The following is a 72,089-nucleotide window of genomic DNA, read 5'->3' as shown; positions in this document are numbered from 1 at the left end:
GGATATTTGTGTGTTGTGATTGAATCATGGGATCTCATCTTACCTTCTGATGAGAAAGCTTTGACTCTGCTGCAGTTGGAGTGGAGTGGAGATTTATAACAGGGCTCAGCTGTGTATCTGTGTCCAACTACTGCCCCCTGCAGCGTGTAAGGAGAATGTCTTGCACTGTGATTGCATGTTTCTTTTCATTTGTTTTGGACTTTAAAACCATGTGAATACGTGGGCAAGGTGCAGAGAGAGGAAGTGTCTTGCAGGATCCCACAGGGCTGCCACTGTGTTTGCCCTGCAGTTTAATCAAAGGCAGTCATTTTACAAGGATGTGAGAGCTAGAGATTCTCATATTTTAAAATCTGGAACCAATGAATTTTTACCATTTATCTTTGTCAAATAAATGTTTTGCCCTTCGTTTCTTTAGCTAGTGGCATTTTTTCCTCCATTCAGTTTCTGTTGATGGACTAATTCAGTGCATCTACACCCTCTTTGGCTGGTGGCCCTTTAAAATGCTTCACTGTGCTGTTGTTGTGGCCTCTGTATTGTGCACACAGGAGACGAGGTTGCCATGAGCTGTGAGCACTTTCAAAAGTCTGTCTTTGGAATAATTTTGTGAGCCCTGAAGAGGTAAAATGACAGAATTTCAAAACATCAAACAACTTGGTCGGTGTTAGAGTGAAAGGGTTTGGGTTGAAATAACTGCATGGTTATGGTCAGGGAACGACTGTGGTCATGGTTAAATGAGATCAGTGTTAGAGGTTGGAAGGAACCAGGTAATCAACAGTCATCTTACCTCTTATTTCGATGAGTCTGATAGTGATAATGCTGATAATCAGTGGAGCAGGCTACTCTTATAAGACTACATCAACAAAAAGCCATTTAAATGTCAAAACACTGTTTATGTCTATGTTACCGTTTCCAAGTCATTTTTTGGAGACACCACTGTACACAGACATCTGACCAACATAAAAACAGCTAAACCTTTTCATTTGGCACATAATAAAACTGCATGACAGCCAACAGCTCTGGTGTGTACCTGGGTATGCTGTCTTTTAAAATGAGGGATCACAGTGAAAGTTAAATCATCTAAACTCTACTGCCACACAGGCCCAGACCCTCACTGGACTGTACACTGAGAAACACTACAGTAAGCCAGTGTTTTTAGATTTACACACTGTGGAGGCTGTTTTGGGAAAAAAAAGAAAAAAAAGTTTTTTGGGGGTAGAAAAGCATCTGGACCGAAGGCTGAAATGAAGAAAAGACAAAGATGCGTTCACAAATGTAACTGACTTAATGTGAACGTACTCTCAGGCTGCTGGCGTTCTTCCAACCCACTAACACATTGGTGTTAATTGATTCCCTCGGTAGAGGGAGTCTAATGGTGCTTTGCCACAGACCTTTCTACAGCTTCGTAGATGTTTCACACCTTGTTACGTGTATTTGAACAGATAATTTCTGCTTGAAATGGCAGACCTTTCATGGCCTGTGAATCTGGAGATTCACAGTTAATGCATTTCACAAATACACGAGTGAAATATCCCTGCTGAGAACGTCACGCTAAAATACTATAGAATACCTGAGGGAGTATTTCTTTAACACCTTGAATTTTAATCTTACACCATTGCATCAGGAATATTTTCCATTACAGTACACTATGCTGAATTTCAATATATTCTAACCATGAAAGGCTTCCCCTGAGGTATTCCTCCCTCTGGGGAGGCAGAAGTTGGTATTGTGAGAAAAACTTTTAGGTAAAGAATATAAAATGACCGGTGCAGAGTCACCTCAATCCAATCAAAATGCTGCATTTTTCTTCCCATAAGAAGCCAGCTTCAGAGTATGCTGGCAGGGAAAGGAAAATGAAATAAAAAGGGAGCATTGGGTTTCAACTGCAATGGTGATTTTTGTCTTGATTTGCTTGTGGCCACCTGAGTCAGCATTTGTCACAGTGCATTTCGTTACGGACTTAGTCGAATTTATCTTGCCTCTAATCTAATTTAAATGCCGTGGGAGGAGAGAGTGGGCCCTGTGGCGCATACTATCATGGCCCGAGTGCCAAAAAGTTGATATTCAGACCCAGCTAAAGGGACAAAGATAGAACACCAGCATTAATATTTCATGAGGGAATGCCATTTTCTTTGTATAATCAAAAGTGTTCTTATTTTGCAGTGGCATTTGATAAAGCATTATCAAAACTGTAGCTGCCATGCATAAAAAGATATGTCTCTGGTGTGCATCTTAATTAGTGTGTGAATATATTACACTGCTGCTGTTAGAAATATTCAGGGGATAGATTATGATCCTTTGCTCAAAAAGAATGTCCTTGCATGGTCAGAGGCTTCGCTGCTCCTCTGAGAGACAGACTGAACACTCGGATTATTCATTCACATGATAAATTCATCTATTGATTTAACCATGAAAGGCTTCCATAGATGCAGGATGGCAGGGTTTTTATCCCCAAAGCAAGTCAGCCTCAACTTCAGGTCACATCAGCAGCTCAGCTGCAATGTCAAAATACACTTTAACTCGCTGATAGCAACATTTTTAATGTCGCACTGTTTACAGCTGCTCTTCTGAAAACTTAATTCCAGAAGTTTGATTGATGACACCTCTGTTGTTTAAAATGTTGCGTAGGTGTGCGACTGTAGTGCATATTGCTTCTAGGTGCTGAGCAAGGGGGGGGGTCAGATAGTTTATTGGCCCATCACTAGTAGTGCAACAGTATTACATTCCATTTGCATTCTAATTTTGTACAAATCCACTGCTTGTTCAATGGGCCCTAGTGAGATGGATGCACAGGTTTATAATAAACAGGGGACATCATTATGCAAATGAAGGAAATATTACACCCAGGAGTCATAAAAGCGTCTGTGATGTGTGTGGTAGGTGGCGGAGTCTTGAAAAAGTGTGGCATAACACTGTTCATTGCCTTACACAAATGTCATTATAGTCAGATTAGAAGGCGAGGGGGACCGAGGGTAGCGAAGCAGTCACTGGCTTGGATGGCAGACTGATAGGTTTGGCATGGGAGCCCGTCTGTAGTACAGCATTGGGCGCTGATTGCATGGAAGATGTACATGGCTTTTAATAATCAGATTTACTGAGCACAAAGCAGCTCTAATTGGTTTTAAATTTTTGCTAATTGGCATTTATGGAGAGCTGCTCAGCAGGAAAGAGGGATGGCGAGGAGAAGGAGGGGTTGTGAACGAGCGGCCTAGTTGGAGTCGCTACTCTTGTAGAGGCTGTCAACTCAGTGACTCTCACACATTAAATCCTCAGTGGCGAAATAAATAAATAAGAACAGTCAAACACACAGTGGGGGAGACACGGCGGTGCTTAGTAAAGAGCCTCTAGTTAGTATTCAAAGAGAAAAGTGTCCATTAAGGTTAATTTTCAGTCTCTCCCCAGAGCTAGCTTAATGGACAGGAGCTCTAGCAGCCGCTGGCTCAGAGTGCCAAACTGAACTGAGCCCTGACACAAACATACGGTTGTGTAGGAAACTTAATCTGCATCAAACAGTGTGTATTAAAGCAGCTTGAAAGTGCCTCCCAAGACTTTATACCCTGGGGAAAGGCATGGCGCTGTTTCTAGTGACTTTACAGTAGCTCATATCATAGTCACAGTTCATGAAAATAAACACGCTAAGCTAACCTCGACACAGACTGCTTATTCACTGCTCGTATTAAAACTATCAGTCATGTTGTCACTCTTTTCTTTTAACACATTCATCTTCATGGTCACAGTTGAATTGGGCTATATTAGTCTTTATCTTAGCCCCCCTCCATGTTCATGTTGTATTCATACATCTCTTTATAAACAGTGCAGCGGGGGCCTGAGGCCTGCTTGCTCGGTGGCACGGATGTGATGAATGGCTGCCAGCGGCTCGCACCGCCTGCTGATGGATGGCGGGGGAAAGTATGCTAATGGCCTATTGTTTTAAGGCCTTCGCCCACCGTAACTTATAGCATTCTGAAAGCCTTTTGCCGCAACCCCATCAATTTGTCACAACCCAAAACTTCAGAGTCAGAAAATAAAACGGAAATAGGGAGAAGGGCTGCTGGGTGATTTAAAGTCAAATGTGCAGCAAGGGAGCTCAAAGAGTGAAGCAGAAGGTGCCGGAGTGCCTGGTGCACCATATGTTTTGCGGCATGTTTTAGCGCAACATACAGCTTGCTCGTGTAAAATGGATATTTTGTTTATGGTGCGCAGAGCGCCTAGCTGATAAAACATCTGTGCTGATGGCTATGAGTGATAACTCAGTAGCATTTGAAACACTCAGAAACAAACCAAAACAGATTCTGTTCTCTCAAGTGGAAAAAAATAGTTTTTCTGTCATTACAGTTTGTCACACAGAAGTGTGTAAGTAGCAGCTTGTGCATTAGCCTCAGAGAATGAGGGGTAGACTGTGTAGGAAGTGGATCTGAACCTGTCGAGTTGACACCTCTTCATTTCCTGTGTCAGTGTTGTACCTGCAAGGAAGCAGGAACATTCCCATGAGATCAGGTCCCTCTGTCCCTGCCAAGTTTCCCTGCAATGTTCATGAGCGATGGTGCATCCATCTCACCTGTTCTGTGGCTCTCATTATCACACATATTTAGCAGCTTTGCAAACAGACTGTGAAAACCACAGACAAAGGTTTGTGGGGGGTTGTTTGAAACATTGATTTGCCTGAGCTCAGATGCTGAAGTCAGAAGACTCTGATTTGAACGAAATGGTGGAGAGCTACAGTGGGACAAGCACAAACCATCACAATTGATTGGCTGATAGGAAGAGACACCTGTCAGCCAAACAATCATGCCTGCAAACAGTCTTCTCTTAAAGGTATAAAAAAAAAAAAGTTCCATGGTTTGGTCTTGGAAAATAACTAGTTCTTACCTGCTTCAGTTTCTTTAGTGCAACTTTTTCTGTCCGATGATTGGTGCTGGGCAAGTGCTGTACAGAGGGTTTATAGGCTTTTTTAATAGAAACACCTGCCAGCTAAGACTGGAAATAAGGCTGATGAGAGCAGTGAGACTGAAAGAATCAGAGTTTCAGGCCGCAACATCAAAACAATGAGCTGAAAGATGTTAAAAAAGCTTCATAGATCTAAGGAGAACTGCACAGTGTGGTGATTATTATTTGTGGGTTTGTGACTGTGGGCAAACCCTTTCACATTACATGTGGTATTTGATCCATTGTTTATATAGAAAAATTGATTAGTTCAGCTTAAAATTTGCAAGCAGCAACTTGTAGAAAAATGTTCATTGACTATGTACTTTAGCCTTTTTCAGCCTTTTGTTTGCTGGTAATTTTGCCATCTACATTGTAGAGCCCAGACTGTTTCTCAGGTGCTTCAGAGTGGTGATTATCTGATTAGCACGGCTGTGCTCTCTAGTGTTCTAGCTCTGTTTACAATAGGTCAAGCTGATAGCGATAAGAATGCCCTCTGCAGAACCACAAGGCAAACTTCAACTCCAAACAGTCCGATGGGCTTATGGACTGTAAATTTTGAATTCAGACAGGTCATCCCAGTTCAAATTGTTTTTTTATTTCCCCACAGTCAAACTGATGTTTGAATTTCAAATAAAAAGTGACAGCCCTACACTTTAGCTAGATTATCTAAACCACTTTATTTGGAATTAAATCTGAAAGTTGGCATAACTTTAATGTTTCACAGGAAAACTGAGGCAGGTCAACACTGAACACAGACATAACTTTGTAAGCTGTGACTACAGTGGACAGCTTGTCTATAAATTGTACCTTTAGCCTTTGTTTTCTCCTCCATGTAATTCTGGCTAACCTGGGGTTTAATGTAAGGCCTGTCTGACTGTTTGCATTCCTCATTAACTTCAAGAATATTAGCTAAAACCATACAAACAAGGCTAAAATTGTAATTAACCAGAATTATTATTTTATTAGTCTCACTCAGCTGCTCTCATTGCCAGTTGGTGTTGCATTAGCCGACTCTCTCAAGGCTGATCTAAAACTATCTTCTGTCCTCCAAAAAGACCACGTAACTGTTCCTCATCACCATGAGGAAAAGATGTGTGTCTGGGAGATTTGTCTCCATACTACATGTCTTCAGTTGCTATCAAAAGATTTGAATGGCTGAACTGTCAGACTTGTTGTACAAGGCACAGCATGTGCCAGCCCATTCACCTGATAATGCCGTACTTGGTGATCTGTGACATCTTGGCTTCATTCTCACTTTCCAAAACTTTCTAAAGAGACTGATAATACATAAAATGTATATATGTATATATATATATATATATATATATAAATCTGCTTCTGCCAATTTATTGGAGCTGCAGTGTACAAGGTATCAGTGATGAACAGGGACCGTATCCAGGAGAAGTGGAAATCATTCAGCAGTAAATTGGGGAGCATTTCATAGCTTTCCATTTTGCCAGAGAATATGCTGCCTTATTTCTCCTAAATTTATCCCTTCCTCAATCTTCCACTTTCACACCTCCTTCCCTTTATATTTTTCTATTTCCTTCTTAATCCGTCTCATTTCACATTTTCACTGCAGACATTCAGATCCGGGCAGATAAATACTCCTCGTTGTGTTTCTAAGAGGGAACAATTTGCATAACAAGGAACATGATATGTGACATCAAAGACATTAATTGACTGAAGTGCTTCCTGATGAAAAAACACATTCTCTCCTGGTACTGATTCTGCATCTGTTATGGGATTTAAGACCTTGGATCTCTACAAGAATGACTGTAAACACAGATAACAACCAGGAAAATCCATTCTATGGAGCCGTGAACCTTGATTTGTCCTTGAGGACAGACTGACAAAATATGATGTGCATACACTTCCCTGCAAGCAATTTATTCAAAATAACTGGTGATGTAATTTGGTAATGTAGGCATAAGTCTGTATATCATTCTCTGTGTTTTTTGGACAGCAACACAGATAAGCATTTCAAATCTGTTGGTCACATAACCTTGAAAATATAGTGTGTATTATCTCAGAAGACAAAGTCACATGAGAGACTTTGGGGTTCTTTAGCTTTTTTTCTCCCTGTTAGCAACAGGACCCGAGGCTTGTGATGCTGGCTGTTTGGTTGATGTTGGTTGGGTTCAGACTGGGTATTAATCTGCGTCTCTCTTTCATCCATCATTCACTCCTCTGACAGTTTCTTTCATTAGATGAGCTTGACCTCTGAAAGCACTAAAACCATTCCTCAGAATGGATGTTTCCAATGTGGCTTAATCTGCTTGTAAATGTAAATGAAATAATTCAAAACACAAACTACACAGCTTGTTAATGCCAGGTCTGAACAGGGCCTTTGTCTAATACGTGGAACTGGAAGCTTGGTAATGTAGTGATTATTTATACCTGCAGAACTAAACTATAAGACTAGATAACTGAGAACATGCTTGTGTTAGGCTAGCTCACAATAGATCTGTGAGCTAGCTAGTGTAATAACTGACGGATAGTAAGCTAGTTTGCATAGTCAGTCCCTCACAGGACAGTATGTTCACACAGTGAATTGAGACTTAAAACGTTTGATTTCTCTGTGAAATGTTGCCAGGATAATTCATCTTTAGTGTCTCTGACCTCCTTCACTTTTGTACACAAGAGCCATCAAAATCTAAAAGTGATCTCAAAATGATCAAAACCTTGACTGAGTATATTTATTCTTCCCAGATGAGATACCCTTTTAATTTATTGACCCTGTGGCCTTTTCCTGAGCACCACCCCAAACAGACCTGATCAGGCTCTAAGAATACCAAAAGTCAGTGTGTTGCTTATTCTGTCTAGGTTTGCTCAGGCTGATAATAAATCAAATTGCAGAGGCAGGACATCAGCATACTAAGTAGAACAGATGCAAATTTGAATCTGAGTGGAAAAACTTTTCCAGAGGCTTTATGACTCCATTTCCTAAACCTAAAGAGATAAGAGGTAAAATGAGAGAAGCTACACATATGGTGCAAAGACACCAAAGCCAGAATTTGCTTTGTGTTCACCCTTTTGGAGTATGTATTAGGAGTATTAGGTGATTCCAAACCTGGAGATTAGGTTGTAAGATAAATCGGAGGAGTCAAGAGATATTTAACAATGAAAAAAAGCAGAAAAAATATATATCTGCTACACAAAGTTATGTTTATTTATCAGACAAACTTTTTGTCAATTATTTGCATTTTTCTTGTGAAGTACTGCTACTTTAGTTTAGAATTGGACATGTGACCAGCAACAAAGGGTTGCAAGTAGATCTTGCTTTGTTTTAAGGGGTCATAAGCCAAAATGGTTGTGAAAAAGCTTTATGATGAAGACCCACTGAGTATGATGGATTGTAATGCAAGTGGGATGTGAGCAAATGGCCTCTCAGAGTGTTGTGGGATAGTGGGCGTTGTGGGATTGACCAGTGATGCAAAGTGACGGAGGGGTCAAAAGCAAAACATTTTCATGCAAATTAAGTAAAATTTCCAACAAAACCAAACAAAGTGCTGCTTGGTGGAAGTGCATGTAAATTATTGGAGAAAGTGGTAGGCTGCTTATTTAAACTGTGTTGGTTAATGAGCAAACTGCTTGCTAGCTTGCAAGCAAAGTGAGAAGGGATGGAGGTGATGTTTCCAATGGGTCTTGACCTTTAAAGGCTCGGTCTCGTCAGCATTTGTACAGTAACTGTGATAGTTTGAACTAAAATGAAGTTCATTGGAATCACTTTGATCAGGTGATTCACACAATGCTTTTGTTTAATTATGTGATGTACAAATTTGTGTTGTTGACATCTTCTTCTTGACAGAAATGACCTTTGATGGAATGGAGTAAAAACCGGAGAGTCCAAAAAAATAAGCTCATATTATCTGTATGACACCAACCTCTTTTTTTTAAATAACTCTTCTGTTGTGAATGAGAACACATAATCATAGGGCTTTACTTTTTGTGTCCATTTTGCCGGAGAGGAAACTAGCTACAGTGAACAGCAGCCACAGCAGGACCAGAAAGCACTTTGTCACCAAGCCTCCAGGATCAATTTCACAGTGTTTTTGACACAGATCGGTTCACCCTCTCTCAGAGACCACTGTAGCCTGTAGTAGCCAATAGTGGAGCTTTAGCCTTTTTCTAAGATCACAGGACTTTTCCAAAGAAAAAGCCACTGACATTTGGAAGTGGCTGTGAAAAATCTGTCACTGCATGTAGTTTGAATCATCATTTTAGGACAAAAAGCAGCAACAGACACTTTTATGTGAGTTAAATTTAGATGTAGCAGAGTCACCCTGAGCCTCCATCCTGCTGCTCAGTTCACTTGGAGACTAAAATTGTTGACTAGAAACTTAAAACTGTGGAGCGCAAGACCCATTCCATCTGGAGCCCTCACACCTCAGTATAAATTAAACTGGATCTACTGCATCGCAACACGTCACAAGAACAATATCCAGAAAGTACAAAGCTTCGATGTGAGAATCTCACTTCCGGGTGGTAATTGGAATCACATTTACTTTTCCTGTGTCTTCAGATAAATCTTTATCTAAAACTTGCAGATGTAGCCTCAGTGTGTTTGGATACACATATATTCACCCAAGCAAACCGTGCTTGATGTAATTAGGCATTCTTCCAGTTTAATCAAGTAACCCGAACACCAGACACGCACACACACACATCAGCCCACTGTTTGAAAGCAACTCCCTTTTTTCAGGCAGAGACATCAAGCAGCGTTCCTGCCTGTAAAGTTCCTCTTCCCATTCACACTTCTGTTTATCTGCTTTTCATTACCGACTGCCTCTATCATCTCGGCTCAGAGTTGCCGTGACTTTATGCTTCCAGGAACGTGCTTCACCTCTTAGAAAAACAGCTCCACGTTCGCCAGTCAGGATTTAGTTGACTTTTCCAACAGTGGCTTTGCATAAATCAACTTCGGAGGTGATCCCTGGAGTGGGGATGGGGGTGGGGGGTGGGGTGAAGTTATGGGGGGTTGATCACGGGGACTAAACTGCGATAAAAGCCAACAATCAGTTATTATTCTTCACAATAATGGGAGCAAATCGCAGCAACAGCGCACTGAACCTGAAATATGAGTGAGATTTTAACTGCTTAACTGTGGGTCATCTCCCATAAGTACCGAGGCGTTTGGAGTAGCTACTCCTACACTGCTGTACTGAAGGACTGCTCTGTGTGAAAGGTATGCATGACTTGCTGAGGCGCACACACACATACACTGTAGGCCTCTGGAAACACAGCGCTGCTAATCAATATGTGCGATGCAGCTCAAGTCGAGTCAGTTTATCTTTACAGCACATTTAAAGCAAACAAAGTGTTTGCTTGTTTTACAGAGACATTAAATTATGGATGATTAAATTATTGATGATCAGGACACAAACACAAACGGCATTGTACAAACAACAGATAAAATAAAAAACAAATAGCGTGTGGTCAGATGGGTTCATGATGACAGTCAAAAGGCTCAAGATGAGACATGCTCTGGATCTAAGTTAGTTTTTTTGATCACAGGGTTAATGGCACCATGTTTAAAGCAAGCTGGGAGACAGCCGTCAACCAGGAAGCTATTGATTATTAATAAAACACTAATCCTGTCTTTTGTCCATATACTCTCTTCTCCCATGCCTCCCTTCCTGACTGCACAGGTTATGAAATTAAACCAGGGCTGAGCTTTGGTTTTTGCTTTTCTAACTTTGTAAACAGCAAATGAGTCAAGAATGCTGGTGCAAGTTTAACTGAGTACTGTAACCAGTTGTTCTGTGCCCAAACCAGCAGGGGGAGCTTCAATGAAAGCAGGGGAGAAGGCATCTGAGAACTAGCTGTCTGTGACAGGGGTAAAAGACCTGGTGGTGTAGTTTCATGGCAGACTGGATTTGGGAGTTTTTGACTGATGATCAATTAGACTGAAATTGTTTATTTGGACAGTTGGACATCTCCGTTTGTTTATAGCAATTTAGGCTATAAAAGCAGTTTGCTGTGAGCTCACTGTATGTGACCCCAAAGAACTGGGGTGGAGACCATCTCTTTTACTAAAAAAAAAGAGTCTTGCTGAGTCCATAATAGAGTGAAGAGATACTTGGCTCGCAGACACCTACACAAAAACCAATGCTTACAGAGACGTGACACTAAAACATCCTCCTCCGTTCAACATCACTTATTTAACATTTATATCAACACTTTCCCAGCAGCTCTGATGAAGCATGTACAGCGTGGATACCCTGAGAGGCTTTTTGAGGGATGAAGTGTTGGACTGTTTTGCAGCTATTATCCTCCTGATGTTTTTATGTTCTTTTATTGTAGTATATGATTGGCTTGTTACTATTTGGGACATTTCAAATATAGTTACAGTTTAACCGCTATTCTAAATATCATCTATTCTAACTTCCATTCACATGAATGAAGAAGTTTGAAGAAGTGGTCTCAGAGTGTTAGATCCCACTGTAGTCCATGGGGAGAGTAACATTTGAGTGTTTCAGATGCAGATGGATGAAACATAGCTAATCTTTAATGTTTCATAACAAACCTAGATGTAATTATTTTTAATTCTTGTAAATACAGAGCAAGAACAAATTATGAAGGCTGTAATTTAAAGAGTTGATTGCTCTCCCCTTTTGACTCTTTCATTAAACAGTATGAATAAGGCAGTAATATAATGTGTGTGTTAATGAGTTAAACTACAGCTTATTTAAGCTGAACCGTGAGTGAACATAAAAGCTGGTCAGAATACTTAAGTCCCCTTTAAGTACGTTGCTGTCACTCATTACTCCAAGATTAGTTGTTGAGCTTCCTGTTCCATAACTGCATTTGTCGTAATGTTTGGGAACGTATCCTGTGTTTTATGTGTTCTTCAGTCACCTCTCCATCTACGTTTTGAGATTCATTACCTTAACCTGTAGTTGTGGTGTCATATCATAACTGTAACATACCATAATTACTTTATAGGTTCTGCAGAATATCAGTTTTATTCACATTAATTTTCCTGAACTTCAGTTTTGGTTCCATATAGCTTCCCAGCACAATTAGAATTATGATTTCTCCTTTCCTCTAAAACCTCCACTTGTTACTTTCTCCTTCCCCATAGTCTTGTTTTCTTCTGCTGTAGCTACGTACGTAAGTACCCATAGGAACTCTTTTGTTAAGTGTTTTACAGGTACCTGATTGATGCAGTGAGTCCATTGTGGCGTGTGTTGAGGTTTGTGATAATAGCACAACAAAGCTTTCTTATAATTACCTTGTTTCTTTTAATAATAGGTTGACATGAATGGATTTTTGATTTTTCAGAGGGAAAGAAACATGACAAGATGATCCACTTGTCTCCTGTCAGACAGGAGGATTACATAACTGCAGTCTGGCAGACAGTTAGAGGTGGGCATGTATGGACAGTATTACCTGTCAGTACATATCTACACAGTACATTCATAGGCTAGACTAGGTTTGCAGTATCTTGTTTTTGGGTTTGGCCTTTTTTTGAGGTGGATTATGGGAAGGTTTTCATTCTTTCAGTACATAAAACACTTCACATGCACATGGGGGATCAATCTGCAGGCATTGTGTTGTCGCTGTGCAAAACATTCGTCTCCAAAATGTCAGCTTTTCATGAGCTAAATAAACAGCCTGAAAATCAGCTTTGTGACGGTGCATTTTTCAGATTTAAAAAAAAATGCTTTATTTAGTTTAGGAAATAGAAGGATTTTCTCAGCCCAAAGGAACGTTTGTTGTTTCAGTTTATCTGAAAAATTCAAAATGACCAAATACTATCTACAGTGCTTGGTTTCATTTGAATGACACCCCTGTTCAGGTACAGCAAACCTGGGGTTAGAATGTGGATTATGCAGACCATGAGATGTTTGTGATGGAACTGGTGTTAAATATAAACTGGACCTGAAGGCATTAGGGTTTAATTTCTTATTATTATACCTTTCTACAGTCCTAAGGGCTAAAATACTGGTTACCTTTTGCACAGAGTCATGATATGAAAGAGCCAAAGCTGAAAAAGAAAAAGTGCCCTGGTTCCAAAGCTGCACTCGCTCTGGCCAAGACCTTGAATTTAGTCATCAGGATTGATCGAGGCTGGCTCAGCTACCAGATGAAGTGAGCAACTGCCCCTGGGTCCCCAGAACTTCAGGGCTAAGAGCTCCAGAGATACTGTGTGTCAACCGGTTTGTGATAATTTAATTGAAAATGTGTTTTTGTATATTTGTTGTTGCTTTGCATCAGTAAAGGACGTTATAGTAGGGCACAGAAAAACCGTACACATTGCACATACAGAGGGAACAATGGGGTGTTCATCAGGGTCCCAGTAACTCATTTTGCTGGCAGGTTAATGAGACCGTGGGATTGGTACGCGCCTGATAAATACCTGTGTTGATAATATCTACATTAAATTGCTTCTGCTATACCAGCCTTCAAAAAGCTGCGTCAGTAGCACTCCAAGAACAAAAACCAACTCTGGGGAAGCATTAAATCTAAGTGGAGAAATTTCTAGATGCTAAATTACAGAAGAAAGCATCAGTTACTGACAGCTACAAAGACTCTCCTTCATATCAATGTCTGCCTTAAAAACCCAGCCTTGGTCAAGCCCTGGCTGATATCACTGAGCAGCCCTAACAACCCCTCCCTTATCGGTACACATGTTCAGCCACCTGCTACTTTTAATATGAACAGCATCTCTTTGCTACATTAAAAACTCAGCCAGCCCTGTAATAGTGTTTTCACGTCCAAGATCATCATTCCTCCTCTTCCCCCCCATCTTGGCTTTATCTCAGTCTTACTCATCATTTCTGCTGATCTGTGTTGCTCAGCCTTAATGTGCCTCATGCTCTGCCTCCACTGACCCCGCCGAGCTCCGCTCACCTTACATGCCTCCCTGCCTCAGCCTATCTGCACACCGTCTACACTCCCTGTAGTCCCATCCGTAGCCTGGCCCTATTTGTTGTTTCCCCACAGACATTTTCATTAAGATGATGTCAGGATAGACTGAACTCATTCTGCATTAGGTTTACACAGGGAGATACAGGCCAGGAATGTCTCTCTTCATCGATGTGATCTTACCGGGCTCAACATGGCTGTCTTTAAATAAATAAAAATAATTGGAAGAAAAAAAAATACTCAGATGGAAGAAGATAGGAGAAGAATGTGGCAAAGAAATGTAATGTTCTGTACATTGTAAATTTACAAGGACATTGTGTGTAAGACGCCAAATTAAAACAATTGAGGCATTTTGGCACAAAATGGAATGGAACAGAGCTACATAATAATACAGCATGTTACGCTCTTCAGTTGAACTGATCATGACTGACCACGTTAAGGCCAAAAACTCTGATAACAATTCACAAGAAGACAAGTCCATAAAACTGTAAAGCTCATAAGAGACAGATTTAAAAGAAAGAATGTTAAAGCTTAGACCTTTAAAAACACTGGATACTACACATTATTCAAACAATAGCATCTTTTTGTCAGATTCTACTCGCTTAGAAAATCATGAGGGGGCTCACTCGACCTCTCTTGTTATTGTTATTTTAGATAGCCCACTCATGCACCTGTTGGTTGTACAACATTGTTTGGTGTTTCGGTGCTGATAACTTCATCAGGACTTATTTATCAAAGCTCGTCCACAACCACAGACCCAGAGCCCAGAGTGACTAGTAAGCTAAGTATTCCTGTAAAAGAGGCCACTAACAAACAGAGCCTCTGCAAGTTCACCTGAAGGCTCAGCTGCAGAGAGTGAATCACTTTGCGTTTTATTTTTAAAATAAGCAGGAGCAAAGTAAAACAAGGGTTGATTGCAGGAAATGCATGTGATTAGTACTCTGCAGGCTGTGCACTCGTAAGCAATAAGTCATAATGAGCACCCAGTCTATACTGTCAACACTGTGTTGGCTGGGTACAACCATTCAAGTCTAACGCCGCAGTGTTGTGCCAATTAAAGCTAGTTTTACATCAAAGTTTGTTGAGCTAATGTGTGTATTTAACATTAAGAGTAGTCCTTTCATGCTGTGTGTGTGTCAGTAATTATCAGAGCTCTTGTGCATACAGAGCGTTATTGAGCTGTCATTCAAACAGGTTGTCTTGGGTCATTCCTGCTGTGGTAACAAAGCTGTTTCTCACAGGGTTATTACAGGTCATTTGGCTGTAGGCCGTGCCGTGTTTGGAGTTATGTTAAAACTCCACAGTTAGACATGTTAACGGTACGTTTCAGTTTTTAACCCACACATTCCTCCTTCCTTCAACAGTGTCGAGCCTCAGTAGATTTTTTTTTCTAATTACTCTCTTCTGTGCGAGAACAGCAGAACAAATCAGGCATGGTGAATGAGTTCTCCAACAAGGACTTTGACAGCTGTGATATATATTTTTTTTTTTTCCTCTCTGTCTCAGAATAGTCGTAAATTGCAGACAACTGCCAGGCTTCACAGTGACACCCTGATTGTCGCCTGCATTACACACAGCGTGTGTTCAGCCAGGTACTTTCTGTGAGGAGCTAAGAGCGGAGTTCTTATATGGGCTTATATGATTTTTCTCAGAAACTGTACAGCATTTAAATGGTATTTTACAGTTGATGTGTAAGCTGAGACAGCAGCTCCCCAAACTGGGACTCCCATGGGTTCTTGATGGTGTTCTAGGAGTTTATTCACCCAGTGAGAAATTTCTACTTTACTCTCTCATGTTATTATCTCCCCACGTTGTTGTCGAGTACTGTACAGTTTGAGGTACTTGACTATGTCCATTTCAGTTTTATATACTTTTACTTTATTGTAGTATTCTGTTTTTTATGCTACTACATTAACATTAACTACAGCTACAGTTATTACTTTGCAAGATTAATTGATTGATTGTTTCATAGAATATGGTTCATATTAGCCGTGCTATCAGCACAGTTGTTGGGGTGGTAATGTCTGTCCACCACGGTCGGTCCTATTGATGTTGATGATCCTCTAATGCCACCAGCAGGTTAACACGTTCGGCTTTTACTGAAAAATCTCAGCAACAATTATGGATTGTTATGAAATTTGCTAAAGATACGTTTGGTGTCCAGAGAATGAACCTTAAAGAGTTTGGTGATCTCCTGACTCTTCCGGGGTGTAGCACCATCAGCAGGTCATTGTTTTTACTCATCCTGTGAAATATTTCTGCATTTACAAATGGAACATAGTCCCCTTTGAGGGGCTGCTGTTTATTTATCATCTAACCATGAGGTTAGCCCTGAATAAGTGAGTAAGCGGACCTTCAGTTAACCTTGACTTTTCTTTCTTTTCTTTTTCTTTTTAGTCAAATGACTTAAAACTTGCTCGTTCTTGGGCAGCCACAACAGGACATTGGCACTTAGTTCTCTACCTTTGTGGTATTTCTACATTCACCTTGGTAAAAGATGTGAATACCACATTCAACAAACTGTATAGTCCCACAGTTTGAGACTTAGTCCTGGAGGGAAGACCATTTGCCCTTCTAAATGAGAAACCCATAGTCAATTACTCATGCAAAGTTAGTAGGTGACGCAGCTAAACAGTAATGATTACAGTTTAGTTGAGAGCCTAGAAAATTTCCTGCTGCAATCTGCAAAAGTGGACAAAACAAAGAGAGAGATTTAATTCAAGATTTTAAAAAATAGCCTTAATTTTAACTGACATCACAGATAATTAGAGGGAGGCAGAGAGAGAAGACAGAGAGAACAACATTGCCCTCTACTGGTGTGTTAAAAGAAGAACAACACCACATTCCACTTCCCACAGTGTGAAAACAGAACTTTAAGTATGACAGAATAAGAACAATAATAAGGAATCTACCCACATAGTATGTGAACGATTATACACAGTATACAAACAAAAACAACACACCATTTAATACTGTTGTAGCGTCTATGTAGACATTGTGCCTGATGCAGTAGTGGAAAGTAATTATTTACCCAAATTCTGTACTTCAGCACGGTTTTGAGGTACTTTTACTTAAGTTTTTCCATTTTGTGCTGCTTATATACTTAGATAACACTGGAACTCTGGAAACTGTCACATATGTGTTGTTAGTTGTACAAAACAAAGTGTATATGACATTAAAAGCTGCAGATGATACACATAGTATTAACAGTCAGTAATGACTAGTGGCATGGGAGTTTAAAAATGTCTAGAGTAGGTTATAACAGTTTGCAGCCACACCATATTTTAACACTAGTTTGGGTAGTTTCCTACCCATGGGTACTGGCTAAAGTTAACTCAGTATTATGCTGATGCTAGACTGACAGAAATTGGGTCCAAACAAGCATGCAGTATATATAAAGCAGTTATATATATTGCTTGAATCTGCAGCATATAATTACTGGATACTTTTGAGCTTTTTACAGAAATACACCTTATTGTGTACATGTATGTTTCTTATAAACATAAGCTTAATATAACCTCCCTTTCAAAGCTCCAGTATCCAACTCCAGGAAAACCATGCCAGTGATATCCATATATAACTCAATGCTATCTTATCACTGTAATGAGTCTAGTTTCTGTTATTTCAGGTTTACTCGTGTTCTCAAATCTGTAGCAATGTTCAGCCAATTTGAATTTTATTCATTCATTCATTCGTTTTGCCAGACTAAAATAAATACCATATTCAACACACATCTGTGAGCATGACTCCTAAATGTGGCATCACCATTGATTCATGTTTTTAAGAGTACCTGTTTCACACCCAAGGCTCCATCAAACCACCACCAGAGGGAGGCAGAGACTGTATCTGAAGCTGGTCCTAGTTGTGATCATGGGTAGCTTTGTCACCAGTGCAAATCTATTTCACTAAAACCCTGAGGAGTGGTCTCTTTCCAAACACTGGACTTTGTAGTAGCTGTATCATCAGGTACTAATTCATGGCATTTGTTTTGATGATTCGCCGTTTACCTGACTTCAGTTGGAGAGCATGTGATGAACACTGTGAGGGTCCTTGGACAGTTTTTCCACCTTTTCTCCAGCAGGGAGCAAAACACATTTGAGCAGCCTTACAATGCAGTTGCTAAGTATGAGACCACTGTGTTTGCCTGTAAGTTAACTCACAGGCACACATCAGTATAAAAAAAAAAAAAAAAAAGAATGTGGGCACTCATTTGGTTGTTTCATGTTATTGAAGCATTGAACAGGTCAAAAATTACAGCTGTCACAAACTGACACCTTCTGTTGGTAAAAGCTGTAGCTGCTCATAGAGATGATGCATTATTCAACCTGCCTTCTTCCACAGTAAGCCTGCACCAACCATATAAGACACCAGTTGTGTGTTTACATTTTTTTTATTTGTTTTAGTACAACAGTTCAAGTCAACTAGCCACTGTATCTATTGAGATGCCAAAGTGTATTGCTCTTTTGCATTCCATGTGTAGACCCCTGTTCAGTGATGTTCAAGATGACGTCCATTTCCATGTCTGGCGGCATGTTAATTCACAGCTATCACAGCAAGAAGTCATGTGCTTTGAAGACAACCCCATATTTTTACAAAAGCAAATCAGCAGCGGCACAAAACATAATCTGCAGGAGCAAACAAGTGGAATCTCGGTAGCAAAGCTGCACTAAACACCTGCATGTATAACAGCCGACGCCTTGATCAAACCTTGTGCTACTTTTTTTTTTTTTTCCTTTTTTTAATACAGTAAGTGCCGAGAACAGGTGTGGTTCACAGGGACATTTTCAAAACGCACTATGAAATAGGCAGGGATAAAAGACCTATGCATAGAAACATGCTTCCTCAAAAAGGATAAGTACACACTGCTAATTTTCAAAAAGGGCAGAAGCTGCACTGACAAGCTACATATCAAATGGTTTAGACTCAAAGGGAGAAAATGATCCACATGTAAAACCAGCGCAAGTACACTTATAGCAGGAGCATTGAAAAAATTCACAAAGTGGAACTCGTATGTCTTATTTCAAAAAGGTGGGTAGTGAACAACAAAAATACTGGCCGAACAAAAAATAAATCAATCTTTGGATACGTAAAAAACCCTATACAATCCCCCGTTTGTAACTTTCAGTCTTCCGAAGTGCCTTCTTCTGAGGTGGGATCTTTGGTTTCTTTGTTCTTCCGCACCTCCTCCAACTTCTTGTCCTATTAAAGAACAGGGAAAATGAAATGCTGTTCCAAACATCCCGGTGGGAAAATGGTGCGAGTTTATCCATTACACATCAACTCAAGCACTGACCTTCTCCTTGAATTTCTCATTCATCGCTGCCATAATTGCTGTGCGGTTCTCTTTGTTGGCCTCCATCTTCTGATTGAGCTTCTCCTCTGCCATCTTGCTGAAGTTGTTGTTCTCCTCCATAGCTTTCTGTAGCACTTCCTTTTCATGCTCACGCTTCTCAGCTAAGTGCTTCAGAACCTCGGCTTCATGGTTCTGAAAAAAAAAAAAAGGGATGGTTAAAAATAAAAACGTGAGCTCCAGCTCATCACCTTTTGGTTTCCCCGCCCAACATCCATCACAAGGATTCATATGCAGACAAAGCCAATGTGTAAAAAGACTAAAGGATTTCAGATTTAAACAGCTTGTAGTTTTGAAAACATGTTTTAAGTTTCTGGGATGCTCAGGGGTCAAAGGTTGCTATATGGAATTAATTTTTTACCTTGCGTCTCTCCTCTGCAGCATCCAGCTTCCTCTGAATCTCTTCCAGTGAGACATCCTTCTTCTTGGGAGGAGACAGGGGGAACTCGCCCTTGGCATCTGGAGCAGGAGCACCCAGGATGACCTCAAAGGCCTGGCCCGAGGCCCGCTTGTCAAGCTCCTTGACCTGGATATCTGAACACAGTAAAGGTAAAACACTGTGTTAAGACACACCAAACCATTAGACCAATGATCTGCATTTGAGGTTTAAACCAGAGATATAATTCACCTTCAGAGGCTGCCATCTTTAGAGTGTGCTGCAGGTCAGTCTACCTAAAGAGGGAACATAAGAAAAGGTCAGATTGTTGGGGTTGTGGTTCATTGTCTTTTAGATTGGCTCTAAAACTAGTGACCTCTAGTGAATCTTTTACACTATTTCTAATGCAACCACCTCAAAACAAGCCACGCTACAAAAACAAAATGGCGACACCCCGTGGTCATCTTCAGCACTGCAGCCAACCACCGCCCATCAATCCACACAAAACGGCACTGGCATTCAATGCCTACATGTTACACACACACACACACACACCATTGTTTATTTTCTAACTTGTGCCAGCACTGACATTCAGATCGATCGGCAAGCAATCAAATCGCTTCAGACACGTGGAGGGGAAGGGGGGGCTTTTCAAACGCCTACCTACCGCCGCGTTAATTGTTAATGAACGACACAAGCCACATTTTGTAGAAACAAAAGGCAGTGATCAGGGTGGGTGCAGCAGGCAGTGCCAGGTGCAGACAGGCCTGGACCCGACCCTCTACAGTATGCACCATCTGAAATGAGATTAGTGAGCAATGAGCATATCCGGGGGAAAATGATCATCAGGGAGCACCTGTTCCTTGCACCGTGCGTTTGAGCTGCAGGGGGGGGGGGGGGGGGGGGGGGGAGGTGGTGGGTGGGTACACAAGTGTACAACAGCCGAACAAACACGCAAGGCAGTGCTCGCATAACTGGATCCTCCTGCACAAATGTAATGACAGGAATATGAGAAAAGATAAAAATAAAAAGCCCATCTGACTCAGATGTGAGAATGAGGGAGCAGCGACAACAGCTGTCATGTCATTTGGTCAAGTGGTTAATGTGAGTGAGACGATCACCAAAATCAGCTGGGCTCACTGAGTGGAAAGACCCCTCCCCTATTATCTCATAAAGGCTACCAACTATCTAAAAATGTGGCATCTGTTTGCTGTTTGTTTTCCATATAATGTCAAGAACAGTTAAAAATAAATAAATCTGCTTCTTTTTTTTTTACACAATTAGACTGAGGTCTGGTGAATGCCCACACCTTGCCATACCAAAACGACACCCACGGTTGGCATTTTTTTGTGTGAACTGCTGACTGACTTCGTCTTAACAATGTCCCCGCTGACAATGACAATATATGTCCTTCATTTAGACTCCGTTTTCAGTCAGCTTGCTGGTGTCATAAGCTCAAGCATAACAAACAGCATCAAACAAAGGCGCTTTTGACAGCAACGTGACGGGCAGCTGCAAACAAAGAGGAGCTGAAAGCAGGTTATTCCCACTGAAAATCTGAATAATAAAAGCTTTTTTTAAATTTTCCCCTCACATGCTGGTGCAGCTGAGAAGTGATTAACAATTGACAAAAATGTTGCTGCAGCCCACAAATTTCTCAGACGTGAAAGAAGTCCTCCAAGTCTATCCCCGTCTGTCTCTGTCTGTCTGTCTGTCTGTCGGTGCCAACTGTGCCAGTGTCTCCCACCATACAATAGGCTAACAGCCCGCCAACCAGCCGCTATGTAGAGCCCCAGCAACCGCCTCCTGGGTCTCATTGTTCTCGTTGAAATAATCCCAAATGAATGAACATGCCTGACTAAGTCGAAGATATCTACCGACAACCTGTCAGTGGTAAATGTTGGTTAGCTCATGTGCTAAGCTAACAGAAGCGACAAACACACACCATTCATCCCAAAAAAAAAAACAAAAAAAAAACGGTGAACGAAAATTGAACAAACTGTCCAAAAACACCGACTCCAGAAATACTATCAAACGTGGCCCGTCTGCATCTCTTTACAACAGCATCAATTCAGAAACATTTATACTTACGGACGACAGACTAATTCCTGGGGAGTTTTTCTGTTTTAAAGATGCTGCCTGTCACACCCACCTTCAACAAGCTGTGGATGTTCTACTCCTCTCTCACAGAATTTACCGCGAGCCCTCTGCGCGAGCGTAGCAGGCGCGCACATAAATGGACCGAAGCGAGTGCCGTCACTGCGTCTGCCGCTAACCATTGGCTGAACCCTCACTCCCAGGCGCTGTCGGGAATTGTAGTTTGCTGTGACTTCGCGTTCAGACAATGAGTTTCGGTTATTTCAAATGTGGCCACTTAGAGTTTATATTTGCGTTCTGGGGCGAAAAATGGGTGAAGCTACAATCCACAGAAACCTACTGGAGAACAATTTATAGAAAAATACATTCACATCATTTTTTTTAGGATCTTTTAGTGATTTATTTTTTCATGGCTCCACCCAGTCACTGATAATGCATTTTGGAAGTTTCACGGTCATGAATGGTTTTATTTTGGCACACCTTTAGGATTTAATTTACTTTAAAATCTCCTTTTACTCAAAAATGTGTTTAGCTTCTTATTACTTCTCTCTGCTTTTTGATCCTCATTGTGCAGAGTGATGTATGTGCACAGTCTGATACTCGAATCCTGTTCCCACATCCATCTGCTGAAAGTGGGAGTTGTCTTTGTATTTACCTTAAATCTGAGTTCAGATGTGTACCATATAAATGATTTTACAACATCAAACTAGTCCCCTCCTAACAATCAAATGATTTTACATTTAGGGACTAGATCTTACAGCAGTCAGTTCAGAGAGACACTGAGCACATTCAAGACCACATTTAAGATAAATGTTATCTTCCATTTAAATGCACTCAAATGGAAATAATGACATTGTACTGTGGTCTCACTCTTTGAGTCTCAGTTCTTGAGAAGCAAACTGCCATACAGGAATCTATTGGGAGCACTCAGCTGCAACCCACTGTTTCTGTTGTATTCTGCTGATACATGCCACTAGTATCAGCACTCACAGCCTTAACTGTGTAAGTTAACAAAGCTGAATTAGCAATAACAACTGGTGCATGATTTAAGGTCAGAACTGCTGCATTCAGAGAACAAATGTCCTGCACAGAACTGTGGAAGAAGTGAGAGGTGAAGCCGACGTATGATATAAAGCAGAATGTAAAAAGTGAAAATGTCACTTTTACGAGATGCCAGAGCTTTAAAGAGCCACAGGACAGTCAGAAGAAACACATTTATATTGTAATTTTCAAGTGAGTTAACAGTCACCCTTTAAAGGAGTGACAGGACAAAACCTTAGAATTTCTGCTTATTCGCCCTGAGTTTAAACAACAATGCTGGAAAAAGTGGCACCTCCCTTGTTTCAGGCAGAGGAATTGTATTTTGTATCAGCTTTTCTTATTCCTGCTGTCACTACTATGATGTCTCTTTGGTCTATAAATGCATCAGAAACGTCAGAAACGTTCAGTCTCTTTTAAGCCGATCAGTTATCAAAGCTGTTGGTCATCTGTGTTTCATGGAAGTTAAAATACCTCTTGGACTCTTACTTATTAACGTTGGGTTCTAATCTGAACGCTAAACAGTAAGTTTGACGTGATATCTCTGAGCCTTTGTGAGTCCCTGCTCCACAGGATTGTGTAGTTTTCCAAGTAAACTGCCAGGCGTTATGTAAATGCCAAAACTTGGACTGAATTTAGCTTCAATCGACCTAATCGGGACTATTTGATTTTGGGCTATTTTTAGCTCAACATTATTGTGACGACAGGAGGAGCAGATCTGCATTTGTTCAGTCACAGTGATGCTGTGCTGAAAATATTTGTAACCACAAAGGCCCAGAGTTAGATCTATTTTTACTGTTGCCATGTGGATGCCATTTCATCCTGTGATTTAGGCCAGTGATTTGTGTGTTGAAGGCACGTTTCAGTGCAATGTTTCAGTGCAGAGGGAGACACATCTGCCCAAACTGCACACTGGAGGCACGTGGAGGCTGTGGGTCACTGTGTGAAGCTGTGGCCTGGCTGATCAGATGGTTACAGAAAGTCTGATTCAGTGTCACACTTTTTACAGTAGCAGAGTCAACAGGGCTGCATGGTTTCACAGTCTGTAGTGAAACACAGTGACTCACATCAGAACTCAGACATGATTCCTCATTTCCCAAAGGTCAGTGGTACAAACCCCCCTCGAGTCTGGGTGGGAAAATTGAAAAAATAACACACTCACAGAGATAAGGGGCAAGGTGCCTTTGAGCCCTGACTCTGCCCTTATTGTAGCTGTTATTCCAGGATCTGCTCAGTGGTCAACAGCGTGAGTGCACCAGTGTAATGGGCAGTTCTCAGGATGAGTGTGTGTGTGTGTGTTTTTAGAGCATTTCTGAAAAAGCAAGAACAAGAGTACAAGCAAATAACAGTGTCCGACTGACCCCTCTGCTGTGCAAGTACTCACAACACAGAATGTATATATTTAAAGGGTTCACCTACATCACAAAAAAATATCGTATTAGTGTGTAGCCATGACTAGAGATGGGTGATCTGACCAAAATCACAAAATTAACTAGAATTTTTGTATCGCTCATATACAAATTTAAAAAATGAAAAAATGCATAGAATAATAATAGAATAATTTTCAGAGCAAGGAAGTTGGTTCTCTTGTTTTCGGAACTTTGAACTCTTCATATAAGTAAAAAACTTTGAAGAACAAATATGTGATATCAGCACGATATGCTAAATGATAACATCTATAAAACTGCCTTTCAGCAGTTTTAATTGGGACTACTAATATATAAACTAGTGAATGTAATGAGACTGTTCACAGCGAAATCTGTGGGACAAGGGCATCATTTCTAGAAAGACACACTGTCGTCTAGAAAGACAGCTTTTAGCTTTTTCAAGTTTGTGGTGAGCAACAGAAAAAAATCCCTCATGTCCCTTAAGGACCTCCGTATAGAGCCGTATACTGTGAACCTCAGCAGATTTACCTGTATGGCTAGTTATTACATAAGTGAGAATATATGTTTTTGACATCAAAAAATGCATTGCAATGCTATTAAAGACTCAATAACCTTTAAACTTGAATGTCTTCAACTCTGTATGGGCAGTACTGTAAAATAATATTCTGGGATTATGCTAAAAATAGATTGGGCATCTGGAAACTCACAGGATTAATAAAAAGTACTTAAAATACTATTTTAAACTATATTAAAAACCAAAAAAGCTTGACATTAACCTGGTTCTTTTTGGGGATAGTTTTAAAAGTAGATTGACACCAATGTCATATCTGTCTGTTTTAAATGAAGCTACAGCCAGAGGACGGTTAGCTCAGAATAAAGACTGGTGGAAAACAGCAGAAAATCAAAGAAGTAAAGCCACAATGTGTCGTTCTCCCACTTCAGTTTTTGTTTGCATTAAACTAACAAGAAATAACATGTTAAATAATGAGCTTTACAGGTGTTGGTAAGCTCAAAATGTCAGACTGATTCATTGTCTTTCCTTCACCTATTGATAGAACATTATTACAGTACACCAGCTTGCTCAGCTCAACTACATCTGACGTTGTTGTTATGCAGAATTATTCACATTACAGTGTTTTTCACCCATTAGCAGGAGCCTGTAGTGTCCTGTGTGTTCAGTCCCAGTCAGCTGAGGGTGGCTGAGCTGCTCTGTCTTAGTGAAGAGGACCAGATGGTGTTCACGGCCTGCCAGCATCAGTCTCCCCCACGATTCTGGATCTGTGGTGCTTCACAGGACAAAGACGGGCAAATGAGAGACAGAGACAGATAGACGGGGAGGGCAGGGGGAGGCACAGGAGGGCTGTCTGTCAGCACAGTCCAGTGGCAGCACCAGCCAAAATCTGCAGATGTGTGTGGAAGAGGATTTTGGTCTTGTCTGGGAGAGCGAGGTTTTAGACTTTGTTTATGTGTGTGTTTGTGTTGCTGATTATCTTTTCATAGATTCAGCCTGGTGGCAAAGATAAAAAAAAAAAAAATCAGTTTTAGTATTCAGGTCATTGCTGTGAATGAGGAAATGTGCTTACTCATTTGCATTTTCTGATGAGTTTGAATCAACAAAACCCAAACATTTTCCTTCACTCACTTCCAAAAACAGCTTGGCAGAAAATGAGTCATGGTCCAGTTTGATCAGCAGGGAGTGAAATCTGCTCGCTCATTGGTTTCTTTAAGTATTAAGCTTGAGTTTATATGTTTACATGAAGTTTAGTTTGATGTATTCGTGCGGCGTCCTCAGAAATTGGTTTTCTACATTGTGAAAATACTGGAAAAACCTTTTCTAGCTAAAAGTCCGATGAAGCGGTGCACGGGGGTTAACTGCATGGAGATTTCAAAGCTCGGTGATGAAAGGGAGGACAAGTGTTTGCATGATGAGGGAACACGGGGGGTTATTATTAATCTATGCATCTCCTACTGGGCTGCCACTGTGTCACACACACACACACACACACACACACCAGCAGCAGCAGCAGCTGATCCACAAGAAACCTTCCTCCTAAGACGGTGTAAGAGAGGGACCTTCCTTTCAGAGGCACTCAGCCATGCTGGTGTGTGCTGGCGTTGGAAGCCTGACCCATTTTTGGTCCACACAAACACAGTGCAGGCCACCTCCCTGCCCCCCCACCCCACCATCCACAGAGGCGGTGGGATCCAATAGCGAGGAAATTAGGGAATTGGGGGGGAAAGGGAGTCCTGCACGTTTGTGCTGTAACTGTTCTAATAGGAAGCAGTGATGTTTGTCTCTGGGGCACAAAGAGAGGAGGAGGCTGTTACATGTGCAGGTAGCCAGAATAGCCACAGCAATTACGAATTAACAGCCCACTGAGGGTTCAGTACTGGAACAGAGGATCAACACAGACAGTGGCGCTTGCTGCTCGTGCTGAACGCTAAGGTACGGCTGAGAATTCAACCCTCTGAGTAACCGAAGTCTGAGTCACAAGGAACATGAAAGCCCCTGTTTTGTAAATATTGCATGTAAGATGATGCAGTATGTCCTCTGTTACCATGACGCTAAATCTATAAGGCAGCCATGTTTAAGAGTAGCGATAACTTTTATGTAACTGTGGGTTACATAATCACCACCTCAGCTGCTCTGTTCTCTGGGAGGCTGCAGGCTGTCTAGAAGTGGTTTCAGCATCGCTGCCATTTGCTCTACATGTGTGTACTCCATGCTTAAGTGTAAGTGTGTGTGTGTGTCTGCGATGGCTCCTCACGTGTAGAATGTACTGTAGAAATGTGTTGTGTTTAAGATTCAAACCAAGGGGACAGTTGTGATCTTTGTCTAAGTCTATAATTAAAAACATTTTCAATACAATACTGGCAACAAATAACACTTAACTACTGAAAATTCTTATTCTTAAATATATCAAGTCCAAAACGATTGTGCAATCTTCAGACCCAGCTAACACCAACTGACGTCGTCCCATCTGACGTCGCTTCGGTTTCGCTTATCAGACTTGGTGAAGCCACAGAGGACTTTATACAACTTTGTTCATATTTGCATATTTGCATTTACTCCCCAACACCTGTGAACAGATGTGTAAAATCAGTGGAGTTGCCCTTTAAGAAGGACTGTGCTCTGCTTGTGGTTTCCAGTGGAATCAGGCCTACAGCAGGACTGTGGTCTATCCCCTGTACTCTTCCTAATGGCCACTGACTGTTATTAGGCCGACTTGGAATTGCTCTCCACTAAACATCACCATCTGTTAGAGAAGACCAGCTGGCTGAACATCTAGTCAAATCATGCCTAATGGTGAGACCGTGGAGGACTTTAGAAACCTGAGCAGACTTATTATTAAAGACAAGTGCACATAAAGACATTAAGACAATTCTTGGAAGGGGACATGTGCCAGACTTTTCTTTATTTGGAAGTCTGAGCAATACAGTTTGATGACTAAGAGGAGAGTGTATAGCTGTAATGAGAAATCAATTCAGTTTGATGTTGTATGGCTCTAAATACTGGTTAGTTTAAAGGGGATTTGATAAAGATAGATGACCTTTTATAATGACTGCCTTTGCTGTATCTTCTTGCTGAACAAGATCTGAAATGAGGATCTGTTGAAAAGGACAAGAAGTAATGTGTTTCTTAAGATCAAGCATCAGCATTTGTATCTGTTAGGTCATGTTCTCAAAGTGCACCACAGTCATTAAGACTGACTCCACCTGGGAACACGGCACTCTGGATCAGAGACAGAACACTGGGGGGCAGGACAATAACAACTGCAGAAAGAGATTAATCTTTCCAGGGGCAAAGCGCAGCATGTGGCCCAACAAACATTAGCGATGGTCAAAGCCTCATGTCCTGCTGTGGACAAAGGTCATTACATGGGATACACAATGAATGCATGCACAGCGTGAAGACGGATTTAACATAAAGGTGCTTTTCACCAGTGAGTAGCATGATGTGTAGAGACTGTGAGTCCATTTTGGCCTTGTCCAGGGTATGTAAAATAAACATTTATTTACTGTTTACTTAATATATAGTCTGCACTGTATAGGCTACAGAGATGAAGATGAAGGTCATGGTTTTTGAATGGTTGTGTTACTCATAATGAATAAATATGCAGAGCGAGTAGATTTCACTCATTGAAAACTTTTTACAAATAATATCAATTTTCATAGTGACCATATAGATGTGTCATGATTGGTCAGAGGACTGTCTGTCTGCTGTCACTCACTTTGGGCCTTTAAGACCAATGTGCTTAGTATAGGATAGGTGGAAAAATATAATAAAAGTTAACTAATGGATAAGCAGGTGAGAGTTTGTGCTTTTGTATACATCCTGCCTGCTGACCTTTGAGGTCAAAGCAGTTGACCCTGTTTAAGTCCAGCTCCCCATCCTCGTCTACACCCCGTCTTCAGTTGCTGTGCCATTAGCTAATCCTTTCGTCCTTCAGCCCCCCCACACCAACCCCACATCAACCGCACCCCTCCCTCCACAATCCACCTTGTCCTTGGCCTCCCACTGTCCTGTCGCCTCAGTAAGCACACAATAGTCCTGTTTTGGGTTTTCTCCTTAATAAGCCCCAACAGATGGGACTCACACCCTCTAAAATAGCAGGCAGGGACAGAGCAGGGAGTGATAACCCTGTTTGTTCCTCTGGCTCAGAGACAATAAAACAGCCTGTTTCTGTACAGCAGTTTGTCAGCTACTGTTAGAGCAGGAACAAAACATAGAGCAGTGGTTGATATTAGCTTTAAATGACTGGATTAATAATGCATGCTAGCAGGGCAGAGGATAATGGCATTGTGTTGGCTTTGCCTCATCAGCAATTTTTGAAAGCAGATTCAGTGTCTTAGTTTTTGATTGTTATCATTTACGAGTAATTGCAGCTAATCAGACCTTTTCAGTGAGTTGTCAAACATATACTTACACTATTTTTTACTATTTTTTGTGGGAAATGGGAAGAAATCTAGAGTGAAAAGAAGGTGAAATGTAGAAGGTAATACTTTGATGTTCTCCTCCATATTCATGCTTTTTAAAGAAATATTTCATCTTGGTGATGCCCAGATGTTTCCGAGTAATATTCTGTTGCCATCCCAGGAACAGGCTACAGTGAAATAAGAGTCCTGCCCACTTGGGAGAGCTTGTTTTCAGCACAGTAAAAGCAGTCTGAGCCCCGGAGCCTGCTTAGGGCCGGAGGGGTGGAGGTAATGGGGGACGGGGACAATGAGGAAGGGAGGAGGGCTAGGAGGATAAAAAGAGAGATGAGGAGAGGGATGCAGCATAGATAGGGAGCAACCACTGACTGAAAAGTGTTGCAGGGAGGGGGCATAGATGGGACTACTTGGTGCTGAATCAGGGCTTGTTACCATCACAGGGCTCCTCTGGGACTGTGATGTCAGCCCCGGGACAGAGAGAGGAGGGGAGGCAAACAAAGGGATGAGAAGGATGAGAGGGAGGTGGAGGTGGTGAGGGAAACCACAGGGGGATTGACAAAGGAGACCTGCAGAGATGATCCACAGATGGCCACTGAAAGCTGCGGACAAACACTGGATGTCGGTGGAGATGTATTAGTCAGCTACAAATCAGATTTTTGTCCCCATGATAAAATTAGTTTTATGACTAGAATGAGTCTTGTTATTGATTTCTGTTGAACTGGCTTAACAAGGTGGTGCTGCAACATATATTTACTTGTTACTGATTGGTTCAAAATTGGACTGTGTCATTGTTGGATACTGACGTGTTTACTGTCAGAGGTATGGAGTCTGTGGAAGTGGGTTTGTGTGCTGGTGAGTGATAATCATAATCCCAATCTGGGCGATTAGTGTTATCCTGATATTATCATGCCAACATCCACTTGTACAAGCCAGATGTCTGCATGTGAGGCTCTGCTCAGGTCATTTCAGGGTATTATCGCAGACTGTCCAGCTGTTTTAGTGGCCCTTAGCTCTCGGCTCTTAGATATGACACTGATCTCTTTTGCCAGGTTGTGTGATAAATGATGTCTCATTTGACTGTAACTGATGACAGGAAATGAAATAAAGGTGTGGAAGGAGGAACTATAATCTCAGTCTCAACAAATATGTCAAGTCTCTTCATATATGAGGTTATTTAGCACCAGTTTGAATACTCAGAGGTGGTGTTACAGCAAGGCTTGTCGGGTGAAAATGGAAATATTGGATATACTGGTACATTTTCAGGCTTTTCCTTAGCATTATAAGACTTAGGTGCAGGTTTGAAAAGGTCGAGGGTCATCTTATATTTAAGGACTAGACAATTACACATTCATTACATCAGATGCTCTTTTTGAATGGTGAGAGTACCGGTTCCTCTTTCACATAGATTGCTGTGTTGTGGTTTGTTTGTAGCCTTAATGTGTCTAGCAAGTGGTTTCAAATCTGTTTACAGTGAGAGTTTCAGAGTTAGTCAGCACTAAAAGTGTTTGGTTGTCTCAGTTTAACCTGCAGAGTTTCTGAAGGCATGTTTTGCTGCCGTGAAGGAAATAAATTCATGGCAAATGAAAACAAGTCCATAGAGCCTCCCAACATCTTTACATCAGAAATGAATAAGTGAGAAAATCTGTCAAACAGCCAAGAATTACAGCTGTCACAGATGATGAGCTCAGAAAGACAGAAACAGAACAGAAATTTTGCTGAGAGTCAGACACTGTCGCATTGCCAGATGTCTATGGGAGGATGTCAAAATCCATTCACTATCAGCCTTGTTTCACCAGTGTTAGGTTTGTATGGTGCACAGTGCAGTCACTCACAAAAATGTGAAGGATTACTCCAGGACATAGCACTTACTTCATCAGCGATCATATTTATTTTGCTCTTCATCTTACTAATGTCTGAGCGTACTGTGAAGAACAACAGTCTGTGTTATTGTAGATATTTAAATGATAATGTCACTTTCCTGGGGTACAACTGAGTGTAAAGCTATGAATGCCTTCCAAGAGAGACTGTCTGAAAGTGTGCACAATTATCCCCATATTTAAATAATAATGCCCCCCCCCCCCCCCCCACCCCTTCCTCTACACCAGCCATCTTTTCACCCTGCCTTTGAGTGTGGCCATTTGGATCAGGTATAAACACATCTGCCTTTCGACAGGCTCGGACAAATCATCATATGAACTAGTTCTTTTCAAGCACAACTCGACCCTTAGTCTCATTCTTATTTTGGTGGATGTCTGGTGCTGTTACAGTGGAGTCTGACTGCATTTCATCAAGAGTCATACATAGTTAAATTCATGACGGAAGAGAGAGGTGGATACTGTCAGCTGCTCCCATCTGACATGCTCAGGCAGGTTCAGAAACACTGTCTGGGCCCTGAAAAGCATTATGGGAAATGTAGGTACTTTTTGTTGAGTACACTCTGTACTCAACAAACACCCATTGGGGAGTGTTTGTCGCTTCTTTGAGAGGGCACTGTCATCAGGTTTGTAGGTAGTTAGCATGTTTTCAAGGTAGAAAACATAAAATCAGTGGTAGTAGTTCAACACAGTAAGTGTCAGTATTTCAATATATGTATGCTCTGGCCACTAAAAATCCACAAAAGGCAGTCTGCAGACTATAGAGTGAATCCACTGACCTATTACAGTGCAGAAAGAATATTGATGAAGTGGGACAGGGACAGGGGCAGTCCTCCCTCAGAGAGAGAGCCAATTAAGAACAGACCTCAGCTCAAAGACAGAGGAGAGGTCAAGATATGAGGGCAGGGAAAGTCTGTCCCTTTTCTCCCTGTAAAGTTTTATCAAGAATATGTTAGAGAGGAGAAGGAGGAGGAGGAGGAGGGAGCTGGAGAAGGCCAGCCATGCCAGACCGCAGAGATAGCAGCACATAATGTTTGTGGAAAGTGACTTGGTCTCCGTGAGAACGGGGTCAGGCTAATGCTCGTTTCATCTTATTGGGAGAGAGTGATGCCAAGCTGAGCTGTCTGACAGAGAGCTTATGGAGGGGAGAGGAGTTGTGCATGTCCCACTGTTTATGTGTGTATGTGCCAGGCTTACGCTGCCAGTCTCCGCCCCATCACTCCTTGGGTGATGTCATTTGGCTGTGTGTGTGTGTGTGCGTGTGTGTGTGTGTGAGAGAGAGAGAGAGAGCGTGTGTGCGTTCGCAGCCTTGTGATCGTCTCCGGACAAAGAATGAAGTCACCGCCAAGCATGGATGCAGTGGAAGGAAGGAAGAAGGGAGGCAAATTCAGAAAAAAAAAAATCTGATGGAGGAATAAACAAGTTGACCTCATTTTAAGCACATTAGTTTGCTCAGTCTCAGCTGCCCCCTACCCCCCCCCTCATTTCTCGACAGTCTTGGTATCTTCCAGATATTGAGGATGGAGGATCAGAATGGTGTTTTGGTTACTCCATTACTTACTTACTCCATTGATGCTTGGCCTGTGCTCAATGGCCTGTTCATAGATTACACAGCAAGACAGGTCTAATCCCTGACTGTCAGTCTGTTTAACTGTCAAGTACAAAATGGTTTGAGTTAATTGGTTAGCACCTTACAGGTCTTATATAGAAGCCTGGCGTTACTGTATATGTAATTTATATTAGGCTTTGGACACACACAATACTACTGAGGCTCCTTTATGTGACTGCTCTATCTGATGTCAACAGAAACTGCAAACTTTCATCCATAACAATGACTCATGAAATTTACGTCCACAAGAATCTGTCTCATGTATGCCATGGATATGAGGGTGATCTGGACTAAACAGGGTGTAATTATAGTTATAGAATTTAAAGAAACATCAGCTTTGTGAAGTTGTGTTGAGCTAAATACTAATATTGACATGCTGAAGGTAATCTATTTATTTTTTGCATGATGAAGAAATCTCATTCAAAAACCAAAACCAACAACGAATTTATTGTACTACAATGAGAGTAATGCTTATAAGAAGATATATGTAGATGTCTCTGCAGACCCTCACAGAGAAGGGTGTTATGGGTAACTGCAGGTCGTAGAAGGTCGCACAGAGTTGACACACACACTTCCTAAATCTTGTTAGACCTGCGTCAAACAAGTTAATTGGATGATCCAACTCTGAGGAGTCGGGTTCAAACCAGAGAGGAAAAACAAAGGAAAGGTTATATAAGCTTTACACACAGGTATAAAACAAACAACAGACTGGTGCTCGTTTTATGTGCAGCAAAGAGAAGCATTTTACTGCTTTAAGAAGTATTATCACTCAGTCCTCTTTGACGTGGAGCTTCATTGATGTCCACAAAACAATAAAAACACATAAGAGCTTCAGCGAACATGAACCCTGAAGTTTATTTCATACACCGACCTGATGTCAGAAATACTCATTAACACATAGAAATCCACAGCTGAAAATAGTCCCCACAAATGCCAGCTTTCTCCTGTTTGGCTAATGTTTGATTAAAGCTACAATTCAATACAAAATTACTGAGCCTTTTTTTAAACTGTATATTTGTGGCCTCTTGTTAAGGATTTGGATCCTGAGTAGGAACCAGTGGACCTGAAGCTGTGCGCCACAGACAGAGAAGAGAAATGGTATTAGGAAACAGTATTGTTGGTCTGGGATTTGTTGACAGTAAGAAAAAAGAAGCAGTAACAGCCTTTTCCTTTAAGTTGAGATGAGCAGGTGTGGATATTTTGGTGGTGAATGATGATACATGTAGTAGCATTGCCCTGCCTCAGGAATTTATTGAACTGATGCTCCCACAGCTTACAAACTCTTTCCTCCCACTGTTTGTTTCCATTCTCTCTTTCTCTGTCTGTCTCCATCTCTCTTTAATGTCTTATATCTGTTTTTCTTCTCCCCATCTTTCCTCCTGAGGCTCCTGTGTGTCGGAAATGGCACGTTGACTTCCACGTGACGGCTTTTCTATTCGGTGGACCGCCTGCCTGCCTGCCTGCCTGCCTGCCTAGCTGTGACCCATGTCTGCATGGCCTCAGTGCCAGTCTTACAATCCACCCTCAATCTCTTTCTCTCTCAGTGTCTCTCTGCATATGTGTCTCTAACCCTTGCTGCCTCCTCCACAGCAGCTGGATCACTCTCTCTCTTTGGCCTGGTCACTGTGGGTGAGAGAGACACTCAGAGACAGAGAGAGATGGAGATTGAAAAGGAGAGAGTAGTGGAGTACCTGAAGGCTGCTGCTGTTCATTCACTTAGCTTCGATTGATAACACTGCGTTTGGTCCTAATCTGTCTGTGAGAGGAACCACAGTGCATTTCTGTGAGGCAATTACACGACTATTTCCTCGAGGAAAGCCAATAGCAAACCGCTTATACCATGCTATTCAATTATGTAAGAAGACAGAGAGCTTTCCTCTCCGCTGCTCTTCTGTTCTGCTGAATTAGAAACACTCTGTCTTGTTATTTTAGCTTTGTAAAAGTGTGCATACCGTTCTGTGAACAGTGGAGGAGATTAATGTGGATCATGGCGTTTAGGGCTGGCAGTTCATGACATTTAAAGTTATTTTTAGATGTTTTGGTTTATTTTTCATTTTATTTTTACATTTTATTTATTATATTTAAAAACAAAATCAAATTTGCACTCACTCAAGGCTAACAGGGCCCCCACACCTTGCTGACATTATGCATATGCCTCCTGTCCTCATTGTAGCCAAAGCCTTCAGATCAATTCTTTACCCTCCGTCATGCACAAAAAATGCATGATTGCATACAGTGCAATAAGGCCGAAGCTTCTCTCAAGGCTAGGTTACCCTAGCAACAAGTTACGTAGAAGCAGTCTGGGCGAGGGAGCTACCTCAGAGGAGAGGAAGATGCCTGAGAATGGAGGTGGAGAGCAGCAGAGATATTTTAGCAAAAACAATAAGTCTCAAATGGATCACACGTTTTTGTCTTGCTTGAATAAACGACAAAGATAAATGTTAGCAGTGCAGCAGAGCCGGTGCTTTGTCTTTAATAATTAATGTTTCTGTTATGTAATCTGTGGAGCATAGCATCAGCTAACGAAGATCATGTTTTGAACACAAGTGCATCGTTGCTGTTGTGTCTGCAGAGAGACAAAGAGCCCATGGGTGTATGTATGTATGGTCTCATCTCCTGTCAGTGGGGGATGCTGGGACACAGCCAGTCATACAGCCTGCACGATCACAAAGGTTCACTCATGGCTTCCAGGTTTATTTTACACACACACAGACACACACATACGCCCTGTCATCGTCCACCTCCACCGGTTAGGAGCAGAAGCTCATTTGAGGTGACAAAAGCAAAACTAATTGAAAAACTGTCAGCTTTTGTCAGATCACCCCTCAGTCCCGTATGAGCATCGACACAACACTGGGTGTGTCCAAGTCAAACTCCTCACTGGCTTTAAAATTGAAAGATATGTGCAGGAATGTAAACCTAAAACCTTCAAATCATGGCTTTGGTCACCACATTCATGTAGCTTAAGGCGTTCATATTAATACTGTGGCAAAAGTGATTACATTTCAGCCATTTTCTTTCACCAAACATAACAAAGAAATTCTCCCGTCATTGTGGAGGCATGATGTGGGGTGCATGATAATGTAGTGAATGTCTCCATCTGCTGCACAACCAGAGGAACTGCTGCGTTATGTAACGGCTGTATTAGCGTGGAAGAACTGGAAGAACAGAGGGAGTGCATGTTTTGTCCAGTGTTGCCTTCGAGTGCTCCTCAGACTCTCTTACTTTACACTTCAGAAGATGTGAAAAATGATTGGCTCAGTTTCAGGTGCCTTTTGTCAGAGACCGTGGCTTTAATCAAACGGCACAGAGCTGTGTGGTGCTGAGCAGAAGGTGGAAGGGAAGAAAAATGTACAAAAAAATGCTTGTTTTTATTATTTAATTTGCCACAAGCTTAATACATCTCCTCAAGCCGCCCGACAACCAGCACCATTAGCATGGTGTTTTTGTTGTATGACATGAAATGTGCGTTATCTCTGCATTGTTGCAAAGAAAACAGGATATGTTTCATCTGCAGATTCAGGTTAAATAGGTAAAATCAACTGTGCTTAGCATAAAAGATGAGAAAGAAAGAAATTTCATAGTCCTGGTAGCATCCACTGGAGGCTGCAATGTTCTTATGTTTGTATACCCAATGTGAAACAGTTGGATGTAATGAAAACATACTGACATCTGTGAAAAAAGAAGGGGCCAACAAAAATGAAATGGCTCATCCTCTGAAAGGATGAACATGTTCATGGCAACCTTTCTTAACTGAGATATCACTGGTTCAGAGTTGATGTTTTAACCAAAGGGTGATGCTTCATAAAAACTCATGGAGCGTCTAAAATGGGAAGGATTGATCCTCTGATGATGATGAACCCTGATATGGGAATTTGTCCATTAGATTTTGAAACCTCTTTTGTAGAGGTGATACTTACTTACTTAGCTTGTCTTTGACAAGTGCATTGGTTCATAAACAACCACATCCTGCAGTGTTGTTCACCTCTACTCACTTTATTTACAGTTTTAGTCTTTAGACCTTCATCAGGTAAAATCCATGGATTTTACCATGAAATCGTGGCAGAGATTTGAGAGTGAAGACTGATTTTATTTTATTAATTCATTAATTACTCTAATTATCCTCATCGAAAGTGAAAGCACCAATTTCATTGCTACAAACAGCAAAAATCAAACTAAATAAAATTTGTAGGGGTACCAGTTTTGCATTGGGCTCCTGTAACATTGTTGGACTCATGTTGGACAGGTTTTTTTAAAGAAAGGATCCCATTGATGCAGCACAATTAGACCTACTGTCTTTTTCATTTCAGATGTTCTTCCTTCCTTGGTAAAAACCTGGTGTCCATGTTACCTACATCTCCACCGCCGACCGTTGGGTCAGAGATTTGGTTGTGACATCCACGTAGCAGCATATGTAGCCTGGAGCTGGACTACAGAGATCTGGTAAGTTTGCTTCTTTCTAACTCCACACCCCTGGATTTTCATTTTCAAACTTGTAGGCGCGTCCAATGCTGACTCAAGTGACATCACTTGAGGACATTTGTCAGATTTAAAGCAGCCACAGAAGTCTTTATACAACTGTTCTTCACATGTGCAGTCGTACCCCTTCACCTGTAAACAGACTCTGATATGTAAAGTTGGTGGCATTCCCCTTTAACTTTGGCTTTTGCTGGTAACTACTTAGCATGCAGAACGCATTCACTTATCAACACCATGAGTTTACAGTGTTGACAGCAGCTATAATGATTTAATGGATTCACCAACTACTCATCTATGGTGACAAAAACTATCTACAGCCATGCAGGCAGCTCTGTGAGGCTGCACTCACAGACCCCAGCAGGACACTGAGCTAATTGCTAATGTCAGTATAATGACTGAAGTCTGCAATCCATCGTTTAGTTGAACTGTTTCAGTGTCTCATTCTCACATGTCTATATACTGAACTGTATCATTATCATTTAAACATTATCCATATTTCCAATATTGTATGTAAGCCATAATATAAAAGCCAAACACCAGGGTTAGGCTAACCCTAACCCTGAGGGTCTTACATGGAAAAGACACGATTCAGCACACAGATGTGTATGTAAAGCTTGTGGGGTTTAATATGGCAATTTTCACCACCAGATAGAATCAACATAAGGGATTCAATCCAGCTAAGTAAAATATATGCACCACTTAGAGATCAGGACACTACAAAACACACCTCAGATTAACCACCATCCCTCCCCCACCACCAAATGCATTGATCCTACAGCTTCAGATAGACCAACACTTCCTCATTAGCTTCAGTAGTATGCAGCATCCAAAACACAGGCTGGGCAGCAGCACACACCAGGCTTTCCCTGTTGTATCTGTGAAACACATCCACATAAAGACACATCCACCAGCAACGAGTCTTCAAATAGAAAACAATTACAGAACATCATTTCTATGTGGGTACAGTATGTGAATAAAGTCTGGTAATCATACAGGTAGCATGTATGACACATGGATTATACTACAACACAGTATATATACAGTAGCAGTTGAGTTGATCGCTGACAAAGTGTGGACTCTCGCTGTGTTTCTCGCTCTCTCCGTCTTGCATCCTATTCACAGCTCTACTTATGTGTTGATGAGTGCGAACAGACTCCAGAGAGGCACAAGGCGAGTGTGCTGCCATTTTCGGCACTGGAAACACACTGTGGCGGTGGCGTTGTTTGATGCTTGCTCCCCATACCCAGGCAGCGGGCATATGCTGTTGACATTGTAAGAAGCACGTGTGAGGAGCCTCACGCAGCAAAAAAGAAAAAGAAAAAAAAAGCCCTGTTTTTTTTACACAAAACCGAACACTTATAGGTTTGCAAAATACTAGAAAAGTGTTTTTTTTTTCTCTTTCGTTTACAGTTCTAGCAGTAAAGATGTGTTATGATACCTCCTATTAAAACTGAGGAAATATCAATAGCCCAAAAGGAATGGATAACAGTACTTCACAGAGAGAGAACACAATGCACGTTTTCAGCTGTAAACTGCCACTAGACACATTTTCAGAGGTTTGGAAAATGAGGAGACTTTTTTTAAAGCAGCCTTGAGCACAAAACAAAAGGACATCACAGTCTTTTCTTTTCAGTAATATAATGAAGCAGTGTGTACCTTGTTGGCAGTGGGATTATATTCTCTACAGGAATGTCTCGAGATATAGACGGCTCTTCCACGTTATCGTCTTGCATCTGATGGACGCCTAAATAAAATGAATCAAATCCCTGGTTGTTGTGGCTAGGATCAAAACCGTTTGGGGAAGAGGGGTAAAAACTGTACATTTACAATGCAGATATACTGTGCAAGGACCTCGGATCGGAGAACATATAGCAGATAATACACATTTAGTATAAAAGCGTAGGTGAGCCAGACGACACAAAGAGATCCCAGCTTTCTTAGATCTACTGTTTCCTTATGTCAAATGTACCATTTTACATCCAAAAGAGCTTTGAGCCACAGCAGGCTGCTGTGAGACCCCCTCCTGCTAATGTCAGTGTAAAATGACACACATCACTATAAAACCAAAATCAGCAGGAAATGCGAGGAAGTGGTTCATATTACAGTTTGACTTATGAATTCCTGTTTTTCTTTAGTTTTAAATAAATCATAGAAAAATAGTAGTGTACAGTATACAATCTGTCATGGTCCCTTTGATTCTTGGTGTAGTGTCCACAGTGAGCGAGTAACTCTCACACACACACACGCACACACACACACTCAGTGGTTCATAATTAAGTAACGTCTGACTCTTTTCGGATAGTGCTCAGTTCCAAAAAAGTCCCACACTCCTGGCTTCAGTCCTTGGGGAGTCGGACCGTCACTCTCCCTCCGTGGCTCAGCTGCTCCGCAAACAGACTGACTCTCCACAGATCGTCACACGTTCTCCCACAGGTCGCCCTCTATCTCGCTCCTCATCCCGTCTCTCAGGTTATCTCTGCAGGTCTCCAGGGTGGTAAATAAACGAGTCCCTACGATCCCTCTTTCCCCTCTGAGCTCTCCGGCGGCGGTGGAGGCTCCTCCGCCGTGGGTGACTGGGCCCCTCCTGGACCATCTGCGCACAAAAAAAAAAAACCCAAAAAGACACAATAAGAAATATGTTGCTGTTACTTTCAAGGACAAAAAGAAAGAAACGAGACCGTCTAAAGCTTTTGTTGATCAATACCAACGACTTAATGATTACTACATCTCTAGGTGCTGACATGTTTTGCTTCTGAGTAATTTTACGGTGTGAAAAGAACACTGCACAGCTTCTTTCACAACCGCCAACAGTAACATAGCACCAACTGCTTTAAAAATCAAGAGTGTCCAACATCGTGGACTAATTTTGGGCTACAGGGAGAAAATGCATGCTGTCCAGAACTCTGGACCTTTGGGAAACAAGTAAACACATGCTTAATTTAGCCAGTTTGCACTTGCAGACACAGTCTGCAAAATGTTATTGGCAATAAAGCTGTTGAGCTTGTAAACAGCCTGCAAGTAAAATTTGTCGGGCCTGTCAGGACAGAACAAGACGGATAAAGGCAGAATTATACTTAATTAATTGTCTGAGCATGTGGGACAAACTGCGTCACTGCATTTGATTTAGTAGCACGATACCCATGCAGCCAAAAATGCTCAGCTCAGCAGTGGTGACCACACTCATGCCAGTCATGATGAATGACTTAGAATGACTCCTCTCCGGAATTGGCCTGTTAGCCCATCTCCATGTGGTAATCCAATCCTGAAACTGGCCCAAATGCGTCTAACTGGAGCTGATTCTTAGACCAAAACAACTCTGAGTCTTCATCCCCCAAATCCTTTCCATATCTGGCAGCCACAGTATGGACCCGAGCTGGGCCATACTCCACTAGCAGTGTCAGGACTGGGTTGGGTTTGAATTGGAAATGAAGCATCATCAGGTTAGTTTAGATTATTTCCCCGTGCACCCCATCATTTCTCCATGTAAGAAATACTGTAACTATGAAAAAAAGTGTCCTAACAACAAGATATGGCCTGTTAATTTTGGAACAAAATTCTTGGCAGGCAACGTTTCACATACTCAAGTACTCAGAGACAGACAACTAAAGGAAGTGATAGAAAACTGAGAGATTTTGAAGAGTGCATGGTATCAGGATTTGCTGCTAATTCAATTTACAAGCTAAGTACAGTTTCAGTTAGGCTCTTGCTAAATATTGTAAAAATTTAAAAAAAGACAACTAGAGTACTTTACCTTTGAGGGACAGCTCAGCTAGTTTAAGAGGCAGGTCCCCGGGGTTTACACCTGCCGGAGAGCCCAGGATGTCAGGCAGGGCGTTTCGCCTTCCCGAGCGACCCGAGGAGGCAAAGTCCAACACTGGCTCTACTTCCGTCATCTCGGGACCCCTTTATTATAAAAAAGAGAGAAAGAGTACAATGTAAAAAAAAATTGCCTGCCCTTGAAAATACTGCTCTCCAACAAGAAAGGAAGAATACTTTTTGATTTGTTTTTCAATTCAGTAAGAGTAACGACTCAAAGAACGCCCTGGTGTGTATGAAAAGAAGGATAAAGGACAGAGCACAGTGTTTTATAAATGACATATATTTCACAATAAATTTAAGAGGTATCTTTCTGCACTAATATTTCAATGTACATGAATGCACATGAATTATAACTAAATTACCCTTAGCTGTCCAGTAACAATATTATGGCTTTGTTTGCTTGCTGGACAGTTAGCAAACAGCAAAAGAAAAACAATTGTCGTAATTGGTTGAATATTAAGAATGTGCATCTGATTTATCGTACAATCACACAAATTATAGTACAGTATTTTATCTTCATAACTATTAACGTTGTTCTTTTGCCATTGTGCATTTCAGCCTGATGTAAAACAGACTGACATAAATTTTGTAGGATTCAGGTTCTTATTTCTAAAACCTTCAAATTATACCCTGGTCATTTTAACCTCATTACTTTTGAAGTGATTGATGTTGCATTTTGGGTAACGCAGACCACAGCAGTGTCCGTTTGTCTTGACATGTCTCAGAAAACAAAATGTACCTAAATCTGTTTAGTGATTCGAACGTCAAGAGAAAAGATTTATCACTGAGGCGGAGGATGTGTCTGTCTGGGCTCATGGCAACCAGCAGCTGGGGAGTCGGCTCTAGGCTACACTGGTGACCGGCAGAATTACATTCCTTGTCACACACACACACACACAGACACACAAATACAGCGAGCCGCTGTTGCTATGGCAACAATAGAGAAAAGCACCACTGGCAGGTAAACATATGACTCAAATCCATTCTCTCACTATCTCACTTTCCCTTCCCAGTCTCCCTCTTTTGTTGTGTTGCCTTGCTTTAAATAACCATGCCATTCGGTGGAGCTAAATCCCATTTCCCAACGCTTCCTTTCAACAAAGGAATGGCATGTGACTTTGTGTGTGTACTTGCAGCTATAAACTCGCACACGTACACACTTGAACTCGTGCACGGTCTAGATCCGCTAGAAAAAGGGCCACAGGTTGGCCATCTGTTAGCCTCGAGCGCTGTTTTAGCTTAGACATTGAGCTCATCAAAGTTGAGCGTGGCCTATTTCTTCGACTAAATCCATGAGAATAAACATATTTCCTCCTTAGACACAATCGCATGTTGACAACAAAACCCGTGACTCTGCACACAGAGGGAGGAGTGATTGCTACGGGCAGGACAAAGTAAAAGCACAATGAAATGACAACAGTTGTATGGTGTTGTTTGATTAAAGGTGACAGACGCAGCATTTCTGAACCTACATAGATGATTATCAAATGAACTGTGCTGCCTATGATTGCAATAAATGACTAATAGAATTTATTTAACAGACTATCACACACACACACCTGAACTTTACTGAACTAGATAAACATACATACAGATACTAATAATTAATGCAGTAATGATTTATTGATGTCAAAATGCTGTTGCACATTTACAGCTGTGCCCTGTTGAACATTCTCCCTACATGACCAGGCCCCGTTTTAGACATTCAGTGGTAAATTTATAAGTTGGATCATTATTTTTTCATTAGTTGGACTTTTAATATTTTATTCATTTAGTTAACGGTTCAATTACACTGTCTTTATTTTTTATTTGCTTAGGTATAAATGTCATTTCAAAAACTACACAGCTCCAGGAATAAAACTCTCAGTTTAAATTCGGAAACCGTTTTGTTCCTTCTTAGCCAATATTTCTTTTCATAACATAACCCCCCCCCGCCCTCCCCCACTGTGATCAGCTTATAAAATACCTATCACAGGGCTGTCACATCAGGTTGGAACAAGCTCAAACTAATGTGTGTGTGTTTGAATTAATCCAAATGCAACCCATACTGTCTGTTCCTAAACTAAGCTGTACGTCCACAGCCTCTTCAGTGACAGGCTAACGTAACTGTAAGACAGCTGCATCCTGCAGCGTCAGCAAACATCAGTACCTTTATCCTCAGTTTTTCCATCCATGGTGTCAAATCCAGGATGAATCCAAACATTAGTCCTCTAAACACTGACGGCCCTAATCTGTCATGAGCACGTTCTGAATTGTTCAATGTAAACTCCCCCTCTGCTGCCTTACACCCAAAATTTAAATGACAATATGAAGGACGCGACCTCAGTGTCCTCAGCGATAGCTATGTCCACTCTAATTTCAGGTCTTTGGATTTAAATGCTCTGTAGAGAGCTGGTCTGTAGTTGCAATATTAAATTGGTAGAACTGGACTGTGGGCGTCCAGGGAATCCAGACCATTGTTTTCCCTCTCAGGCCCCATATGTCAAAGCTGCTCTTTGTCCTGGATTTGAGGCTGTGGTTAAAGTAACAGATCAACAATAGGCGTCTGATCGGGGCCAAGCAGCAGAAAGGACACTTGGCACACCTCGTCTTCTTCCTGCTTCTGTTTACTGACAGGCTCGTTGATAGCTGATTATCAATGAAAAGCTAGGATCTTACTGTTAATCCATACAATTAAAGCTAGACTTTGACTGATATATTGACTTGCTGTGATGTCAGGTCTATACTGACCTTTAATTTAATACCAGATATCAGCCAAAAATCAGTCAGCGCTGGTGTGACAGCTTCCTGTATGATGTAGGAGGATTTTCCTCAGCAGCTTCAGTGTTTTAGTGTGAACGCCTGCAGTGGAAGTGGCCTCAGTCCACCTTTAAAAACTGTTTGTTTTAGCACCCGGTGATGATTTAAATATAGAGAAAGAAAATATTAACAACTGAACATCAGTGGCTTCAGTCCAGAAATATCAGGGTCAGTAACAGCCTCGGGAAACCACCGATATCCTGGTCCTAATTAGAACATCTGGTTGGTAACTTTCATTAAGCCATCGGATTACATTGAACAGGCAGTGACCCATCATTTGAACAGGTTTACTTTAGCTGTTAATCCAACAACAGTTTAGATGGGATTATCTTGTCAAGAAAATTGACCTAGATACGATGATGTCGGCGCCGGCTCAGTCACACACGGGAACAAGCCGCAGGTATGCTACGCAACAGGGTCGAGTTATAAAAAGCCTTTTGATGGAAGAGCTGTCAGAGGTCAGGGGTTGTTTCCAGAGAGGGTGCGAAGACGCTGACTTTAAAAAAATAAGAAGAGGATAAAACGCCTAGCTTTCTCATTTCTTTCAAACTGCAAACATGTGACAGCCCTGCAATTAAATAAGAGCTCATTAATGCTGCAAATTGCTACCTGGGCTATTTCTAAACACAGCGACCTCTGTAATTTAGCAACAAATTACACTGGATGTACTTGAAACATCCTCTATCTTGCAGGGTCATTGTGTAAATAATGATGTGGCTAAGATTATCCTCCTCCTAACATGTTACCGGTTGGATGGATGGCAGTGAAAAAAAAAGCCATTTCACCCATGCTGTGTTTTGTGTGTGTGTGTGTGTGTGTGTGTGTGTGTGTGTGTGTGTGTGTGTGTGTGTGTGTGTGTGTGTGTGTGTGTGTGTGTGTGTGTGTGTGTGTGTGTGTGTGTGTGTGTTTAACAGAGCAGGTATGTTGTATTGCTGAACTTAAACAGCCCTTCACATTCAGCGTTGAGGGGTAATATCACAACAGCACAGGTTATTGTCTCTGATCAAACCTCACAGCGCTCTCGACACCAGTGAGAGCAGCTATATTCAGAAGAAGCCTTGCTGGCCTTTCGAGAGAGCGCCAGCTTTTCTAAATAGAAATAGAAAAGTCCAGGGACCCTGAGCGAGAAACCTTGTCTGCTGAGACATGTTCACTGACAGTGAATGGAGGCTTTCAGCACCACGGACAGAGCAAGAGAAAGGGAGACAAACACAGACAGAGATGCTGAGAGCTCCATAACTTGGACTCTGTGCATCCAGGCAACCAGCACAGATATATTCACTTCTCATGTTGTACACAGAAAATGTCAAAACCAGACTCTGTTCAAGTAAAGGCAAGGAGAAATATTCCCTTGATACACCATGTAGAACATGGCTGGACACAGGCAGGATCCACTCATCAATTCAGTGTGTAAAACTAATGCACTAAGATGATCTTATATTAGTAAAGTTTCAACATTAGATCAGGTTTGGTGTCATTCCAGCCAAATGCTAACACCAAATCATACAGTGTAGAGCAGAATGGCAGAATAGCGCTCAAATTTAACAGTAGCTCCCCAACATTTGTAAAAAGTCTAACCTGAGATAACTTGATGAATATTTTCACAAAAGTAGCCAAAGTTCTAAAGTTTTATCTGTTGTTAAAACACAAGCAGACGTACAGTAACTTTTCCTAAATATTCTAAATTTAGCAAAAGAGTTAATAAAATCAGAAACTTTAGAGTATAAATCTGACTGTACCAAACATGTATTGGTTCAATACCAAGCCCTTATAACACTTTGGTCTAACATACCATATTTGTAATACCTTTGATTCATAGTGCATCAGTTGTGCATGTTATTAAACCTGGATTCATTCATATTTAGGCCATTTGGAGGCAGCACAACAAGCTGTAAACGCAACACTGACACGCTATCAGTTTATGACTAAGCTGTTAGCAAACTGTCTTATTTACACATCCAGCAGACATGGAGGACAAGTTTGTGTCCACCTGATGAATGTAAGAGCTGTAATATGTATGTAAACTGACCCTGATGAGAGCAGTGAAAGGAAACCAAAGCTGTACAGTAGTTTTGTCCATAATACCAAAACAATGAGCTCAAAGATGCTAAAATGCAGTGATAGTGCTCGCTGTTCTTTGTCATTACAAGTGACACTTTTCACGATACATGTAATAGTAATTTCAGATATTATTAACAGAAAATATTGATGGAGCAGCTTTAACATGTAGTTTTGCTAAATTATAGAACTGATTTGAGCAAATGAACAAAATCACTAATATTTTGACAGAACATACTGGTCAGCTTACTGGTTTCAGACTTGAAAAACTATAACTCAATATCAGAGCCATCTCTGACACGTAGATGGCTCAGCTGCATAAAAGAAGCTTTTAAGGATCCACCTGCTGTACAAAAAAAAATGCATGAACAAAGATGTTGGAAAATGTCATGTCCATTACAGTCAGTGGTTATGTCAGAATAAATGGGACTTGTTTCCTGCATTCTAAGCTCCTTGAGTGCTTGCGCTTGGTGTTTTGGTTGAGCAGTAAACCAAGACAAAGCGCTGGGAAAACCGTTCTCTAAATGGGTCAGGAAAACTCTGATGTCTGATTCTCAAGTCTCAAACAAATGCCATTTTTATAAAAGGCGGATACTGCAGTGAGTCGAAAACAGAAGTGAAATGCACAATCTCAGGCACTCTGTCTTTTTTCTGGATTGACAATGTGTCAGATTGTGACACCAGTGAAACATACAGACTCTTATAGGATTGTATTTAGACAGATTTCACAGTTTTGCACGTTCAGCTGATCTGTTGTGTACTACAGCCTGACTGATTTTTATCAATATCTGAACAGACTAGCGACTAAGTGCTTCGTGGTGGACAGTCTGTGTAATGGTGACACTGCTGCTAAATGACCTCAGACCTAGTCTGCTAATTCCTTACTCCCATCTCTTGTTATTTATCCACCAATATATATGCAGATAGTGATGTATCTGCAATAAGCTAATTCTGGCTGATAAATCACCCTGGCTATTCTATCGTTATAGCTTTGCAGTGCCTAAAAGAGTCCAGGTTACACTAGACATTAATTGCTAGTCTACAGAGTGAACACTCTTTTTTTCACATTCATGTTCTTTCCACACATTTTTTTTTTTGGAAAATATCAGACCTTTAAGTTTTAGAGTTATAAATAAGTGTTCAGAGGCTTCTTAGTTTTTGGTGTTAAACTGTTTACACATATAAAATACGAGCAGAAAATATAAGCTACTGGCAGTTTCAGAACAGAAATATCAGCACTGGCCTTTACAAAAAAAAGCTGTATCCATCAAAGCTTTCTTCTCTCCAAACAGGAGACAATGATAGATATCAGATCTGTGAGCCAAGCAGCCTGGCCCTGCCTGCTGCCTGAGGCTGACCTCTATTCTGCTCCTCATCAGTCTAACACTCGCAGTGCGACTGCCTGAGAGAAGCAGCCACAGTCACTGCATCTTCACTATAGTCTATACATTACAAATCAGCGTGTCGAACTCATGAACCGGCAGTGATTAAATTAAACATCGTCACATTTCCTGGTGACTTGTGACAACATTTTTTTGAAAGATGTTTAACAGGCACATTGTCTTTGTGGATGTTTTTTGTGCTTATTTCACTCTCTGTTACGCCATCCCATTTTTTTCTACTAATGAGGAAGTAGGAATGATAACAGATGGCTTTTCTTCACCAGACAGTGTCACCACAGCAAAGCCAAACCCTATACATCCATTCAGTGTGACAACACACAGTGGATGGATGTCAGTCAGTAAGAAGGTGGGGGGTTAGGTCAGAAAACTGCAGAAGAAATGATGTTTACACAGCCGGCGCAGACACGAGAAGTTTTAGATGAATAAATAATGCCTGGGATTAAGTCCCTTGCTATTTTTAGTCCCTCATACCCTGTGATTATTCCCTGTCCTTCTTCCCACTTTTTACACTGTTATCCTAAAGCTTAACATGCTCTAGCTGCCATGGAAACTGAACCATTGTTATAAAGGCAGCTATATAGTGGAGGAGGGGAGCCAAAGAAGACGCAGACTATCTTTATGTTGCTTTGGTATTTTTTTTTTTTTTCCACTCTTGGAGATGTCTTGTTATGCAAACATCTGATTTGATGTTAACATTAAGATTCTGTTAACCAATGAAAATAACACAATAAGAACTGTTAGGAATGTGGTATGTATAATTAAAAAATAACAGTCGGTCACTACTGAAATTGACTGGATAGACTGAAAAGATGAAGAAAGCATGAGATGCAATGCAAAACTATCAGTGAGGAAGAATGTGAAGACAAGAAATAAGCTTCACTCATTGTAGTCACGGTAACAGGTACACAGAAGGTCAAGCATATGCACGAAAGCTGGGAGGTGAAGCAAAGCTCTGATAGCAGCAGCTGATTTGTGAAAAAGCCGTGTTTTTCTTCCTGAGCAGCAGCAGCAGAAAGAGAAGCAGAGAGGTGAGACTGATCTAATGAGACAGCATGATCACAGCCTCCCTTCTGATCTCACAGACATCCCAGGCACATCCTCCCGTCTCCTTCGCTGATCCACGCAGATCTTTTTCTCACTATGGCTGCCTGCTTTCATGTTTCAGAAGCCAGTACTCGCAGACAAAAACGCATCAGCGTAGGCTTTTACTTTGTAGATAATTTGCTGGGTGGGACGGAGGTGGGGATGGGGGCAGAGGGAAATCGTCATGGTCTTGTGTGAGAGGTCTGGGCATGTACAGTACAAGCTGAAATGTCTTAGAAAGGAAAGAATTTATTAGAAATCTTAGAAGTCTTTTATTAGAAATGAACGAGTTAATAGAATTCTATTCACACAGAATCTGATTGATGCCTCCGGTGCTCATCTAAATTCTGTTTCACAGGATTTCTATCCAAATAATAATTACATTCTGGTGGAATCATTTAATTGACTGCTCTTTCAACCCCTCCTCCAGGCAGCAGTTGTCCAATCGTGGCGCAGCAACTGTAAAATAGGCACGACAGGTTTGGAGCTTTGGCAGGTTTTCAAGCTTTGGATTTCCTCTCATGCCGAAGCTCTGTGAATGGTACTATAGTGAGAGACTTGCTTCATGTCACAAGAGCTAAAGTGTAATGAATGGATTAAACATGGTGTTTGATCTAACTTAGGCTGCAGATGTTAGCAGGCTGGGCTGTCTTTCTAGTAACCCGGTGTCACTTCCAAAGCCGAGTAATGCATCCTATGTCAACATAGTTATCATAGGTAGAGAGGATACATTTGCTGGGATTAGGTTATTAAAGTTAGAAAAAGCTCTGTTCAAACTCCACCCTGTGGGAACCAGTGCTGCTTTGTCAGAGTTAAGCTGCAGTTAGCAGCTTTGTCCTGCTCTTTATTTGGTCTGATGAAGTTTACGCTGCAGCTACTTCAGCCAAACCCGTTACACTTGCCAAACTCATTGATGACTCCTCATTCTCAAATCCTCGTGTCTGGTAAAAGTAAAACACACTGCTTGAAAATATGAACCCGTAGAATCAATGGGTCCCCCCCAAAGTTTGTTTTACTACAGTAAAGAACCGGGATTATTAATATAGCACTGTAATACCATGGCTAACTGCTGTTTATATATATCCATATCTTGTACATGGATCAACACCTGGTGAGGGCAGTAACATTTTGCTGGGGACATGTAGCTTTAGGATCAGCAGTGTTATAGCTTAATATTACATATGTAGACATTCATGTGCCTATTTATGCCAATTTTACGGGGGTTTTGCTTTGAATTCAATCAGCTCTCAACAAGTGGAGTCAATGTCAACTGGAGACTGAGTCTTCAGCCAGCTCAGGGAGTTAGTATTAATTAGCTTCCAAAGGCTGATACAGTAAAATATGCTATGAATGAAAACCCTGCTTTTCTTTATTCTATGTGAAATGTTGAAAATTTGAGGTGTTAAATCTTCCGTGTTATCCCTGTACACTGCACAGCTAGATTGGAAAGCTTGACAGGTTTAGCAGGCTTAGTGAGAAGGGTCAGTTCTTGTCTTTTATTATTTATTTATTATTTTTTATAGTCTAAAAAACTATGAAATGTCACTAAGTCTCAATCTGCGGATAACTGGCATTATTGAACTTCAAAACCAGTTTCAGAAACTAGCCACAGCACTAAACAGGAAGTTACAAGCACCCACTCACAGCTATACTGTTTACTGGAACATAAGTCCAAAGAGCACCTCCTGTTGCAGGCCTTCAAATAGCATCTAAAAGCATCTAAAAGCATACCGCCCTCTCTGTAATTAACAGCATTCAATGTGCAATAACAACAACAAGGCGTTATACGAAATTAGGCCGACAAAGTGGCCTACACGTTGCCAAATATGAGACAGATTGAGTGGCTTTTCATGAGGGTCAATCACAACAACAGAGCACCCAGCTATTTACAACAATTAGCACACTTGACAGAGAGCTGTAAAGAAGTGCTGGGAGGCTGCGCTGGCAGAGGCCTCAGGGATGATCTGAAGCACAAGAACAAACCGTTTCAGGGCATGTACGACTTCTACACATTTTGATTCAGCACTGATTATTAACTAATCCTGACCGTACACTAGTGACCCTCCAATTTGTTCCATTAGAAAGGTCAAACATGAGGAAATGACATTGTCTTAACCGTACGAGAACGTCCTATTTTTTGCCTGGTGGTGGCTGCACATGTGACACCATTGATGTGGCTCTACTCTGACTGTCTAATTAGACTGAGTGACCATGAGCATAGACTGGTGGCCTCTGTTTCGCACCTGTACCTGTTTGGTTTGATTGCAGTAGTTTACAGGGGAACTGATTTTACCCATCAGTGCCAGATTACTTGTCAGTAGAAGTACTGATGAAAACAGGCAGCAGGAGCTTTGTTAAGTCGTCAGGGTTGTCTCAGCAAACGTGGCTGACCAGGCAGAGAGGGTGTAACAAAGTCAGGATGTCTCTGCCTTTGCTGCACCAAGTTTGACTTGACAGCTCTTAAATCTGTCTCTGGAGAGTTCTCCAACTTTATGGAAGTGCAATACTAAATCTCTGCAGCACTCTTCATATACCAGAGCGATGCCAACTATCAGTTGTGTAGACTGCAACTTTAATATCTCATAAGATAATGAATTAGTGAGATGGGCTTAACAATAAAGCTCTTGGAAAAAGTGAAGTCTTGGCTGCAAATGCACTTCATTCTGTATTTATTATTTAATTAATGAACTAGTTGTCTATATGTGAGGCACTTAGCAAGAGTGTTTTAATGTGAAAAGGTTATTTTTTTAACCTTTCACATGAAAGGCTTTAAAATAATGACAATCCGTTCACAAAAGTTTAGGTCCAGGGCTTAATAGTGATGGGTATTGTGTGAAATGTTTTAATACTGGTACCAACATAAGTTTAGGCTAAGTCCTAACTCAAATATGAACACATAGACATGATGCACATATTTTAAGTGCAGTGAGGTTTACCCTTCCTGACCATCACCAATAAACATAGCCATCCCCTGGACTGCAAATAACAGTAATTTTCATCACCAATTCATCTGACAATCATTTGGTCTAAAAAATGCCAAAACATGATGAAAAACACCCATCAGACCTCCCCAGAGCCCAAGGTGACATCTTCAAAGCGCTAATTTAGTCTGAACAACAGCCAGGAGCACAAACATACTGAACTAATCATGATATAAAAGTGAGAAAAGCAGAAATCTTCACGTTAGAGAAGCTGCAATCAGATGATGTTTGGCATTATTTCTTTATAAATGACAGAATGTATTTTGACAAATGTTTCAGTGCATATTTAATTCAAAATGGGTGGCATCAGCCTTCAGAAGCCGTAGATCAGTGGCACCCTAGTAGCAGCAGTAAGGCCAAGAGAATAAATCTACTTTATGAGTCACACATGTCCAATACATGTGTGACACCAGGAGGACAGTGTGTGCTGCCGTCATGTCAATATTTCAGCACAAAGCCCGTTGTTTTGAAGAGTGTAACCGAGGCCTTCCTCCACCCCAGGCGCTCTCCGAACTAGACCGTCATGTCAACAGCGATGCGGCCAGGGTGGCTGCAGCTGCACGTGCTGCTCCTGCACGCTGGCTAGCACCCATGGGCCTCTGGCACTCTCTGACAACAACCCTGGCAAATGGGGCATCGGCTAAAATATACACACACACATACAAAAAAAAAAAAAAATTCTACAAAGCCAACACACACACTGCCACCCTGCATCAGCAGAAGTGTCAAATTCTTGTGTTGTGTCTGTGTTTGTGATTAAAGCAGCACTCAGCAGTGGGAGTAAAAGAGGAGCTGCAACAGAGGAGGATTTCTTCTCCACCAAACACTGACACTTCCTCTTATTTATCCATCCTGATATTATCCATGCCCAAGACAGAAGGAGAGACATTGCTTTCCTTGATATTTCCTCCTGGGAAATCCCATCATCTTCAGTTTCATAGTTGGACATAATATGAATGTCTCCACAGGGAGGAGTCCAGGACCCTGATCAGATTCTGTGTCCACCTCAAATGCCTCCATATATGACACTAGAATTGCCTGAATGTATTCCAGTGTCTATATACTGTCTCTTTTCTATCCACAAGGAGAGATAAATCAAAACTGAAGCGTGAAATCCAAACAGTCTCAGAGAGCAAATGCTACATACGAGGACAACTAAACATCAGATCTGTCTGTCTCTAAATTTATTCTAAATCAACTACCAATTACTTTCACTAACGATCAATCTGTCTAATCCAATTTATTATCTAATTATATAATCTCATTTATCTATTAATCTAATCTAATTTATCAATCAACGGATGAATCATTTGTTCCAAAACATGTAAGAAAATAGTGGTCTGTCACAATTTCCTAACACCCAAGGGAATGAGATCAAATTGCTTGTTCTGTCCGACCAACACAAGACTTCAGATGTTAGGTTTATTATCACAAAGGGCAGAGAAAAGTAGCTGGAGCCAGAGAATATTTGGCTATTTTGTTTAAAAAATAAATAAATAAATAAATAAAAAAGATCTAAACAATTAATTGATCACAAATTCTGCCTGTCAGTTAATAAATTATTACTATTTATTTCAGCAATAATTGTATAACTATCACGCAAAGTTGCCTAAAATTCACGTTTCACCTTTTATCATCTTGTAAAGTTGTCATGGTGAATGTGTTAGCAAACAGCTGTCTGTTTACAGCAGCCACAGAGCAACATTGATTTTCAGCTGAAAACCGATGCATTTAAATCCAACAAAACCAAAACAATTTGAAGAAGAAAACGTGTTAAAGTTGGCAGGTGCAGCCACACAGAGGCATCTTCAGTGGAAGCCACACTTGATGGTGCCCATTGAGATGCAATTCAAACAGCATTTGCACCTCTCACCCTCTCACAGCCACTCCATTTGCCAATCAGCAGAATGAGCTCTTCAGATGGTTGATGTCTGACAAACCGATTTCAGACGCCGAGCCTGTTTCTAGGGCAGACAGAATTCCACGCTGTAATTACGAGGGAAAAGGAAGCAGCTGATTCTATTGTGCGGTCCGATACACTGAAAAGGTCACTGATCTGTGGACTCAGTGGATGCCACGGGAATTACAATAAACCCTTTGTTTCCACAGAGGAACCCTCCCATCTCACCTACTGTTCCCTTCCCATCTAATCAGCATGGAGAGGCCGGCAGCAAGAGAGATGACATTGACGAACCAAAGTCCTTTCCCATAGTGCCGGGCAAAGGCATGCTGGGGGAAGTCTATTGAGTTATGCTACCACCCTCTTGGCTCTTGTCAGGCTTGGCTGCTGGGAAAATGGGCACAGAGAGGTTGAGGTCAGAACAGTCTAGCACAGCTTCTTAGAGGAAACAGGTCCCCTCTGTTCCTATTATCATCCTCTGTCCTCTATACCTCTTCAAAACATGTTCAGCGTCTCACATGTCCTCCACACCCCTGGTGGAGAGCGAATTGACCGACATGTTTAAATAGCATAAAGATAAAAGTAGCCGTAGCCAAATGGCAGCCAGCCATAGGTGACAGTAAAGGGCAACGGGCTTTACAGAGGCCCCGGCTCAGATGAAACCCTTATAGGTCACTGGTCAATACAGAGGAATAATGAATGAGTAGCATTTAGCCTGGCAAATTACTGTTTCCATCCTCAAAGTGGCATGGCCCCCAATCAATGGGAATTGAATTGGGCACCAGGTGGTAAAACTGTGACAGGTGACCCTCGGCTGTCGTTTATCCTGCTGCAGAGAGACACATTTCAAAAGGGAAGGACATTTTTCTTTCCTTCATCAGCAATTTTACAGCAGACGGGGAAGCTGTGGCCTTAGTTGCTAGAAGCAGTAAACTTTGAATATTGCCAATTGTCTGTCACTATTTTGTTTGGTTTGGTCAACTGTACATGATTTTTTGCCTTTTTTAACTTTTTTTTTTTTTTTTTTGCCATTGCCTGATGAAGATACCGTAACTCTAGCTGGCCGTCAATTAGCATGATGCCAGACCCATCTGAATAGCTGAACAAATCAGACGTGAGGGTAACTGTTCAAAAGTCTGGAATCAGCCTGGCAAAACTACAGTTTTAATCAAGAAGCATCACATTTGCTTTGTACAAAAATATTGTGATTGTAGACTATACGTACTGGTAAAACTTTATTTGAATACATCCTGTTTACCTGTGTGCGTCATGGCTCTTTAATAAGGGAAAGTGTCAGATAGGGCGAGAAGATAAGCTGCTCAGTAGTGTCGAGGCCACTGAAGATTAAACTGATTTTATAGGTAAAGCAGTTACCTGTTTACTGATTACAGTGGCAGCCTTTGTTCCTCATGAAATCTAAAGATAAGGCTGACTTAGGTTGTTTAGGAGGTTAGTGACAAAGGATTGAGCAGCCAGCCACGTCTGGCACCTCTGGGACTCCAGAATCAGAATGGGTGTGTGGAGGGCACGGCGGTGCGATGTCATCATCTGTCTGCCATTATCTGTGTTAATACACAGTGACATGAAGCCTGATTTCCAAGAAAGAGCAGGATGCGGAAGGAGAACAGATGATAGGAAGTGAGATGATTCACCCAGCGGTGACAGAACAGAGCAGCCTCCCTGCTACCTCAGCGTGAGCAAGGTACCTTCACTTCCCATGACTAAATATTAACTAAAGGGAGTTTAAACATGACTAAAAGTGACTGTACTGCTGTGAATATAACACTGCTGCGCCCCCACTGCACCATAACAGCACTTTCACAGGCACATTTGAAAGATTTACCATCTTAAGCTTATTATTTAATTGCTAATCTCAGAGCTATGTGGGTCCACGTTTACCTGTCTTCTTATATAATACATTTATATTATATAGGAGGTCAAATTAAAGGTGCACTAACTATTTTTAAATAAATCATGGAAAATAAGAAAATTATTATATTGAATTATGTGTAATGTGATGAGTGACACTCAAAGTGACAAGCTGTCACCCAGCTGCCTTCAGCTCTGTGAAAGTTTAGGTTATTGTTTTGGTTTCTGTACCCACATATTTACCGTTAGCTTCACTCCCCTTGCTCTCATTAGGCTTTTCTCTACCTGCAGCAGGCTGCTACCAACAGACAAAGAAAGCAACTAGCTGGTAAACATCATGGAGAATTTGGCAGCTAAAGAGCCAGATGTTTTTTTCTGAGGTTGGTTGAGACCAAAACAGAAATAAAAAATAGAAAATGAAATATTGGACTAATATTCTTCAGGTGGCCATAAACATGACTTCAGATTTAATGTTGCTATGTGTGTGCTGGATGCATAAATAGACAACTCTTTGATAACACATTCAGCATAGTGACTATTCAAGGTGATAATACATATCAATGTTGCGTTTACAGTTTCATCCGCTGCAATCAAGACCAAAAAAATCTTTTACTGCAGCTTTAAAGTAATACACAGTATATTTTTATGACATTAAATGTTGGAATTGTAAATCTAATTGATGTAAAACATTAACAGTTGAACCTTTAAGCAATCTGTGACAGCTTTTACTTTTATAACTATTTTTCTGGTAGGTTTTTTCCTTTGAAAAACTACAGGAAGTGATGTGATTTATGAGCCCAGTTTTTGTTTTGTTTTTTTCCAACTAAACAAAAGAGGAACTTAAAAGAGGAAGTTAGCATGAGCAGCGAGAGCCAGCACAGCAGAACAGAAAGGCCACCAAACCTGGACACATTCATTTTCATTTCATTTTCAGCAACATGAAAATTTAAATAGAAAATTGAAGTCCTAGTGTTGTCCACACTGTCTGATTGACAGGTGATCACTGCATCACAGGGACACCATGGCAGCCTGCCACTGAGTCAAGACCAAGAAATGAGACTCATTTTCAAATATGGGCTCATGCACATGTAATTAAAACAGGGTGAAATCATAAAATTAAAGGAAGGGCCTTGGAGCTAAAAGGAATATTAAAAATAGATAGGAGCTGCTGGTACCCCAGCAAACCCAGGCTTCATTTTCCTGACTTGACACTGTTCATCACAGTGATGATTCACTATAGATAACATTCAAGAGGACAAGTCTATATAAAGACAGACACCCTAACTGTTTTAAATTCTGTGCTTCTGTGGGGGGGATTTTCAGCTTCACATCCACCAAAGCATGAAGACAGCACACACAAACACAAACACACACACACACACACACACACACGCCTGAAGTTACACACACGTGGAACTGGCACTCGCCTGAATGTGAATAGATGCTCTACTAAGGATAACATGAAGGAGCTAAAACACACACACATATAATTGCTGGGACAGTTCCCTAAAGAGTTTGTCAGATTGAAGGGTTTGACTTTATAGTGAGGGTTATGAAATATTAGTTTCATTGGAGGTTTAGTTTTTCCAGCATGTCATTATGGGCTAAGTGGTCAATTATGTCTATTTTTAGGAATGCAGAGTGGTCCCCATTTAAAACACAGCACAGTGCCACAGAATGGCCCTTAGCTTTGGCCCTCAGGAGCTAACAGTGACTGAACTAACAAACTACTTTTCATCTGAATTCCTTCTGTATAATCTGAAAAGTCATATGTATCTCTTAAAGTGAAAAAACCCTTTGTTCTTCTGATGTTATTATAGATTCTTCTTGGTAATTTTAACATTTCAGATTTTGCATACTAGTTTTACACTGATTCATACTGACCACAGGTTCATGTGCAACATCTGAAGGTGACGCATTATGTTCCTTTTAATAACAAGGCAGATAATCCAGCTGCCATCGAGATGATACACACAACGCTGTGAGCCCATATGGAGCTGACAGGTAGGCTGCTGGAGTTGGCTGTAGCCCGCTGTCAGCTCCATTTTTCAAAAAATGTTCTATAGACTAGGTAGATTTAACAGTATTAAATATTAACAAGCCTGCAGCTGAAGCCGCATATGCTTGGTGTTGGCAGATGAGCCGATCCAAAGGATTTGTTGTTTCAGATCCTGTTGTTGTTGCTGTTGTTGTTGTTTGGATTTTCTTTATCCTTTCTCTTTCTGTGCGGATAATGGCTCCAGCATGCCTCACTGATTCTTCCCTGCACGCCTATACCCTACTGTATAACAGCTTCTTCTCCAGCAGTGACTCCTCTGTCTGTGTTGGAGCTCGGTCGTTGTGTGAGCGCGCAGCAGCAGCACGAGCCAGTCTGATGTCCTACCTGTGGAGCAGAACAGGTGACAGCGTATGTGCGCAACGACGGACACTCACCAACTGATTTCAGTGCGCTTCGCCGAGGAGAAGAAAAAAACACACACACACACACACCAAGGAGTCCGAAGTTGGAATTAGCCGCCAGACACCATCTTCTGCAGGGACAAAGAAGAGAAAGTGCGGAGCGTCAGGGAGCCCGTCCGGTGCGACGCATCACACGGCTTCATTCCAGCTGACACGCCGGACCCGCGGCATAGTGGACTGAGCAGCGCTGACACCACACGAACAGCCGAGCGCTTCACTGTGCGCTCAATCCCAGCAGCAACAGGGAGGAGCGTCAAGGTGGACGCAGTTAGCCCGGAGGATGCAGGAGGAGAGCGGATTATGCCTTCAAAGTAAAAGGAGAATAACTGTCGAGGAGGAGAGCGGAAATACAGATTTAATCATGTCCATGAGGAAAAGTGGAGCACTGCAGAAAAACAAACAAATGGTTTCAACACATGTCTAGAAAATGAAATATATATTAATCTATTAGACCCAAGCTTATGCGAATACATAAACATAAATCATAATAATATATGACTGACTGTTTATCGTTTATAACACAAATGACAAAGCAAAAAGACAAGACTCATATATCAGTGAATCATGACAACATTTTGCCCAGACCTATACGTAATATATGGATTTCAAAATAAATTACCTTGACAAAGTTCAGTTTGACAGATTGAATGGTATTCTGCTCTGTAGGTGTTAAAGATGAGATCATTTCATAGGTGGATTTTCTGCCTGACTTGAAGCTCTCTGTGTGCCATTAATACTGTCACAGCCAAACATAACATCAGGTTTTCTACTTCTTCAGCTGTAAACATGATTTGCATTATACAGGTTAGTGCTTTTGTGCTATTTGACCTATTTTTTAAATTCACTAGTTTAGTGGTTAAAAATACCTTATAGCCTTTTGTAGCCTATTTTTTATTATGATTGTGATTATGATTATTATTACTACTACTACTACTAGTAGTAGTAGTAGTAGCAGTAGTGAAGTATTTTTCTATTTTGTTCAGATTTTTAGTTTTATTTTGAAGTCACAGCAGTACAGTTTCCCGTGTGATGCTCGTTGAATCCGGCTGTTGTGTCTTGCCACCGCTGCCCCACGGTTCGTACCATTGTCTTTCCAGTGAGGGTGTGCGCCTGGTCTTCACGTTCAGACCTTCAGAAATGGACTCGCCTTTTCTCCTGTCATCTGATCGAATCCAGTCACTCGGCAGTTTGTCCTCAGCCCTGAGTTATATTGACAGACAGTGTGTTTGATCAGTCCTCGCCTCATCATTATTAGAGGGATAATAAAATGAAGGCACGTGCACGGTGCATACCACCACCTTAAAATAGTAACAGGGGAATGTTTTCAGGTTAGGCTGTGATTGTTTCGATCAACAGGCTATTTTACACACTGTCAGATGAGGATCAGTGCTACAGCGAAGTACCATTATAAATGTGTAAAATGCGTCACACAGGACAATAACAGAACATACTGTGCTGATAACACTGCTCACTAATGAATGAGATGGCATTATTTTAGAAATATAAAAGGAGAGGAACAGAATGAAGGTCACTTTCACCAACATCAGGCCCTGGAGGAGTATTTGCTCACAGTTATAATGAGGCTGTTACCTTATTACCATCAAATGGGTGGTCTAATACTCATTAACCCGTTCATTATAAACGGAGCCATGATTCTGAGTTCTCATAAGGATCTTATAACTGTGCTGTTCTTTAGACTGTGAGAAAATGAAGTTGTGGAGATGTAGAGACTGTCCTTTTTTTTTTTTTGCACTGAAGCAAAAAAACAAAAGACAAAAAAAAAAAAACAGGTGAGCACCTTCACTGTGTTTCTGAAGGTTAGACACAAACAGATGGCGGTTTGCCCCCTATTGCTTTAAACTCACTGTCTGACCTTCATTGTCACTCCTGTTTACTCACCGTGTGCTGCCTCTGGTGAAACTGAACTGTTATTATTCCTATAAAATTTGGCTGTACAGTTTGCAGTGGTCATATTGTGGATGTGGACATGTAGAGCTTTTCCCTAAAACGTATTATACAAATATTAATACATGTTCTAACTCATTACACATAACACATAAAGGTATGCTGCTTAAGATGTTGATGAAATCAAACCATGTTTTTAATATTGTTTACAGTCTATTAGCCATTCAGTGATTATCCCACTATATAGTAATTTTCATTGTAGCAGAATGAATGATTTTAACTGCCTGCCCACACACGCACGGGATTCATAAGAAACAATGCAAGCATGTAACCAGGTGTTACTGTTTGTAATTCTATGTAATTGATATCGCTGTTTGTTCTCCTTTCAGTGGCATCAGAGCTGTGTTAGGTAACTGTTCACATTTAATGCATTCAGCTGGTGAAACATCAGCTGATTATTCACTATTTTATTAAAACAACATGAGTTAGTTTTTCTGCATCGTAAACAGATACACCATTTGCCCCTCCGCTGTATTTCGGACACAGAAGCTGAAGGATGAGTGTTTGATGCCTCAGAATTCTGGAAGTATACCACACTCTCTGTTACTATTGGTAACCACAGGTGTCACTTAATTTTGGCAGCCAAGAGCCCAAAGCTGAGGCAAAGGTAAAAATAATAACCAAACAGCAGGCTAGACTGTTACTGCTGAGGTGACCCAGCAGAAACAATCTGGTGGAGCAGCTAAGGCCAGTGATGGAAAGTACATTTACTCAAGTCATTTATTTAGGTACTTGTACTTGAGTATTTCCATCCATCCATTAGATATCCTTTGAGGGTCACCGGGAGTATTTCCATTTTATACCACTTTATATTTCTACTCCACTTAATTTGAGAGGGAAATATTTTACTTTATATACTAAACTGTATTTAAAAACTGAAAGCATGTGTTGAAGAAATTCTTCGAAATCCAACCCAGGGCTTGCTGTAGAGTTAAGTTTGACTGGAAAATCTAGTATTCTCAGTGTCACGCTGCTGTATTTACTAATTTAACAAGAAGTTATACAGAATGGTTAGAATTTTGTCTAACAGTCCTGATGAGTAGGATTTTCCACTGTTTGTTTCCCAGGTGCATTATTTCCACCATGGTCCTGTGCCTTTAGCTTTTTTAAGGTCGATTCCTCTTGCCTGGGTTTCCCATTCGCATCCACTGGGAGGATGTCCCCAGTTTCCCAGTCCTCCTTTAGAGGACAAGCAGTACGCGTGAATCAGAGTATGAATATTTTTCACTAGTGGAAAGAAAAGTGGATATTATTTTTTTGAATAATAACGAGAGTAATAAATAAAATAAATTTCAATATGATTGTTAAAGTGTTTGTGTTGGTAAATGAAGTGACTATAATGAAGGGAGGGGTTCTCTTTTGCGCATTCACACCCTATTGGTCAAACTTTTGGAGTGACGGCTCACTGAGGCAGTCACCGTCCGGGTGATGGATCACAGCAGGCTGAGGGCTCCTGACTGCTGGCAGCCACGCCCTGTGTGAAGTAAACTCACAGATGTAGTTTGTCCGAATTTACCCGAACAGTGTCGGAAGTTGAATGAATTTGCCGTTAAAATAAAACTGAGCGTCAACGCAAATGTAGTCTACAACAACAACAACAACACCTCGTTATCATCACACCGCATGGATTATTTGTACTACATATGGATATTTACCCTAATATACATAAAAGTGCAAACTGAAATAATTTGACATTCCGTTAGGGTTTATGTTGCAAGTGGTCTAAGTGCGTGTATGTGTGTAATCTTTTATTTTGAAGGAAGAAGACGGATTTCCGTCGGTTCTTTTTAACTGGCTTGACAGCGCCATTTTCACTCGGCTTCTTCCTGAACTTTTGAAGCGTTTACGACTTCGATCGGAATTGTAAATTGAATCAACATGGGTGCTTGTTTGGCACTGAGCTCCCTGGCCAGTTGTGTGAGTATACTTTTACCGGTCTTATTGTCTCTTTATGGGATACGTGAACTTACCAGGTCTCATCATTTCTTGGCCAGATTTGTGCGTTACTTAGCCCAGACGTTAGCGTTGCTTGTTTAAGCTACATGTTTTGATATCGACGACGTGACATCACGTGAAACTGCCTATATAAACAGACATTTTATCCGTAAATATATGTACGACATAAGATTTATTCTGAACAGTTTAATAGTATTTATTGTCTGATAGTGTTAAATAAAGCTGGTGACATGCTGCATGGAGTTTTTGTGAAGTTGTTAACCGTCCCTCCATCGGTCAAAGTTGTGAAATGAATCATCCCATCAACGTCTGAAGTGAACAAGCTGGTGTCGCTCTGTTAAGTTTATATCCAGTGTAAAGAAAACTGAGTTATAGCTTAAAAATGTGTTGGCAAAATTAAGTGAATTGTCAGATTTCTGAGTACCTGTTGGTGTGGCAGAAGGGGAAATTCTATTGTCAACAAGTAATATGAACAAACTTTAACGCCATATCTGTTAGACCTGTTAGATCTGTAAGGTGTTTTCTAAGAAGGCGCTATTTCCGGGTATTCAGGATCCCACTCCTTCCTCCCTGAGCAGGGCGCCACAGTTTCTGTTATGATCTTTACCGGTTGTGTCCATTTAAATTATTTATTTATGTTTGCTTCTTGTGTTTATGTAATTGAACAACTCCATTGGACTATTTCACAGTTTACTGTCTTTAGAGAAAAAATCGCATATTTTTGACACTGATTTTAACAAGTAACATCTTTATTTATTTATTTTATTTTATTTTATTTTTTATTTTATTTTATTTGTTTATTTAACAGGGACAGTGCATAGCTCTCAGCCATACCAGTTAGCTACCAGCTAATTTTCATCTGTACATCTTTACAAATTGACTTTTAATTAATTGACTTTTAATTAAGAACAGATGTAAAACACGAATACACAAGCGTTCACCTATTTAAATAAAACGTTCCCAAATCATCACCGATGAAGACAAAGGCAGTTAGTATCTGTTTCTAATCACCATGTGACAAGTGAGTTGATTTTAGGTCAGATACACCAATATGTAAAAGAACCAACGGCTGCTCAGTCAAAACACTGCCTTTGTTTCAGTACAACTACAAACATGATTATTTTTTTATTCTTAATTTGAGAAGTATGAACATGTTTTGCTTCAGAACCTATTTTTTTTTCAGCAGGAGAAGCAAAATTTCTCAAATGTTAAATGGTGTTCAAATATGAGGAGCCCACCCGCGAGTTATTGTACAAAAGTGGCAGAATTTTGATGTAAATCAGCAAATATTAGAGGCCAGCTCTCAGTTTTAATGCTCACATTTTGGGTCTGTACTGGAAAAGGATTTGAAGTTTAGTACTCAGTCTTTTTCAGTGTTGTAAAATCAAACTTGTAAAAGGCTCTTTATATGGGTGCTGTAAGTTTTAATATCCTGTGTTATCCCAATGAGTTCCTTGTAGTATTTTAAAGTAAATGAGGTTTTTGTGTAGTTTTTGCCTTGACTGTTTAAGATCAGAGTTTTTTTTACTGCCAGTACAGTCTGGCAGAAACCAGTCTGAACCATGGAAACTGGACTCTTCTCACCACAGCTGCAGTGTTTACAACCAAGGCTTGTGTAGTCATAAACGAATGTGCAGTGAAGGATGGCTGATCTCTGCTACAGTCTCTGCCTCTGTGTGCTTCACACACACACACACACACACACACACACACACACACACACACACACACACACACACACACACCTCAGCAGTCTGCCTCTGAGTCGTGCAGGAATCCTCTGTGATCCTGTTCGCAGCGCTGGATAAGAAGCAGAGAGAGGGAGAGATTTGTTATCATGGCAGCCCTAATCACTGCCACTGTGAATCATCATTTATCTCTGCTTTTCTGGAAGCACACAGGAGGAGGAAGATGGTTGCCCTGACAGCAGACACAGTGTTATTTGTTTTGCCCCCCCCCCCCCTCCCCCCCTCCATCCATCCGCAGTTGTTGCAAGCCATGCATGCATTACCCTGATTATCCTACAACCCAGAGCCCCATCCCTGAGTTTCATAAAATATGAATCTGTACGAACGCCCTGCCAATTCTCTCCCTCGTCTCTTCTCCAGGCGTCCTGTTTGTGCGGCTCGGCCCCCTGTCTCCTGTCATCATGTTGTCCTTCAACGTACAACTCCACCATGAGCCGGCTGGCCTTCTCCTTCCTGCTGCTGCTCGGGACTCTGGTGTCTGTTATCATGATTCTCCCAGGCATGGAAGAACATCTTAAAAAGGTATATTAGATAAGACTAGATCAGATCAAATGTAATTATCCCCATTGGGGATATGGGGCTGTTGCATCAGGTAGCATTAGTCATCTCATAAGGCCCAAGTGTCATTAAATCATTCTGAACACACACACGCCATTTCAGTTCAAGTAAAAATAGGAAAATAATTCACATTGCTTTCATAAGGCTGTAACCCAGCAACAGTGGTATTGAATGGTATTGAGATTATGTGTTTACTTTTTAGCCAGAGGTCCCACAGTCTCTAAGAAGCGTTCCAGCTGACCCAGTGTGACCCTGTTCTGTCTTCAACCCTTTATTTCCTTTTGCTGTGCTTTCACATTGTCAGATTCCAGGTTTCTGCATGGGTGGCACAACCATACCTGGCATCGAGAACAAGGTGAACTGCGACATCATCGTGGGCTACAAGTCAGTGTACCGCATGTGCTTCGCCATGGCCTGCTTCTTCTTCCTCTTCTCCATCATCATGATCCGAGTGCGCAGCAGCAAGGACCCCCGAGCCGCCATCCAAAATGGGTTCGTGCTGCAGCTTCAGTGCAGCTCTGCATGATGAGAGAATGCTGCATTCTGGTGGCCAAACGTGGGCCCTGCACTTCTAAAGATTGTGTTTACCTTTCATTCACGCTAAGAATACCTTTATTTTTTCGTTCTCAGTTTCTGGTTCTTCAAGTTCCTGGTGCTCGTTGGCATAACTGTGGGAGCGTTCTTCATTCCAGATGGCATCTTTAATACAGGTATGAAGCTGTGACGTGTGTTAGTGTTTTAGTCAGGGTGAAGTAGGGCTCTATTTTGAACATCTGTAGTTCACCAAGTATCAAAAACAGTTAAGTTGGCAGTGAAGGCTCGCTCAGATTTTTACCTGCTCCTTTATTAAGAAATCTGTGACTCAAATTGTAACTTTCATTTTTAAATAACTTGATTTAAGGAGGGTTTTTGGATGATTGTGTTCAGATAGTGCTGAAGTTTTGAGATCTTTGGCCTCGTATTCTTCAAAATACAACATCAAAAAAAAAAAAATTGCGTATCTTCACCTGTACCTAAGCTCAGGAAACAAACAATATATCAAACAGTACCCATAATTCTTTAGGCAGTTTCTGAGGCTCAGTGCTTATGTTGATTTCTGAGCGGCAGGTGGAGGAAGTGCTCAGTGTGTTCTGTCTTCCTTTTATTTGTGTTTGTGGTAAATAATCATGTCTAAGCACCAAGTAACGCTTCACTCCATGTGATTAATAGCAGTGTTGAAGAACTTTCGGTTCTCTGAGTCTGTTCATAAATAAGCTAAACATCAGTTTAGCGATCAGACCTGATAAACATTGAACTATGATGCAACATACTGTGCTGAGGATCCACCTCTTTAACATTTAGTGCTGAGGATTCACACCTCTGGCGCTGCACAGCCTGTAACCTTCTAAAGATTGTTCTGTCTGGTCTCAGTGTGGTATTACTTCGGCATGGTGGGCTCTTTCATCTTCATCATCATCCAGCTCATCCTGCTGGTGGACTTCGCCCATTCCTGGAACCAGTCTTGGCTGGAGAAGGCAGAGGATGGAAACTCCAAGTGCTGGTTTGCAGGTAGAAAAGTAGCAAAATCTCCATTTAACCCAATAAGTGCCCGCTCAAACTTTAGGGTTTGCCCAGTGGGTTTTTGAAGGGTAATACCTGGATTTTTGGTTCTCCCTGTTTTTATTCCTAAAATAATATTCCCTTGCAGTTTATCACATCACAAGAACTGTTCACCTTGGAAAAGTTACTCGTACTTATGTACAAACCATCCTTGTCCTAAATCCTAAATAAATAAGTCCAGAGTTGTACAGAAGTAATTACTGCAAACTCTCTGACTCTGTCATCAGACTCCAGCAGCCGAATCCTGCTTCGTCAGCCGACAGTGTTTCGTCACCACCAGGTTTCACGTGTGTAATGATGTCTCGCTTTGTTCTTGTTATTCTCACAGCTCTGCTGTCTTTCACAATACTCCACTACGCCTTGGCTTTCGCTGCTGTCGTACTCTTCTACGTGTTTTACACCCAACCGGACGACTGCACTGAGCACAAGGTCTTCATCAGCCTCAACCTCCTGTTCTGCATCATTGTGTCCATTGTGGCCATTCTTCCCAAAGTTCAGGTAACACAGATGTGCGGGTGTGTGAGTATTTATGGACTGATGTCTGACACTAGTATATGCAGATGTTTTGTCACCTAATCCTTAATGTGTAATAGTGTCTACCAGTGATGTAAAATGAAGCCAATTAATCTAAAAAACAGAAATGTTTGAGTGACTGAAGTATTATGAAAGGTCCATGTTAAATAGCCAAAAGTCAAAAGTCAGTACTCCCTTCATTAGGCAGATTCTGTTCCTCTTTTATTTTTATATTTTGTAAGTCTGCTTTTTTATTTTTGAGCACAGAGCATGCTGGACCCCAGTGATCCACCAATATTCATCAGGCTTCTTTTTGTGTTCTTTGGCAAAGGTTGAAAGTCTCCTGCCTTTTAGGGGAGTCAATTTTTTTTGTCTCTCGTTCTCGCTGTCTGTCCTTCACACTGTCCAGTGAGTCACTGAAACACCAATTACCTTATATAATCCTTATGCAAAGTCTGTTTTTCAATGCAAGGTTCCTTGAATAGTGAGCTGTGTGTGGCATCATTCTTTGAGGACGGCCACTGCACCTTCTGTTATTGATAGCACGACCCGCCCTATACCTCCTAACCACCGCTGCTACTGTTTCACCTTATGTTCAGGAGCTGACTGATGCTCTCGTGCCCTCTCCCAAGAAATGAGGATACATGCTGTTTAATTCTCGACCTAGCAGACTAGCTAGTAATGAATTAACTTTATCCCAGCTGTGACCTTCTGTTATGTCAGAGCGAGGACAAAATTACTGGTTTATTTTCTGACTCATCCCACGCTCTGTGTCCCCAGGAGGCTCAGCCCAGCTCAGGCCTGCTCCAGGCCTCGCTTATCTCCCTCTACACCATGTACGTCACCTGGTCGGCCATGACCAACAACCCCAGTAAGTCTAATGAATCTGAGTCACAGCACACATGCAGAGGAAGCATTTTGTATAAAGCTTTATTAGAAGTACAAGCCTCTGTGACTTTAATAATCTTTAATTACGTTGTTTTCTGTGTCCAACCTCAGATAAGCAGTGTAACCCTAGTCTGCTGGGACTGGTCCAGCCCAGCAGTCCAACTCCACCACCAGGACCTGCTCCTACTGCAAGCGTCCAGTGGTGGGATGCACAAGGCATTGTGGGATTGATCATTTTCTTGTTCTGTACTCTTTACGCCAGGTATTTTATTGTCACTGCTGCTGATTTTACGTTTTCATGACCTGCCTGTACAAGAAGTAGATGTGTTTAGAAATTACTTTGAAGTTGTGGATTCATCACTGAATGCAAGTTGCATCTTTGTAAGTTGACATTTAGGACCAAGTTCAACCTGGAAACAAATCTTTCAGCTGCAAAATAAGAAAGAGAAGGTTGTGTACGCACTCATATCTGAGGCAGATATTTCAGATTCTGCCATGACAGTGAGTCCTTGTGCTCTCTACCACCACAGCATCCGCTCCTCCAACAATGCCCAGGTAAACAAGCTAATGCGGACCGAGGAGGGCCAGGGACTGACCGCTGACCCTGAGGTCGCCACGGTGGACGACGGAGTCCGACGGGCTGTGGACAACGAAGAGGAAGGAGTCACCTACAGCTACTCCTTCTTCCACTTCAGCCTCTTTCTGGCCTCTCTCTACATAATGATGACCCTCACTAACTGGTTCAAGTAAGCATCAGTTATCTGTTACTCTCACCTAACCTCAGACTTTCCTTCCATCGCTGACTTCTTTGTCTGACTCATCTCACCAGGCCAGATACCGACTACCAGGCCATGCAGACCACCATGCCAGCCGTCTGGGTGAAGATCGGCTCCAGCTGGCTGGGCTTGGCCCTGTACCTGTGGACCCTGGTGGCCCCGCTGGTGCTTCCCGACAGAGACTTCAACTAAAAACGGTGTCAGCATTGGTTGGTAGCCTCTTACTGTTTGCACCTTGAGGAGAGATAGCTTTAGCTTCAGATTATTCCACTTGAATGTTTGATTTCCTCACAACTCTACATTTAAGATTGGAAATTTATATGGTAAAATGCTTTGTTTTTGTACTTAAGCCATTGCATGTGTTGCATGTTGATTTTTTTGTGGCTCATGTTACTTTTGCATTGTTTCCTCCACTGTTACAAATATTCGAACTGAGAACTGACTACATGCCTTTATAGGACCAGACCAAATGAATCTTAAATTATCTCTGTGGGAAACCGATGTCTCAGCTTTCACTACATTTACGTTGTGCTCGTGTATTTTTTAAAAATCATTCCCTATAAATCAGTTTAATTTTTATGAAGAGTCTTAATTTCTGAGATTTATAGTTACATGCATTTTCATAGCACAGCTTTGTTCTAGTGCCACGTTTTATAACAGGAGCGCTTTATTATAAATTGAGCACAAGTTGTTCAGAGGGACCATTTTTGATACCTTTAAAAGTTTTTATGACGCTGAGTTTTCAGTGTAAAGCTGTTTCCTCAACAATATGTTCACTTTTCATTCTAATCAATAAAGCTGACATTCAGTATAATGTCTTCAATCAGAGTGTAGACAGTAGTTCTGTCCAGCAGGTGGGACTGTTGTCCATCAAATTAGACTGTTTTTTTTTGGGGGGGGGGGGGGGGGGGGGCAGGCCAGGTTACGTCATGTCCAACTGATTCTGACATATGTGGTGTAGGATTTCTCAACCTGTGTAGTAACCTTTTTATACACACTGTCTTTTTCCTCAGAAACAGCAAACAAAATATCATCACGTCTGGTCAGCAGGGATGTCCAAACGCTTCACTGTCCTCCCTCCATTAATCACATGACCCAGCTAAAATGTGATTTATTGTGTTCCTTCTATGCAGGATTCCCTGGTGCAGCTCGCGCACACACACACACACACACATTTGGCAAGTAATGTAGAGGGAATGTTCTTTTCCCTTATCACAAGATCAGCATGAGCAGGGGGGCTGAGCACAACACTGCATTATACTTAACAATATTCATTCAAGGCTTGTGTTGGTGAAGAGCCACAAACGAGCAGTTTCTGAAGCCGCACTTGGAATTCTGGGGGAAAAAAAATCCCAGACACTATGCCTGCAACATTACTGTGCAACCACACACATACTGTCTGTACCCACGCAGTAGCAGTATGGTATTTTCTTACACATGGGATTTCCTCTCTTGTGCCTTTCATAGTACAGAACAAACCAGTTTACCTGCATAATGAGCCATTACAGTACAACCAGACCATCAGAAGCATAGATAACCCCTCAGTATGTGCATCAGATATGTTTTTACAGTTATATAATGTCACGGCCTGTTGACTGAAACTCATCTACAGTACTTCTCATGCTCCACATATACATTACGTTGATGGATTAAACAGCTACTCCAGCATTTTAGTGTTGCACCTCTATACACACATTTAAGTGAAAATGACCAAATCATCAGAGTGTCAGTCCTCAGTATGGGTCGAGCTCCAAAAACACCAGATCCTACATTTCCCATAAAGCAGCAAATAGTATCTTTTTCTGCTGTTTGTAATGCTGTCAGATATTTAAAGTCTCTGAGCCTAAGGCCAAATAACTCTGCTATTACCATTTAGAATTTGCTGAGTAATCCATCTCAATTGCTGTGTCATGTCACTTCATCATGTTCTGTTGCGTGTTGTGTGTGTGTCATGTTCTGTTTAGGAGGAGTTATTTTGCTAACCGACCAGTAGCGATAGTTTTTTCTCAGCGGTCAGAGAATTTTTAGCTCTGAGATGGGAGATTCAGGCGGGTTATGCGAGCAGCAGCTGATGTAGCCTGTAGCCTGTGGCAGGGATGAGGACCTGCACATAGAGGTGTGTTAAGATCACGTCTTTTCACCCCCAGTTCTTTTCATTGCCAGACTTGTGGTCTGCAGTCCCACAGTCGATTGTGACTGAACTGACATCCCTTGAGGACATTTATAAGATTTTGCGCAGCTTCCTCAGCAGCCACCGCGGAGCCTTTACACAACTTCTTTGGCACTTTGATGTGTCAGATTGTTGAGTTCCCCTTTAATCCTGCCTATAAAGCTCTGATTGGCTCGGTTGTTTCTCCAACTGGAGACAGCCATCAGTGAGAAACACCAGACCTATCTGTTACTGTAAAGGGCGAGGCTTTGTTGGAATAAAAGATGATATCACATACTTTACGTTCATCGATTAAACTGAACAGCATTTGAATGAATCTGATGACAGTTGCTGGGCTATTTAATCACTGTCTTTGAGCTTTAAAAGATTTCATGTATAACCTAAACAAAGTGCTTCTGATGTCAGCACATAGTTGGGATGGACAGTGAGTAAAATGACCTCATTTTAGAGCCAACTTAATCTTGTATTTTTATCATAACAGAGAGTAGAGATGAACCAAAAAGGGCACATCTGGAAGCAATCAGAGCCAGTGTTCCCTCTACGCTGATCGGTTTGTTGACATACAGAACATTAAGCAGGCTAATTCAGCACAGTGACAGTTATGTCAGTAATCTGTCGTTGGTCCAGTTTTTCTCTGGAAATTCAGCCTGCCCATGCATCTAAACACTTAGCTTTTTAGTGGCTAATGACAGTAGATGCAGGCACATTGACAGTCCTGCTGCACCTTAACACTGGTCCCACACACTGAGACCTGTCTATCAGCAGTATATTCCTGCCTGAAGTTTTTGATTTGACCCACGCTGATATGGGTGACAGTGACGGTGGTAGTCCCTGGCCCGGCTGTGAGCAGCAGGCTGACCTAATGCTGTTACATAATCCTGAACGAGTCTCCGATCAGTTGCATAAGCCAGTTATTGGGGGCTCACCACGCTCCTCTGCCTGTTGTGGTTTGGTATTCTGGGCCCTTGCCCCGGGGGACCTTCACAGTCATCATCCTCATCACCGTCGTCAACAGCAGCCACACCCCTCCTCCCCCGGAGGACTCAAAGCACCTGGCAACCCAGGTGGAAAAACAAGCTAAATGGAGCCCTGACACATGAAGGTTTTTAATAGGAGGCCCCAGTAGTCTTCATTAGACCACTGTTCATGTCACACTGGTTATCACAGCTTTAAGTGTGTGAGGATATAATAATGTCAGGGTACATCCCATACTCCTGGAATACAATGACAGTTGGATTAGAAACTAGAAGGAAGTTTTCTTATTATAAATTTCAATATTCAAATCAATCAGATAAATTATACCATAAAATATTTGTTGAATAATTGATGAGTACAACTCTCCTGATTGTGAGACCACATTAAGAATGAGATCATGGTGAGCGGATGAAAGAAAAACTAATTGTTTTTAGGATTCATCAACTACTTGTGCTGCATATTTCACTTTTTTTTTTTTTTTTTAATGTATGTGTTTCATTAGGCCGTTTTAGACTCTTAAACTTGTAAATACGTATGAAGAAGCTCCGCCACATTGGCAAACTCAAAATTCTGTGTGAAAAATAGCAGATAATCTAATTGTAGTGGTGATAATGGCAATAAAACACAGGAGTAACTGAAGGACATATTTAAACACCTGTCAGAATATTACATTTTGGTGCATATTGTCAAATTTTATATTTATTTTTATTTCTAATGTTACTGTAAGGGGGCGGGGTCTCGCGGTAGTGCGCGTGGGTTTGAGGCACCAGCGTGTTTGTCTCGCACTCCAGCTGTGGCGGGATGCTGATAATGGTCAAGGTAACGTGAATCAGACCCATGCAAAGAGGAATTTGGCTGATTTTAACCATCAGAATAATTGCGCAGAAATATGACCATGGACACGTTCGGACATTTTAAATAAGATTACGACTGTTTGCATGGTTCGTTACATTATATAACACACAATGTGCAATAATGCATTATATATGTGATGAACCTGACCTGAATTATCTGTCACTCTGCCATATTTCCTATGTTGTATTCATGATGCCCCACATACGTTTGTATTTTATTCTCCATACGCTGTAAAGTACGTTTTTTTCATTGTTGTAATTGACCACAAAGGCTACACAACTGAAGGCCACCTAACGACGTTCATTGGCTTTTATTTAAAACGTTGTGCCCGGAAATGCTTTGTGTTTACCAGGGATTGACAGTGGTCATGACGGAGCGGAGGCAAATTGCGGCATCAACTTTCAGGAGGATTCTTTGGTTTTCGCTTCCACCACAGCATCTGGACTGGACCAGTCACGTTATCAGCCGGTAACAACTGAGCTACTTCTCTGTAACATCTGATATGAAGCAGGGAGCTACACCGACAGAGCAGGGCTGACAGGTTAGGAGGCCAGATATTGACAGCTAGAGGTGTTTTGATAAATTAGCATAATTTCTGTTAACTTGTATGTTGTATGAGGTGTTGCTGAAGGTAGCATTATCAAGCTAGCCAGAATGAAATTTGGCGTTTCCGGTCAAAAATGTAGCCTTTGGATATCAAGACACACAGAATTTAAGTTTTCACTGAAAAGAGCTTAATATAGTTATATTTAAAACTGCAGTTAACGCTAC

General features: G+C 41.3%; 3 protein-coding genes across 4 annotated transcripts; 1 reads left to right on the top strand and 2 right to left on the bottom strand.

The window, feature by feature from the left end:
- Nucleotides 1-18,504: 18,504 nt before the first annotated feature.
- stmn1a (stathmin 1a) lies at nt 18,505-21,768 on the bottom strand. Of its 2 annotated transcripts, none has more exons than XM_041053021.1 (5): nt 21,676-21,768; nt 19,776-19,819; nt 19,509-19,681; nt 19,091-19,282; nt 18,505-18,996 (listed from the first exon to the last, which is right to left on the bottom strand). In XM_041053021.1, the coding sequence occupies exons 2-5, from the start codon at nt 19,789-19,791 to the stop codon at nt 18,919-18,921; spliced, it is 459 nt and encodes a 152-aa protein (XP_040908955.1). In that variant the 5' UTR covers nt 19,792-19,819; nt 21,676-21,768; the 3' UTR covers nt 18,505-18,918. The 2 variants fall into 2 exon arrangements, with proteins under 2 accessions (XP_040908955.1, XP_040908954.1); XM_041053020.1 differs by having other exon boundaries at nt 21,615-21,724.
- Nucleotides 21,769-37,571: 15,803 nt separating this feature from the next.
- Nucleotides 37,572-57,544, bottom strand: pkib (protein kinase (cAMP-dependent, catalytic) inhibitor beta). The gene is made up of 3 exons (XM_041053023.1): nt 57,289-57,544; nt 40,695-40,846; nt 37,572-39,536 (listed from the first exon to the last, which is right to left on the bottom strand). Exons 2-3 carry the CDS (start codon nt 40,834-40,836, stop codon nt 39,454-39,456), a joined length of 225 nt encoding a protein of 74 aa, XP_040908957.1. The 5' UTR covers nt 40,837-40,846; nt 57,289-57,544; the 3' UTR covers nt 37,572-39,453.
- A 3,521-nt stretch (nt 57,545-61,065) lies between these two features.
- serinc2 (serine incorporator 2) lies at nt 61,066-68,141 on the top strand. The gene is made up of 10 exons (XM_041053018.1): nt 61,066-61,197; nt 63,345-63,506; nt 63,847-64,034; nt 64,173-64,252; nt 64,953-65,090; nt 65,470-65,639; nt 66,435-66,525; nt 66,654-66,804; nt 67,073-67,288; nt 67,372-68,141. Exons 1-10 carry the CDS (start codon nt 61,159-61,161, stop codon nt 67,508-67,510), a joined length of 1,374 nt encoding a protein of 457 aa, XP_040908952.1. The 5' UTR covers nt 61,066-61,158; the 3' UTR covers nt 67,511-68,141.
- The last annotated feature ends 3,948 nt before the right edge of the window (nt 68,142-72,089 follow it).

Source organism: Toxotes jaculatrix, chromosome 13, assembly GCF_017976425.1.
Source record: "Toxotes jaculatrix isolate fToxJac2 chromosome 13, fToxJac2.pri, whole genome shotgun sequence".
NCBI lineage: Eukaryota > Metazoa > Chordata > Actinopteri > Toxotidae > Toxotes > Toxotes jaculatrix.
The sequence above is the reverse complement of the archived record's forward strand: the minus strand, read 5'-3'. Positions and strand labels throughout refer to the sequence as shown.

What these genes read in the sequence shown, in the direction of transcription:
- stmn1a (XM_041053021.1), bottom strand. An exon ending in CTGCAGAGGAGAGACGCAAG is followed by an intron (nt 19,283 to 19,508) that starts GTAAAAAATTAA and finishes TTTTTTTTTCAG; the next exon opens with AACCATGAAGCCGAGGTTCT. An exon ending in ATGAGAAATTCAAGGAGAAG is followed by an intron (nt 18,997 to 19,090) that starts GTCAGTGCTTGA and finishes GTTCTTTAATAG; the next exon opens with GACAAGAAGTTGGAGGAGGT.
- pkib (XM_041053023.1), bottom strand. Translation starts at nt 40,836, where the DNA reads ATGACGGAAGTAGAGCCAGTGTTGGACTTTGCCTCCTCGGGTCGCTCG. An exon ending in AGCTGAGCTGTCCCTCAAAG is followed by an intron (nt 39,537 to 40,694) that starts GTAAAGTACTCT and finishes TTTTGTGCGCAG; the next exon opens with ATGGTCCAGGAGGGGCCCAG.
- serinc2 (XM_041053018.1), top strand. Translation starts at nt 61,159, where the DNA reads ATGGGTGCTTGTTTGGCACTGAGCTCCCTGGCCAGTTGT. An exon ending in CCATTCTTCCCAAAGTTCAG is followed by an intron (nt 65,640 to 66,434) that starts GTAACACAGATG and finishes CTGTGTCCCCAG; the next exon opens with GAGGCTCAGCCCAGCTCAGG. An exon ending in GGCCATGACCAACAACCCCA is followed by an intron (nt 66,526 to 66,653) that starts GTAAGTCTAATG and finishes GTCCAACCTCAG; the next exon opens with ATAAGCAGTGTAACCCTAGT.